The sequence below is a fragment of the Helianthus annuus genome, chromosome 1 (genome assembly GCF_002127325.2).
Source record: "Helianthus annuus cultivar XRQ/B chromosome 1, HanXRQr2.0-SUNRISE, whole genome shotgun sequence".
Lineage (NCBI taxonomy): Eukaryota > Viridiplantae > Streptophyta > Magnoliopsida > Asterales > Asteraceae > Helianthus > Helianthus annuus.
Genome location: NC_035433.2, coordinates 95117797 through 95189696, shown reverse-complemented (window position 1 = coordinate 95189696; position 71900 = coordinate 95117797). Strand labels below are relative to the sequence as shown.

General features: G+C 36.5%; 4 protein-coding genes and 2 long non-coding RNA genes across 14 annotated transcripts; 4 read left to right on the top strand and 2 right to left on the bottom strand.

Moving 5' to 3' along the window:
- Positions 1 to 18007: 18007 nt before the first annotated feature.
- Positions 18008 to 25729, top strand: LOC110897835. 2 transcript variants are annotated; one of them, XR_004864265.1, is made up of 6 exons: positions 18008 to 18219; positions 23187 to 23295; positions 23360 to 23826; positions 24134 to 24168; positions 24289 to 24395; positions 24489 to 25729. It is a non-coding gene; the product is annotated as an uncharacterized LOC110897835 (long non-coding RNA). The 2 variants fall into 2 exon arrangements; XR_002568992.2 differs by having other exon boundaries at positions 23187 to 23826.
- Positions 25730 to 32600: 6871 nt separating this feature from the next.
- Positions 32601 to 36086, bottom strand: LOC110897836. Of its 3 annotated transcripts, none has more exons than XM_035976041.1 (3): positions 35546 to 36086; positions 34248 to 35032; positions 32601 to 33470 (listed from the first exon to the last, which is right to left on the bottom strand). In XM_035976041.1, the coding sequence occupies exons 2-3, from the start codon at positions 34310 to 34312 to the stop codon at positions 32750 to 32752; spliced, it is 786 nt and encodes a 261-aa protein (XP_035831934.1). In that variant the 5' UTR covers positions 34313 to 35032; positions 35546 to 36086; the 3' UTR covers positions 32601 to 32749. The 3 variants fall into 3 exon arrangements, with proteins under 3 accessions (XP_035831934.1, XP_035831963.1, XP_022000258.1); XM_035976070.1 differs by having other exon boundaries at positions 32601 to 33402; positions 34345 to 35032; XM_022144566.2 differs by lacking the exon at positions 32601 to 33470 and having other exon boundaries at positions 34192 to 35032.
- A 10213-nt stretch (positions 36087 to 46299) lies between these two features.
- LOC110897837 lies at positions 46300 to 57774 on the top strand. 2 transcript variants are annotated; one of them, XM_022144568.2, is made up of 8 exons: positions 46300 to 46469; positions 46553 to 46936; positions 47152 to 47259; positions 47355 to 47507; positions 47626 to 47736; positions 49063 to 49110; positions 49555 to 49991; positions 50066 to 50851. In XM_022144568.2, the coding sequence occupies exons 1-8, from the start codon at positions 46433 to 46435 to the stop codon at positions 50093 to 50095; spliced, it is 1308 nt and encodes a 435-aa protein (XP_022000260.1). In that variant the 5' UTR covers positions 46300 to 46432; the 3' UTR covers positions 50096 to 50851. The 2 variants fall into 2 exon arrangements, with proteins under 2 accessions (XP_022000260.1, XP_022000259.1); XM_022144567.2 differs by lacking the exons at positions 49063 to 49110; positions 49555 to 49991; positions 50066 to 50851 and adding exons at positions 56050 to 56094; positions 56525 to 56958; positions 57041 to 57774 and having other exon boundaries at positions 46301 to 46469.
- A 626-nt stretch (positions 57775 to 58400) lies between these two features.
- On the bottom strand, positions 58401 to 65183 carry LOC110897838. 5 transcript variants are annotated; one of them, XR_002568998.2, is made up of 11 exons: positions 65045 to 65183; positions 64796 to 64912; positions 61750 to 61788; positions 61567 to 61658; positions 61381 to 61462; positions 60681 to 60879; positions 60157 to 60222; positions 59284 to 59393; positions 59123 to 59198; positions 58824 to 58899; positions 58401 to 58683 (listed from the first exon to the last, which is right to left on the bottom strand). It is a non-coding gene; the product is annotated as an uncharacterized LOC110897838 (long non-coding RNA). The 5 variants fall into 5 exon arrangements; XR_002568996.2 differs by having other exon boundaries at positions 59128 to 59198; XR_002568999.2 differs by having other exon boundaries at positions 58824 to 58895; positions 59128 to 59198.
- Positions 65184 to 67263: 2080 nt separating this feature from the next.
- LOC110900821 (expansin-A13) lies at positions 67264 to 67644 on the top strand. The gene has a single exon (XM_022147684.1). The coding sequence runs from the start codon at positions 67264 to 67266 to the stop codon at positions 67642 to 67644; it is 381 nt and encodes a 126-aa protein (XP_022003376.1).
- Positions 67645 to 67857: 213 nt separating this feature from the next.
- Positions 67858 to 70291, top strand: LOC110900822 (E2F transcription factor-like E2FE). The gene is made up of 7 exons (XM_035988471.1): positions 67858 to 67961; positions 69220 to 69306; positions 69354 to 69441; positions 69540 to 69617; positions 69719 to 69769; positions 69876 to 70061; positions 70152 to 70291. The coding sequence occupies exons 1-7, from the start codon at positions 67858 to 67860 to the stop codon at positions 70203 to 70205; spliced, it is 648 nt and encodes a 215-aa protein (XP_035844364.1). The 3' UTR covers positions 70206 to 70291.
- Positions 70292 to 71900: the final 1609 nt, after the last annotated feature.

Genomic DNA, 71900 nt, shown 5'->3' with positions numbered 1-71900 from the left:
AAGCCTTCAGGTAATCTTTCATCATCTTGATCGACTAAGCAGGCTTTGCTTTCAGGTGATATGTAGTTGCTCCAATTGAAATCCACCAAACATGCTCTCTTTGAATCCTCAATCTTCCTACCATGAGCCGTCTGTGATTCTTGTTGTTGACCAACCTGCTGATAAATGGCTTTCCGGTAGTAGTCATCTTTTCCGAATGGATTCTGAGCACCACTAGCCTCCCTGTTCTTGTACTCTCGCTTAAAATGGCCTTTCTCCCTGCATCGAAAACAAGTAACTTTAGATTTATCAAAACCTAAAGTAGATACATGAGCATCGAGAAAGTCATTTCTCCCAGTAATAAGCTTGAACTTTTCAGCTTGTCTGAGAACACTCGCTAGACACCATTTGATATCCATCAGTTCCATCTCTTCGGCATCTATCTGATCGTAATCCTCTTTGGTGAGCATAGGATTCCCAATCCGACCAGCTACTAGACCCTCATAAGATAACAACACAGAACCAAGTAAAGCCATGTGGTCTTTCGCAGTTTCCTTAGAAAAACTTTGACCTTCTGGAAGATTTAGAGCGATGTTGCACTGAATCACATAACCATTTCCTGTCTTTGTGCTCTGAGAATGAAAACTCGTATTTGACTCTTTAGGATTGACACTCGGAAATGATGAGAATCCACTGCTGCTGCTGTTTGAACCTTGATCAATCTTTTCTGTTGAATCCCCAGCACTGAACGCAGTTTGTATTTTCGGACTTCTCTCAGCTTCTGGAACCGGAACACTACCTTTGTAATACATCTTTACATCCTGTTGACCACTCGGATTGTTCATCCTAGCGATCTTCTGCTATTCCAGACCTGACTCTCGATCTTTTCGATAAACTGAGAAATAGTTAGCCCGTCATAAACACCCGTGTTCTTCAGAATCATCAAATACGTTCCCCACTCTTTCTGCGGTAACGCATCAGCTAACTTGTCTACCCACTCTTCACGATCTTTGGTAATACTCAACATCGACATTGATCGCACTAGGTGGCAGTATCTCTCAATCAGCTTCTTCGTATCCTCACCCGGTAGACTGCTAAACAAATCAAACTCTTTCTTGAGCAACGCTTTTTTACTCTTTATCACGTTTTCACTACCCTCAAAGTTAACACGAAGAGCATCCCAGATTGACTTTGCAGTCTTGTCATGCTGTAGCATAATGAAGATGTCTTCTTTGATAGCTTGCTAAAGCAAACTGATCATCATCTTCTCAGCTTTATACATCACTCGTTCTTGATCAGTAAACTCAGATAATTCTTTGAGAACCTGCAACTCTGTTCGAGGCAACACGTATTTCTTCAGTATACATTCCCACGACCTAAGATGGTTTGCCTGAACCCAGTTCTCGAATCTGTCTTTCCACCCGTAGTATTCTTCAATACTCATCAGTTTCGGGGGCTTTTGGGTGGTTCCCGTCTCATTTTCTAAACTCATAGCTTGTGCAATGACACTCGGAGCAGACGGAGTCGCAAACGCGTTATAGAACTCAGTATCCATGATTTGTCAACACGTTTTTCAATAACAGTGACTTATGAGCGAAATTACAGTGTTCACAAAAGCGAAATCTGATTTGATGTCCCTGGAGCGAAATCTGATTTGATGTCCCTGGAGCGAAATCAGGATGTGTGTATGAGCGAAATCAATACAAGGTGACCTTGGAGCGAAATTAGAGTGATCTTTGAAGCGAAATCCCAAGAAATGTAACACAAGAGCGAAATCAGAATGTACAAATGAGCGAAATCTGATGATAGGTAGCCTGGAGTGAAATCTCACAGTGACTTGGAGCGAAACCTCTAGTCACTATGTCACAGGAGTGAAATCAGAAGTCATTGGAGCGAAATCCCTCACAACTTGTCTACTGGAGCGAAATCTGATGTGTACTATAAGCGAAATCACCAGGTGTCCATACAAGCGAAATTAACTCGAAGAGCAATTTGGTCCATTTTTAGTTCGAATTAAGGTGTGAAACTTTCAGGGATTTGTTTATGTCCAATTATCTACAGTCTGTGAAATTTTGAGCGAAATTTGACCATTAAATCTCAATCTGGTGAAGAAAGAAGGTGTAGAAGTAAGAAAACTCGATGAATTCCAGCTAATCTCTGCAGAACTCCTCCTCCTGAGCTCTGATACCAATTGTAGGATCGTTGATCTGACCTGAATGAGTCGTTCAGAGGTGTTCTACTCTGTTTCAGGTGCGGAAAACAAGAAACAAAGCTAGAAACAGCTGATTCTTCACTTTAACTACTGATTGTATTGATTTGGAAGCAATTACAACTCAGTCTTCACACCGGCAGCACTTCGGTATGGAAATCGTACAACTGTTATCTGGTTTCGCTCAAGACTACTATATATAGTACTGTGATTTCGCCCCAAGAGACACATGTCCACATGAGCGAAATCATCCTGACCACATAAGCGAAATCACATCTATGTCCCTATGAGCGAAATCATCATTTAACACACATACACTTTCCTATTTTCTCGTAAATCGTGCCCTAATTTATACAATGCAATCTAAGACTCGATACAAGACGAAGTCGACAGATGCATGCACCAACACAAAGTGAGATCCCCATGGCTAAGCCTAAGCAGAGTTTGAGCGAGGTTATGATCTTAGAATGAGAGCTATTCCAGACTACGATCCCGGTACAACTTAAGGGGGGTCTGTTAGCAAAGGGGAGTTTGAAGATCGTAAGAGCCAGGTACAGATCTTGGATCAACATCCAAAGGGGAGTCTGAAGACTTTAAAGCCAGGTTCGAATCCTGCCATCTACGCTAGCTGCTAATGCTGAAGAGTTTAAAGAATAAAGAGATCTGATCAAGAGAATTAGAAGAGTCAGATTGAGATTCTAGGAGAGTAAGAGAGAGAAGAAGAAAGAGACTGAGGATGCTTACAGTGTCAGATACTTTGGAAGAGAGGAAGAAGACTTATCAAGACTGAAGACTCGTCATACTGAAGACTCGACACCGAAGACTCGTCAACATCCAAGGGGGAGTTTGTTGGTGCATATGTCTGTCGACTTCGTCTTGTATCGAGTCTTGTAACTAGAATTCAAAAAACTTCAAAAAAATAATAAAAAATCCAAAAAATTCTAAAAAATCATAAAAAATCTAAAAAATCAAATAAATTTTAAAAAATCAACAAAATTCTAAAAAATAAAAAAAAAATAATAAAAAATCCAAAAAATTCTAAAAAATAAAAATAAAAATTCCAAAGATTTCTAACAAATTAAAAAAATAAAAAAGTTCTAAAAAATTAAAAAAACCTCCAAAAATCAAAAATATAATAATAATAAAAAAATAAAAAAAATCCAAAAAATCTAATAGTTAAAAAAATAAAAAAAAATAAAAAAATTCTAAAAAGCCAAAAAAGAAATACAAAAAATTCTAAAAAATCCAAAAATTTCTAAAAAAAAAATTATAAAAAATAAACAATTTAAAAAATCCAAAAAATTCTAAAAAATAAAAAATCCAAAAAAAAAGAAAAATTATAAAAAAATCAAAAAATACTAAAAATAAAAAAATTCAAAAAAGATATAAAAAATCAAAAAAATAATAAAAAATCCAAAAAAAAATTCTAAAAAAAGTTATTAGGATTTTTAAGAAGTTTTTTTATTTTTTAGAATATTTTTTATTTTTTGGATTTTTAGATTTTTTTTTATTTTTTTAGAATTTTTTTATTTTTTAGAATGTTTTTGATTTTTGATTTTTTGATTTTTTAATTTTTTGGATTTTTTTTGAAATTTTTGATTTTTAGAATTTTTTGGATTTTTATTATTTTTTAGAGTTTTTTTTATTTTTTAGAATTTTTTTTGGATTTTTTGAATTTTTATTATTTTTTGTATTTTTAGAATTTTTTTGATGTTTTAATTTTTTTATATTTTTGACTTTTTTGGATTTTTTATAGTATTTGGATTTTTTAGAAAAATTTTGATTTTTTATAATTTTTTATGATTTTAAGAATTTTTTAGAATTTTTTGGATTTTTTTATTATTTTTTGATTTTTTGTAATTTTTTGCTTTTTTAGAAATTTTTATTGTTTTATAATTTTTTTGATTTTTTATTACTTTATTGATATTTTTGAATTTTTTATTTTTTTTTAGTTTTTATAAATTTTTTTGATTTTTTAGAACTTTTGGGATTTTTTTTTATTTTTTTGATTTTTTTTTATTTTTTATAATTTTTAGAATTTTTTATTTTTTATTTTTTATAATTTATGGATTTTTTAGAATTTTTTATCTTGCCCAAATTCATCTTGACCTAAACCAATTATAACCCATTTCTTAATAAACCCTTCGTAACCCAAACCCATCCTAACCCATTACCCAAACCTACCCAACCCACCCATTTTGCCACTCCTAATAAAAATACTCCATCCATGTAATTAAAGTGAGATCGAGACAAGTAACTGTTGGAACCTGAAGGTTTATTCATGTAGGTTTATATAGTTTCAGGGTTGTTTGGGTATTTGTTTAGTTTACATGTTGGGCCGATTTTGTAAGGTTTGGGTTTGTTCACTTAGATGTCGCAATGAGCCTAGGGTTTAGTCTAGTTGTTTTGTATTTAAACAAACCTCAACCTTTTGGTTGAGGTTGATCAGTGATTGCGACTAGCAAAGGATAACCGGTTTCATCAAGGGTCTTGTATCAGTCATTGTTCATCATTGAATGCAAGATTTCCGGTTTGTGTTTTGATTATATTATTGTTTACTTATTTGTTCTTGAATCGACTTGTGATTGTATTCCGCACCTTCACAAGTTAAGATCGATATCATTGAAGGATCCTTAATCGGGTTTTACAGTAACCAACTTTAAACACCTTTCACATCGTGTGGAATCACCATCATCATATTCTCTTTTCCCCACGATAATACACACAGTTGTGTCTATATAAATACACGCAAATATAATACTTAATTCTCACTCTTGAGTCCTTCAATCTCATAAGTTCCCCCTTCTTTCAATTCATCATCTACCGCTCTCTTTTAAAGCTTACCAAAATCTCCATTGTCAAAGCTTCAAGTTTTAAGGGTTGTCAAGATACAATCAAATCCTATTTCTATACCATCAACAATCAAATATAGTTTATCTAATTCTCTTTGCAAGCAATGGCTACCTCAAGCATCTCCAATGTCATTGAGGAAGGAACTTTTTCATCATTTTTAATCAAAAGTCGAACCAGTGTCGTCTTTTCATTGTTTTCACGACCAAACCGGCCGGCCGGTCGCCGGGAACTGGAGCCTACACCGGTCCGGTTAGGCTATTAGAGTCATTTTGAAGGTGGCCGGACGGTTTGACTGGTTAATGGAGGTCGAACCGGAGATTTGGAGGTTGAACCGGTGGCCCCTACTTCTGAGATGGAAATGGAGGATGTAGAATTAAATCAAAATGGCGAATCCAGTCTCTAACTTACCCAGATCTTAATAAACCCATCCTAACCCATTACCCAAACCTACCTAACCCACCCATTTTGCCACTCCTATTAAAAATACTCAATCCACATAATTAAAGTGAGATCGAGACAAGTAACCAACTTTACACACCTTTCACATCGTCTGGAATCACCATCATCATATTCTGTTTTCCCCACGATAATACACACAGTTGTGTCTATATAAATACACGCAAATATAATACTTAATTCTCACTCTTGAGTCCTTCAATCTCATAAGTTCCCCCTTCTTTCAGTTCATCATCTACCGCTCTCTTTTAAAGCTTACCAAAATCTCCATTGTCAAAGCTTCAAGTTGTAAGGGTTGTCAAGATACAATCAAATCTCATTTCTATACCATCAACAATCAAATATAGTTTATCTAATTCTCTTTGTAAGCAATAGCTACCTCAAGCAACTCCAATGTCATTAAGGAAGGTAAACTTTTTCATCATTTCTAATCAAAAGTCGAACCAATATCATATTTGCAGTGTTTTCACGACCGAACCGAACCGGCCGGCCGGTCGCCGGGAACTGGAGCCTACACCGGTCCGATTAGGCTATTAGAGCCGTTTTGAAGGTGGTCGGACGGTTTGACCGGTTGATGTAAGATCCTTACAATCACTTATAATTTATACAACCCATATTCCATTTATTATGAAACATTGACATTATCGACTTTTATATAAGAGTTTCTCAATATTTTAAAAGACATTCACTAACGTTTCAAAACATATGGTTACGACACCATATACTTAACCTTCACACCATACAAACCATATTTACAAAGTAGATCAACATGACACCAAAATATTGTGTGACAAAAGTCACAGTTGTTGCAATTTCGAAAGCTTCATTTCGAGTGTGTTCGGTTTTCTAGCATTGCTTGATCGTCATCCGCAAGTTCATACCCATTACCTATAACCAAAATCATCAAATATTAGTTATGACATATTACACTATGCATTTACAAGTCCCTAAACTGAAACAACACAAAAAACACAGATTTACAGCCGTTTAACGTCGTCACGCGGCGTGACGGAAGAGGGCCGAAGCCGTCGCGGGCCGCTAGCACCCTCGCGCTACGCGACGGGGTGGTCCATCGTGGTCGCGTGACGCGACACCCCAAATTTCACAGCATGTTTTTGTTCAGACCTGCATATTTTCCAGCCAAACTTGTTTTTACGCTAATGATCATAACTTGCTCATTTTAGCTCCGAATCAGGTCACGTTTCTTCCTACGTGACCGTAATTCGATACCCTATAAAATAGAATCAAAATCCTACATTCACCTGAACAAATTTCTTTCATTTGAGCCTTCGGATTATTGACATTTTCCTAATTATTCAACCCGTTTCAATTTATGAACCATAGAATTTACTTTTGAGCTCCAAAACATCTATAAAAGCTTATACATTAATATACTTATATTTTTACGACACCTTCTATTAAAACTCAAGTGCCGTTAATGAAAATTATACGTATTAATCAACCCGTTTGTCCAACTTAGTTACATTCATCGATTTAACTTACCAAGGCTTAACGCTTTGGTGATTTTGACCCGTTTGAGTTCTCTAGCGAAATCCATCGCCTTTTTAGAATCAAACATGTAGTATTCGAGTCAATTTGACCCGTTTAAACCTTCAAATGGAATCCACCACTTTCATCATTTCTATATTCTCAAAATTTCTACTTTCTCTTGTTTGGATACTACAAACGAAATCCTTCGTTTTAATATTATCCAACATTATAACGATTTGTCTATCATTCAACAACTAAGCATAAAAGGGCTAAAACAAGATATTACGAAGCGAATAGCCGCGTACCTTTCAAAGCTTTCCTTTTAAGCGGTTATCCGATCCGCCTTGCCCACTCGATGATCCACCCAAATCACCTATATAATTAAATCCGAATATATTGTTTAGAACTCATGGTTCGATGTTCAACCTTTCATACTTTTAATTACTCGATTGAGCGATTACTTCATAATTTCCATGTAATCCAATTCACTTAGACATTTTATCGAACATCTTAAAGGCATAATCATTATAATACCATTTTCATGTTTATGATTAACTAGTTAACCATATCAAAACATCATTTATATGCAAATATGATTAAAACACCAAAATTAACACTTGAACTTGCATCATAGCTATCATTTAACTTCAATATCACAAGAATTCAAGTAATCCTCACAAAACCCATATCACACCTATATGACAGTCATTGAAACAAATAGGGTATGACATGAATTGATCAAAGTGTTGTCTAAGACATATTCCTAGACTTGTATTCATCCTAATTTAACCATAACATCCATCAATTCACCACTAATTTCTGTTAGATGAATTCTTGAATCATTAAAACATCTTTACATCTCAAAATTAAGCATACCTTTGATATACTAAGGATTAAGATCACTTATTTAGCCTTGAATCACCTTCAATTGGGTTTTGATTCTTTGATTTTAAGTGAATTTGTAGAATCTAGGGTTTTGGAAAAGATGGAGCTCGTCCCTGGGGTTTTGGTTCGATCAGGACACAGACAAATGTGTGTTCTGATGTTTATCCATCAATTTAATCAAACAACTTTCAAAATTTTCACCTTTGGCCCCTCTGATTTCAAAGTTTTATAAAAGGGGTTAAATACTTTGATTTCCCATCTTTTCTAATTAGATTTTTAACTAGGCTATTTATTCCTAGTTTCGATTCTCATTGTTTTATTATAAATTTTATAACTTACTCATGTATACAAACATATGTAGTTTAATAATTTAGGGGTGTTACAAGTCTACCCCCTTAAAAGGATTTCATCCTCGAAATCGTGATACGTACTGAATAGGGAAGGGTATAAGCGTCTTATCTCTTCTTCGGACTCCCAAGTGGTGTCCGATCCCTTCCGATGATCCCATCTAACTTTAATTTGGTTGATTTTCTTATGTCTTAAGCTTTTGACTTTTCGATCAAGAATTTCTATAGGCTTTACAACATAATTCAATTTATCATCAACTTCAATGTCGTCATAGCTTATATAATCCGTTTCATCAGCTAAGCACTTTCGTAGATGTGAAACATGGAAAGTGCTATGAATACCGCTCAACTCTTCTGGCAGTTCAAGGCGGTACGCTACCTTACCCACACGCTCTATGATTTTGAATGGCCAAATAAATCTTGGACTTAATTTTCCCCGTTTTTGGAATCGAATAACCCCTTTCCACGGAGATACTTTAAGTATAACCATGTCACCAACTTGAAACTCGATTGGTCTTCGTCTTTTAACCGCATAGGACTTTTGCCGATCTTGAGCAGCTTTTAAATGAGCCCGAATCACTTCAATCTTTTCATTAGTGATACTGACTATATCTCTGTGAGCTAATTCTCGTGGACCCACATCACCCCAACATACTGGGGTTCGACACTTTCTACCGTAAAGCATTTCATATGGTGCCATTCTGATACTGGAATGGTAGCTGTTGTTATATGAAAATTCAACTAGTGGTAGATAGATATCGCATCTACCACCAAAATCAATAATATATGCTCGTAGCATATCTTCAAGTGTCTGAATAGCTCTTTCACTCTGCCCATCTGTCTGCGAATGATATGCAGTACTAATGAATAACTTAGTACCCATTTCTTCTTGAAAATAGCGCCAAAAGCTTGAAGTAAAGCGCGTATCTCTATCCGATACAATAGACACCCGTACTCCATGGCGAGAGATAATTTCATTCGTGTATACTTCCGACATTTTCTCGGAAGTGTAGGTTTCTCGTATTGGAATAAAATGAGCACTCTTGGTCAATCTGTCAACTACTACCCATATAACATCAAATCCATGTGATGTTCTTGGTAGTTTAGTTGACAGATCCATAGTAACGTGTTCCCACTTCCACACCAGAATATCTAACGGCTGAAGTTTACCGTAAGGCGTCTGGTGTTCAGCTTTTACTTGTAAGCAAGTTAAGCATTTTTCCACATACTTCGTGATGTCTCGCTTCATTCCGGGCCACCAATAATTTGTTTCAAGTCTTTGTACATCTTGGTAGCTCCTGGATGAATAAAATAGCGGTACTTGTGGGCTTCACAAGAAGAAGAGTTTTAACATTGCAAGTATTTGGAACCCAGATTCGATCGAAACGGGTTTTTAATCCATTACTATTTTCCTGCAAGTCTTTAAGTTGACCCACTATTCTTTCCTTTTTCAAATTTTCTCCTTTTACAGCTTCAGTTTGTGCCTCTTTAATTCGTTCAAGTAAACCTGATGTTACTACTAACTGCATCGACTGCACCCGAATAGGTGAATATTCTTCTTTCCTACTTAGTGCATCTGCAACTATGTTGGCTTTTCCGGGATGATAATGAATTTCACAATCATAATCCTTCACTGTCTCTAACCAACGTCGTTGTCTCATATTTAACTCCTTTTGATCAAAGAAGTATTTGAGGCTTTTATGGTCGGTGAAAATGATACATTTCACACCATATAAATAATGCCTCCAAATTTTTAAGGCAAAAACTACTGCCGCCAATTCCAAATCATGTGTCGGATACTTCTTTTCATGTATCTTTAATTGTCTTGAAGCATACGCGATCACCTTTCCTCGCTGCATAAGTACACACCCGAGACCAAGCTGAGATGCGTCAGAATAAATGACCATGTCTTCCGTCCCATCTGGTAACGTTAATACAGGGGCACTAGTTAATTTTTCCTTAAGGATACGGAAGGCATCTTCTTGTGCACTACCCCATACAAATTTTTCATCTTTACGAGTCAACTTAGTTAACGGCGTTGCAATTTTGGAGAAATCTTGTATAAATCTCCGGTAATACCCTGGAAGACCTAGAAAACTCCTAAACTCTAATGGATTCTTTGGAGGTTTCCATTTAAACACAGCTTCTATTTTGGACGGGTCTACCGACACTCCATCGGCACTAATAACATGTCCTAGAAACTGTACCTCCCGTAACCAAAAGTCACATTTTGAAAACTTTGCATAGAGTCTCTCACACCTAAACGTTTCAAGTACTTCACGCAAATGGCATTCATGATCCACTTCGCTTTTTGAATACACAAGAATATCGTCGATGAAAACAATCACCGACTTATCCAACATTGGCTTACAGACGCGGTTCATAAGATCCATGAAAGCCATAGGTGCATTGGTTAATCCGAAAGACATTGCTAAAAACTTGTAATGTCCATAACGCGTTCGGATAGCCGTTTTTTGGTATATCTTCTTCTCTTACTTTCAACTGATGATAACCCGACCTTAAGTCGATCTTCGAAAACCAACTCGCGCCTTGTAGCTGATCGAACAAATTGTCGATCCTAGGAAGCAGATATCGATTCTTTACCGTGAGTTTGTTTAACTCTCGATAATCAATACACATCCTCATACTTCCGTCTTTCTTCTTTACAAATAATACTGGCGCTCCCAACGGAGAGACGCTCGGTCGAATAAATCCCTTGTCTAAAAGGTCTTGTAATTGCAACAACAATTCTTGTAGTTCCAACGGCGCTAATCGATAAGGAGCCTTGGCTACCGGTTTCGCGCCCGGAACCAGTTCGATGCCAACTACCACCTCACGCTCAGGTGGTATCCCCGGTAGATCTTCCAGAAAAACATCTTCGAATTCTCGTACAACTGGTACGTCTTTGATTTGGGGAGCTTCTTTAGTCGAATCATGTATGTAAGCCGTATACGCCTTACATCCATGCCGAACCAGCTTGCAAGCTTTGATAAAAGTAACATGTTTTCCGCTTGGGGACATTAGTTGTATCTCCTTACGGTTGAATATTACTTTCGCGTGATATCGAGCTAGCCAATCCATCCGGATTACCACTTGAAATTCTCCCATTGACATAGGAATTAAGTCGACGAAATATTCTTCATCGTCGATGCTAAGTTTGCAATTCCAACACATATCACAAACAATAAAACTTTTATTATCGCCTATTTCTACTTCTAGTGGTATAGGTAATTTTGTTAATGTGAATATAGGGTGTTGAATAAATCGATGTGATATAAAAGATCTATTTGCACCCGTATCAAATAAAATTCATGCTGGAATTGAATTTACAAGAAATATACCTGAAACAACATCAGGTTCAATTTTAGCCTCAGCAGCTGTCATGTGGAAAGACCTAGCCTTTGCTTTCTAGGCATCCGGCTTTGCATCAGGGGTATCTTTGGTTCCGACTATCTCCGGGCACTCAGACTTTTTGTGTCCCGGTTTATAACATTTATAGCATACTGACACCTTTCCTGGGCAATTTGCTACCACATGTCCCACTTTACCACAAGTAGGACACGATTTGTTTTTAAAATAGCATTCGCCTTATGATTCTTTCCACCAATTTTACATTGAGGTATCCCCCCTTTTTCAGCGCTTTTCTTAGGAGCTTCATTCAGCTTTGGTTTCTTTGCAGAACTTGGATTTTTATCAAACGCTCTTCTCTCACCCCTGTCGATCTGCCAATTCAATCTCTCTTTCACGTGCGGCATTCATTATCTCTGTAAGATGCACATATTTTGAAGGAGTCATAAACTCCCTATACTCCGCACTCATCATGTTGGAAATTTATATTACACATACTTAATCACAAGTAATGTGTGTTTCGTTTCAGGTTCAGTCAAGTACATATCTTGCCTTACCTTTCTTACTTAGTGTATTTCCCGGGTTCGATCGTATTCATACACTCCTCCCATACACTTTTCACATAATTCACATCATATAATTCTTTAAATCTAGACTCATTTATAAGTATTCTTACCGGATGTCTTGATCAAGCTTTAAACCGAACACACTTTGTCTTAACGAGGCTCTGATTACCAACTTGTAAGATCCTTACAATCACTTATAATTTATACAACCCATATTCCATTTATTATGAAACATTGACTTAACGACTTTTATATAAGAGTTTCTAACTCTTTTAAAAGATATTCACTAACGTTTTAAAACATATGGTTACGACACAGTATACTTAACCTTCACACCATACAAACCATATTTACAAAGTATATCAACATGACACCAAAATATTGTGTGACAAAAGTCATAGTTGTTGCAATTTCGGAAGCTTCATTTCGAGTGTGTTCGGTTTTCTAACATTGCTTAATCGTCATCCGCAAGTTCATACTCATTACCTATAACCAAAATCATCAAATATTAGTTATGACATATTACACTATGCATTTACAAGTCCATAAACTGAAACAACACAGAAAACAAAGATTTGCAGCCGTTTAAGGTCGTCGTGCAGCGCGACGGAAGAGGGCCGAAGCCGTCGCGGGCCGCTAGCACCCTCGCGCTACGCGACGGGGTGGTCCATCGTGGTCGCGTGACGCGACACCCCAAATTTCACAGTAGGTTTTTGTTCAGACCTGCATATTTTCCAGCCAAACTTGTTTTTACGCTAATGATCATAACTTGCTCAATTTAGCTCCGAATCAGGTCACGTTTCTTCCTACGTGACCGTAATTCGATACTCTATAACATAGAATCAAAATCCTACATTCACCTGAACAAATTTCTTTCATTTAAGCCTTCGGATTATTGACATTTTCCTAATTATTCAACCCGTTTCAATTTATGAACCATAGAATTTACTTATGAGCTCCAAAACATCTATAAGAGCTTATACATTAATATACTTATATTTTTATGACACCTTCTATTAAAACTGCCGTTAACGAAAATTATACGTATTAATCAACCCGTTTGTCCAACTTAGTTACATTCATCGATTTAACTTACCAAGGCTTAACGCTTTGGTGATTTTGACCCGTTTGAGTTCTCTGGCGAAATCCATCGCCTTTTTAGAATCAAACATGTAGTATTCGAGTCAATTTAACCCGTTTAAACCTTCAAATGGAATCCACCACTTTCATCATTTCTATATTCTCAAAATTTCTACTTTCTCTTATTTGGATACTACAAACGAAATCCTTCATTTTAGTATTATCCAACATTATAACGATTTGACTATCATTCAACAACTAAGCATAAAAGTGCTAAAACAAGATATTACGAAGCGAATAGCCGCGTACCTTTCAAAGCTTTCCTTTTAAGCGGTTATCCGATCCGCCTTGCCCACTCGATGATCCACCCAAATCACCTATATAATTAAATCCGAATATATTGTTTAGAACTCATGGTTCGATGTTCAACCTTTCATACTTTTAGTTACTCGATTGAGCGATTACTTCATAATTTCCAAGTAATCCAATTCACTTAGACATTTTATCGAACATCTTAAAGGCATAATCATTATAATACCATATTCATGTTCATGATTAACTAGTTAACCAAATCAAAACATCATTTATATGCTAATTTGATTAAAACACCAAAATTAACACTTGAACTTGCATCATAGCTATCATTTAACTTCAATATCACAAGAATTCAAGTAATCCTCACAAAACCCATATCACACCTATATGACAATCATAGAAACAAATAGGGTATGGCATGAATTGATCAAAGTGTTTTCTAAGACTTATTCCTAGACTTGTATTCATCCTAATTTAACCATAACATCCATCAATTCACCACTAATTTCTGTTAGATGAATTCATGAATCATTAAAACATCTTTACATCTCAAAATTAAGCATACCTTTGATATACTAAGGATTAAGATCACTTATTTAGCCTTGAATCACCTTCAATTGGGTTTTGATTCTTTGATTTTAAGTGAATTTGTAGAATCTCGGGTTTTGGAAAAGATGGAGCTCATCCCTGGGGTTTTGGTTCGATCAGGAAACACACAAATGTGTGTTCTGATGTTTATCCATCAGTGTAATCAAAACAACTTTCAAAATTTTCACCTTTGGCCTCTCTGATTTCAAAGTTTTATAAAAAGGGTTAAATACTTTGATTTCCCATCTTTTCTAATTAGATTTTTAATTAGGCTACTTATTCCTAGTTTCGATTCCCATTATTTTATTATAAATTTTATAACTTACTCATGTATACAAACATATATAGTTTAATAATTTTGGGGTGTTACAGTTGACGGAGGTCGAACCGGAGACTTGGAGGTTGAACCGGTGGCCGCTACTTCTTAGATGGAGATGGAGATGGAGGATGTATAATTAAATCAAAATGGCGAATCCAGTCTCTAACTTACCCATATATGCACCGACGAGCCTTCAATCTATACCAACTAGTCGAAACAAACAAGTTCTTAAAGCCTTTAGAGTTTGCGAATTGTTATTTATCTTAGAAATGTGGCTGGCGGCTACTGAGAGAAAGAAACTTAGGGTTTCTGTTAACTTGCTTGAAATGAATAAATGGTTGAAAAGTCAAAGTAAATTTAAAAAGCATTTTATGAAAAATTTATGCTCTTTGCAATTTTATTTTGGGCCAGCTTAGGATTTATGGTTGTGGGCTCTTCTAAACAATTGGACTATTATTAATTTGGTAATGCAAATTGGTTTGAAGTGCACGAGGATCGATCTTAAAGGCTTTGAGTTCCATTCATGGTTGTAAAACAAGGTTTTCAAGGCCGAGTACTCCCCGAGTAGTCGCTACAAGGTAGGCTGCCGATGCGACTTTCTCTAACTCCGACTAATTACTCGGAATCGATCAAACGCGGTCAAACTCGGCCAAAATCAGATCTAGTAGGTCAATTCGGACCGAGTTTGACTTAAAAAATAATAAAACATAATTTATATGACTATCATATTAAATAATTAAATAATGAATATCATTTTCACGTATTTTGTTATAGATATTCGTAAATTTATGTTATTAGACATATATTTAATTTCCGAAAACTAATTTCTCTATAATTTAACATGTCCGAGTATTCCCCGAGTACTCTCCGCGTATACCGAGTACTCTCAACTCCCCGCTCGACCGACTAGGGAGCGCCTAACGACTTGTGCAACCATGGTTCCATTTATAAATATATTTTAAATTATCAAATGAATTATGAGTTGTCCAGTTCTTAAATCCGGTTCAACCGGTCAGACCGGTAAGACGTCCGATTCAATGTCCAATCCGATTTTAAAAACATTGCATATTTGTTTGTTTATGAGTAAGTGTACCAGTCAGTCACACAAAGTTTTTGACTTTTTGTTGGTTTGATCCTTTAAATTTCCTCCTGTAGACTAAAAAAAAAACTTTGCTCGAAACCCTCGTTTCTGCCAATTAAAAATTCATAAAAATTCTAAAAAAAATTAAAAAAAAAAATCTGCCAATTAAAAATTCATAAAAATTATAAAAAATTACTCGTGTGGTTTGCCAATTACTATTTTCGTCCCTGTGGTTTGTCAAAAATCACTATTTCAGTCAAATAGTTTAAAAATTGCGATTTCAGTCTCTATGGTTTCACTTTCGTATCCATTTAAAATTACAATCAAATAAATATGCAACTCTACTAACAAACTCCACGAATCATGGCACATCTCCATGACTCCACCAACTACAACGACATGCACTTATTGACTTCATAGACCACTATTGAGAACATGGATACTAACACATGCAAACTGAATTAAAAACACATGCTGAAATAAATTATGCAAACTGGACTTGGACTTCTACTGTTGGGCTGCCTTAATCTTCACAGAACCTTTTGGGCTTCATAATCTTCCTTTTGGCCCAATCTGCAGCGGTAGTCTGATTTGGGCCCGTATCAAGCAAGTATACAACTAGTTGGTTGCTTTATAGAAAACAGACTCAGAATGCAAGAAAATGACAACCATAAGGATTCAGAAAGCCAAAAAAAAGGGTAGGTGGCTCAACATGAGAAAATGTGTAAAGCACAGGGACGCAAGTTGCTATTTACTCTTAAAAAACTATTCAACGGATATTTGGTAATTTTAATACCATAAATACCAAATAAACTATTTAATGGATATTTGTTAATTTTAATACCATAAATACCAAATATATTGGATTGAAATCTACTTACTATGTAGTATAAGTACACCATGATATTTGTTTGAGAATTCAGTAATACATTAACATACAGAAAGGATCTTCAGCCAATATGGTAGAAAAAAAGCTTACTAGTTCTGATATATATTCAGGAAATTTGAGTTTTTCATGGGAAATCCTTTGTGACTATGTAATAGGCGAGAAGAAAGATTTGCTAAATGAGATCCTTCAACGCCGTGAAATTCAAATCGTCAACATTTTTGATGAAAGAACTTACACTCTAAGGTTATGTTGGGAAGGAAAGGAAGCTAAGCTTGCAAACTTCGGTGAAGTTGTTAGAGATTTTAACTTGAATGTCGGGGATCGTGTAGAGTTCAAGTCTATGAAATTAAAAAATAAAACTAGAATTGTATTCAAGATTAAGAAATAGAACCACACAAAGTTTGTTTTTTTTATTATCACCCTTTTTGTATGTCTTTACAATGAACAATACCAAGGCATATATAGCCTTACAGTGAAACAGAAAAAGTAAACAAAAAAAAAAATAAAAAGCTCGCATATCTCTTTGATTGATTTTGCAACGGCAATTTAATTGAGAAAAGAAGGAAATGATCTTTTTGTGGAGAATGGAAATGATGTAAAGCTATTTAATTGATTCTGCAAATTGGTTTGAAGTGCACGAGGATCGATCTTAAAGGCTTTGAGTTCCATTTATAAATATATTTTAAATTATCAAATGAATTATGAGTTGTCTAGTTCTTAAATCCGGTTCAACCGGTCAGACCGGTAAGACGTCCGGTTCAATGTCCAATCGATTTTAAAAACATTGCATATTTGTTTGTTTATGAGTGAGTGTACCAGTCAGTCACACAAAGTTTTTGACTTTTTGTTGGTTTGATCCTTTAAATTTCCTCCTGTAGACTAAAAAAAAAAACTTTGCTCGAAACCCTCGTTTCTGCCAATTAAAAATTCATAAAAATTCTAAAAAAATCAAAAAAATAATATGCCAATTAAAAATTCATAAAAATTATAAAAAAATAAAAAAATCAAAAAAATTCTAAAAAATCAAAAAATTATAAAAAAGCAAAAAAATTCTAAAAAAATAAAAAATCTAAATAATTCTAAAAAATAAAAAAAGTAAAAAAATTCTAAAAAGTAAAAATTAAAAAAAAATTCTAAAAAATCAAAAAAAATTCTAAAAATAAAAAAATAATAAAAAATCCAAAAAATTATAAAAAAATAAAAAAAAACAAAAAATAAAAAAAAATTCTAAAAAAACAAAAAAATAATAAAAATCCAAAAATTTCTAAAAAAATTATAAAAAATAAAAAAAATAAAAAATCCAAAAAATTCTAAAAAATCAAAAAAATAATAAAATCCTAAAAATACTAAAAATCTAAAGATTTCAAAAAAGGTATAAAAATCAAAAAAATAATAAAAAATCCAAGATAACTGTTTGTGAGCATCAATATTTCACTGGTAACTCGTAAAACAAGATAACTGTTTGTTTAATCTAGTGTTTATAATTTATATTATTTTTTTAAAATTAAGGTGTATAGAAAGTTTTTATGCTATAAATGTGCACCGAAATGGGGCCGGAGAGCCGGTTACACGTGCTTACATCTGATATCCCAAAAAGAATGAAAGAATGGTACTAAAAATTAAAATTATCCCCTAAATTTTCCCTCCACACACTACAAAAATCCCACATGAATACAACATCTATTTTCAGATTCATTCAAAGTGATCTCTAGGAACGTGAAAGCTGAAATTCCTAAAAGCCGTGGAAGATAGATAGAGGGATCGCTTATCAAATAAATCTGCAGGGCTTGGGCTGGATCTTCCATTTACCCTGGTAAGCCCTAGACTATTTGTTTGTGTAATATACTTTAGGTTAACCTATTTGTTTGTCTAATAACAATTAAAGATACCAACAAACAAAGAGATGGATTGAGATGAAATTCAGTTTTGAATTGGAAGATGATTTTTATCATTCAATTCTTGACATTGGTTCAATTTAGAAGCTCATAACCAACCAGCGATTATCCATGTAAACTCTTCTTCTTCATACCCAAAATTTTTATTTTGAATATTATTAATCTGTTGACTTGTGTGGTTAACTTTTCTGATATGATAAAACTTATATTATGTGCTATGTGGCTTTTAAATATACATACATACATACTTGATCAGGTTATACACTAGAATACGAGCTTGGCTGAATTATATATAGTCTTATTGTTAACATAATAGAGCCTAACTATTATCCTTCGTTTATATTAGGGATGTTCACAGTCCGGTTTTGACTAGTGGTGGCAAAGTGGGCAAGTGGGTAATGGGTCAAGATAAGTTTGGGTTAGGATGGGTCAATGCCGTCTTCGAAAAGGTTAAAAAAAATTTGGCACTCAAAATCTAAATCAAATTTGGGCCGATTGGCACTCAAAAAACTCAAGCATATTTGGGCTAGTTGAAGTGCTAAATAAATAGATTGGCGAGGGCCTAGTTTGGGTTTACTTTGGACCGAACTGATTCAGGTATTGTAGTGGACCAAACCAATTTGTTGTAACGCTAAATTTAGAAATTTTGTAAAACATTATACATACATTACAGGTACTATAACGAATTGAACATATTCAAGTCATTTTCGAAAAAATTGTAAAAAATATTTTACAAGTTAAAAGAAAAACAAAAAAAATGTTTATAATTAATAATAATAATAATATTAAAACAATAAAAAAAATTTGGTTGCTTAGAAAAGAGAAAAAGAAAACTTAAGTGAATTTGGTTGTATCATGCTTGAATGGCCAAAAGGTAGAAATAGTTGCAGCAGCATTAACATGAAAATATACCAACATAATTACAGAGAGAAAAAGGAGTTGCAGCATAAATCTAAAAATGCGCTAAAAGACAGTTGCAGCATAAATCTAAAAATCTCGAACACGAAACCAACGCATTAAAAGGCAAGCTGGCTACCACTGGAGTATTAGATTATAGAGTTAATTACATAGACGGTCCTTGTGGTTTACCATGAGTACTAACTTTTTTTGGTAACATGTTTAGGCTCTATGGTTTTGAATGATTTGGTAACAATTTGGGGTACTAAGGCCAACAGCCATTATCTTTTTTCTGTGAAATTCAGGTAAAATGACTAAAATACCCTTTTGTAACTAGAAGGAGCATTTTTGTAATAGATTATAATATTTAATTACAAGGACTATTTTAGTAGATATCTTTAATAAAAATAGAACATCTCTTAAGTTTGCCGACCCTACAATTCGTTGCCTTTGAAATTTCGAGTTTAAAAATTAATCACTGAATTAAAATTTTAGGCATTACCAATCCAATCATTCTACACCCAAACATGGCATGAGCTTGCCAATTCTGTGTGCCGAACACATATATGATCAGAGACACGAAACCACCGAGGTCGTGGAAAGATGGATTTTCCAAGATGACTTATGATTAAAAGGATTGATAATTTTGGTCCCTAACAGATTTAAAAATTAAATCAATTGAATTGAATTGTTGGATTCAAAGATGCATCTTCTACCTATTCTGAGGCACACTCATGTCTATTGTTGTTTAATCATATTTCTAATGAACTAATTGTCTATTCAACTACTTTTACAAAAACGTGTTCTAATTATATAAATGGTCCTTATGGTTTTAAAAGGGTATATTGGTCATTTTACCTAGATTTAACTGAAAAATTAACGCCTGTTGCCCTTAGTACCCTGTTACAAAAAAAGTTAATACTCAAAGGTGTTACTCATGGTAAACCACAAGGACTATCTGTGTAATTAACTCTTAATTATACAAATATATAACATACATTTTTTACGGGCCATTTCATGTTTTTGGCTCTGAGCCGTCGCCCACCCGGCACATGCTCAGGGCCGGTCCTGGGATGGGTATAGGTCAAGATGGGTATATTAAAAAAGGTCGGATGGGTAATGGGTCAAGATGGGTTTGGGTATTTAAGTATTTTTTAATCTGTTGATACTTGTTATTACAACCAAAAATTACTTGCAGAAACTATGCAAACCAACTATGAGGTCCCTGCGTCAGGCCTCCAGAGCAATGCTCACTATTACAAACCGTTTGGGTAAAGATGAGATTAAAAAAAAATAATAATAATCTAAAATAATAAAAATAATAAAAAGTTTTTTAAAAATAATAAAAAATTAAAATATAAAAAAAATTAACAGGAAAGAGATGGATCGTAACCATATACACATTATGGAAAATGCACGAAATGGTGCCTGGAAAATGATTTGACAGGTCCCACGAGCTCGGGCAGCATGCTTTCGGTGAAAAGCTAGGTCTGTACATTGTGGTTCCACAGCAGTTGGTTATAGAAGTGAGTCTATATATGCATTATTTTTAAGTATATTAGACATGTAACTTCCATTATTAGACTGATTCACCATTTGTGTCTTTTCTGTAAACATCCACTACTGATTCACTTTGTCATCCTTGTGCTGCTAGTATTGTCATTTGAGTTAGACTGCATGACATATCTTCGTTGAGCAGTCTTTTATACATTTAAGAGTTTAAAAGGATGAGTATTAAATTCTACTTTCTTAACAAAACCGACTCTTCAAACATCAAAGGCAGATCACTGCAGTCTGCTAATTACCATCACATGACCTTGCAATTTTCAAAGCCACATGTTTGACCCGAACCAAAACGACCCTTTTTAAAGCGACCCAAACACATCCTAACCCGAAGCAAAATGACCATTTTTTCAAAGCGACCCGTTCTGACCGGAACCCATAAACAATTTGTTTAAAGTTCGGCCAATTTTCAAAACTCATACCGTGTTTCGCCGGTAGTTTGCTTAAAGAGTTTTTTCATTTAAAAAATGCTATGGTTTCTTCAAGTTGTACATAAAAAGTTTTTAGAGTTGAAACACGAAGTTAGGTGGCCATGCTCAAGTCAACAGGGTTGGTTAAAGAAAGAAGTAGTAGGAGCGTGTGTGTGTGTCTATGAATCTGAATTTGACATTTATAGTTGGTTCCGGGGTAGGAACCAGGTATAGAACGATTTTTTTTTAATAAAAAGTGGAACCGGGTAAGAACCTACAAGTTTTTTGAACCCGGAACCGGTTCTTCAATAAAGCGGAGCGGGTAGGAACTAAAACCGGTTCCAGGTCGGGTTTAGAACCGGTTATTATGCCCATCTCTAACATAAACCAAGCCATTAGCATATTAAAAGGCCTAAAAACTTGAAACTTTTTGCCATCATCATCAATCAGTTAATAACATTGAAAACTATGTTCTATAATATAAGATATTATAGATGCTGCTGCTTATCTTTCTCCTAAAACGAGAACTCTGTTTGAATCATGGCTTAATGATTGAGAGTTACTTGCAATGATCAAAACTAGCATAAATAGTAGTAGTTTTTAAAAGAGGGCCCGGCCAATAAGACATTCAATTCATTCACGAACAAACTAAGCTTTGTTGAATCGGTTATACTTGATCTTTCTCCACCTTCCATATAAACGTGTTTATCTTTTTGGGTATCCAATTATTCCGTTTCCATGTAAAGAGATCCGACTCCTTATTATTAGCTTCAAATAATAATAATAATAATAATAATAATACCTTGTTCGTGAAAACACCATCCTTATTTTTAAGCCACTTCCACTTATCCTCCTCCATACTTGAAATGAAATATTAACTCTTTGAAGAATATCACCCAAAAGCATATATATCCAGCTCACTTTGCTCCTGTTGATTTTCCACCTTCACTTCCATTGGTTTCCTTGACTGCCACTATCAAAACAATCCTTAATACCCCTAACAAGATGGATTTTTTCCGGTCTGAACTTGGAATAGGTATCAACTCCTTTTGGGTGGTAAGACTTGGAAATGTGTTACACTTGTATGATCTATAACATTACTCATCATGTATTATTAGTTTTATCTTTGAATTCAACATGAGCAAACATGCTTGCTTGTATTACATTTAATAGAATCTTTCTTTCTTTTACCTACCAACCCTACATTATCACTGAATCTCCCTTTGGAGAATAGAAGAATCCTTGTAGTTTTCCGAGCTATTTTAACCGTGTTATATTACCGACCACTACAAGAAAATGTGGCAATAGCAGCGACAAATGTCGCCGCTAAGGGTATTCTTTAATTACCGTGTATCAAGTCTATCTGGGATATCCATTTTGCAATCTATAAAGGGGTTTATACCTTTCTCCTCAAAGTGACATATGTAAATATTATCATAACCGATGTTTGAGTTTTTAATTCACATTCATGAATATTATCTTGTTTGATTTGATATAATGGCCAGAAACATATCAAGGTTAATTTGGCAACTGAGAACTGTCAATATTTTCATATAATATTTAAAGTTCAATTGTATAACATGTATATATTACATGTCTCAAAGCTCTGGTTACCAGATATTGCCTCCTTATTACATAGATCTCATATTTTGACATGTTGTCACGATCCAGCACAGATAAAATCATTTTCACTACGGATATAATTATTTCATCTGGTAAATTTATAGAATTAGTGATTATAATTCGAGATAAATAAAAGATAATTCTATTTACAAAGCATGTTAAACGTATGCGTACCATATTCCTATTTATCCATGGCTAACAATGTGATTTCTTATTTGAAAGTCACATGTAACATGTTGATTTCCATATCCAAAACCAAATGTTTATTGCTCGATTTCGTAAATCATTTTTAAAGCGGCAAGTACGATTGTCAAATTGATATTTTCTAGTTATAGACTTAAATCGCTTATAACATGATATTGAGGCTAACAATAACATGTTGGGTGTTGTAGTTTAGGAAAAATGGCATCTTGCTCGAGTACAAGAAAGTTGGCCTTTAGCGACGACCCCTTTAGCGGCGACAACAAAGAAGTCGTCGCTAAAAGCCCAATCCGCGTCCAGGTTTTAAAACCAATCCTTGATCGTTGTTCTTGTGTAAAATCTGACGGTCCAGGTTTTATTTTAGCTTTAGGTGTACATTTGGTGCAAAAAAGAGTGAGGCATTGGTGGGCAGTGATAGGAGACCCAAGGAAACCTGGGTTCGATCCTTGAGCCAAACGGGTTTTACTGGTAATTTACTGTCGTGCCTATAGGCGGGTGGGTTACTGGGTTTTCCCCGGAATTGGTGGTGGATGACTCGGGTTACTCTCGGAGTACTCCGTTTGTCCAGTGGGTGCCCCGAGTGTGCTCGGGATTGATTTGTTGACCGTTCAAAAAAAAAAAAAAACCTGTGGCGGGCAAACCATTCACTCTCGCCAAATCGATCCACTGGCACTCTCCTGAATCGATCCATGAGCCCTCCCCCAAACCCCATGGCGCTGCCAGATTGATTCAACCCGGCCACAGCGGCTCGCTCGCCGCCACGACCTGCAGCCTTCGGAGTCAACTTACCTCCTCAGCCGCTCGCGCGCCGCACCTCGTACGCTGCACCAGGTACCTTCCTTTTCTTCTGTTTTATTGTTTTGGTTTTCCTATTTCTGCGGTAATTGAACACATTAGGATTTGGTTGGTTTTATGGATTAAGTATATGGCGATTCTGTACCTTTTTTTGTTCTTTGTTTTGATGTACACTTGGGATTTAGGGCTTAAGTAATGTTGCCTGTTGAACGTTTTGAGGTTTATTATTCACTTTGGTTAAAACTTTCACAAGAAAAATAACAAAATGCCTTTTATAAAGTAGTGTTTTCTAAATCGACTATTAACAAGTAGTGTTACTTTTGTCCTATAAACTTGCCACCAGGCCCTGCACTCACACACAGCCATCTGTACCTGCAGGTTAGTTTCTTCTTCCTCTTTTTTGTTGAAATTTTGTTTATCTTAATTGATTGTTTATATCTCTCTGTTATGCTTGTTTTCATCACTGAGCCGATGATTGATTTTGTTGTACACTACAAGAAACATGTTCAATACCACCACCCTCCGGTTACAACCCGCCACCACCAGAACCTGCACTCACCTTCTCGCTGCACCTGCAGGCTAGTTTGGTCTTCCTTGTTTTTCTGGTAATTTTGTTTTCTTCTTATTTGTTGATTGTTTATATGTTTCTGTTGTTGTGCGTGTTTTCTTCACTGAACCGAGGATTCATTTTGTTGTAGGTGTGGATTGTGTGCAATTGTAGGTAGCACCGTCAAAGATTTGGTGAGCCCTGGCTTCTTATCCTAATAAGAATTAAGAAGCTCTCTAAAGGTTATTGCTTTTTCATTTTTTTTTGTTTTTTGAAGTATTTGGTGTGTAAGTTATGTGGTTTCTAGGATGGATAAGATTAGGGGTGAATTGTTTTGAGCTACTAGTTGGTTCCTGTTATGGTTTTTATTTGAATTGAAGGGTGTTAAATTGGTGGGCACTTTACTATAAAATTAGAAAAAAAAAAAAAAGAAAAAGTAATACAGAGGAGACCGATTTAGGTTAGGTGTAGCACTACTGAAGCAGAAGTTAAAAGTTTTATTATATATGTAAAGTTTTTGGGCTAATAAATGGACACTCACATACCCTTTTGTTCAACTCTATTATTATAAAATTCTCAAAAATAATAATAAACATAAATAACTTAAAAATTCTTACTTTACTTGTTTTTGTAATATAATAAGTAAACTAAAATATAAGTTCACAAAAAAAACCTTATGACACCAAGTACACCTTTTTTTTACGTTTTATTCGTCATCTTCAGTAAGTTTAGTAGAGGAAACATGTTGACAGATTACTTTTTTTTACGTTTTATTCGGGTTGGGTTTAGGGTTGCACCTCTAGGTTACAGCAGACTTGGTCCTGTTGTTACTTTAAACTTGAAACGGGCTGATGGTTCTTGGGTTGGTTGACCCTCGTGAAGTGGAAAAATTGGTGGTAATGTTTATGACTTAGCTATATACTGTAGTATTTAATAATAGCTTATACACAGGATATATAAATAAATGTTCATATATTGTGTAGACAGGATGCTTTTGCAATTCCGGTGCTTGTTCTAAGTATCCAACATTGAGGTACGGAAATTATCTAATAATAAAATACGACTAGTATACTTGAGTTGTATTATTAACCAGGGTAAGTTTTTATAACTAAATTTGATGATATTTGAGAATGGAAGCTGAAACGTGATGTCGAGGCTTGGCTCAAGGCGCAAATATCCCTTAAACTGTTAAAAAACGACGACAGGGCGGAAAGTGAACACCCTTACCAGGTTTACTTTCTTTTTTTATTTTGGGAGTCAGATACTGGTTTGTTAAAAAATCATACAGAGCTGATTAGTCTTATTAGCTTGTTATTTGTTTGTCTGTAGTTAGAATGTGAGGACTATGTGACTTGCTGCTAAGTAATGAAATTTTTGCTAAGTTAGAATGTATCCATTAAGCCAATGAGCTAGTGGTGGAGTGGTTAGGGAGAGACCTTGTGTTCCAAGTGACTCAAGTTCAATTCCTGCCCCTAGCATTTAGTTTCTGCGGCACCTGGTGATGATGGGAGACTAGGCGAGTAGGCGGCGATCGCTAGTTCGATCCTTGAACTGAGCGGGTTTTACCTCACCGCACTGTCGTGCCTTCGGGCGAGTGTTCACGGGCTTCGGCCCTAGGTGGGGGTTTTCCCCGGTTCGGAAGGCGAGTGTATCCCGATGTGGTGAATTTCGCCAGTAGCCCATTTGGAGGATTCGTTGACCGTTCAAAAAAAAGAATGTATCCATTAAATCGCAACCTCATTTAAGTCACCTGGGAAAGGGCAGAAGCAGATTATGTATGTAGGTTTCATCTTGCTAGGAAAGATCATATGTCCCGCAAAGTCACAGATTCACCACACGGCGTGGAGAATGAGCGTTATTCGACATGAGCGCGCGTTAGAAAAGTGGCGTGGTAGAACAAAGGGAAGGACGTGGAAGAGTGGCGTTATCCGACACGTGGCACATATTTTTTTATTATTAATTTTATTTAATAATGACATATTATCTAATATTTTTTTTAAATAGCATTATTACTAATATAAATAATAAAAACAGTTACAAAATTTAAATAAATAAAAAAAAAAGATTACATTACTAAAAAGAACTGATTACATAATTTAAACTTAAAAAACTAAAATAACAAAAACTAGGTATGATATTTATCCATGATTCCGGTTGAGACCCTTGAGGCGGCGAAGCGGTGTTCGGTAGTTTGCCGAAACCATAAGGGTTGTTCGGATCAAAGTTGCGGTTGTGTGGATGCATTATTTTTTATAAAAAGGTTGAGATATTTTATAAAAATGAATTCTGAGAGTGAGGTGAAAGTGGTGAAAATTGTGAGTTTTTTTATATAGGTGAGGTGAATGATTTTTTAAAATAAAAAATCTTTTTTTTTCTAAATTATGTCGTTGGGGTCCAACAGCTACCTGCCACATTTAACCAATGCACGTCACGTCAACGTACAATAAACACAACACCGATGGGTTCTTCATGGGCTTGAAACGTCGTTAATAACGCGGGGGGGGGGGGTGTGGTGTGTGCGGCGTGGAGAGGGGGGGGTGTGGAAGGGCATAAACGCCGCTCCTCCACGCCCACACGGTGTGGTCTTAATAATTATGATGATATTAAATTTAAAATCTTCTTTCTAATTTGGTGGCAATCTGTTCATTAGCAAATTAAAGAATTTAAGTAAACTAGGACCTACACCACACTTTGTGTCATTAACCCTTCTTGTTAGACCATGTGTAGTGGGGTATTATGGGGCATTATGGGGGCATTATAACAAAAAAAAACTCCCACTCTTCCATTACATAGGGCATTATGGGGCATTATGGGGGAAAAAAATTTGCTTGGGCATTATAATTATAACGCCATTTTGCACTTGTTAGAGGTATGACTTGAGTTGACCCACCAATGAGAAATCACTTTGTTTTTTTGTTTTTTTTTTTAAGGATTGAAAGGGGCATTATCCCCACTACACCACTTTATGTTATAATGCCCCATGCTGACTGGATTGCCACGTGTCGGATAATGCCCCATGGTGGGGGCATTATAACAAGTTACCACTACACATGGTCTTAGTCTTCATTTTAATGAAGTTGATTTTTCAAAAAAAAGAGTTAACTGCCATTTTCGTCCCTGTGGTTTGGTCACTTTGGCCATTTCAGTCCATTTTTCAAAAATGCGCCATTTTCCTCCCCGACGTTCTGGAAAGGTGCCATTTCAGTCCAAAAATCATAACCCAGTTAAGTCGGTTAGTAAATAAGGACTGATTGTGTAAATTTGTAACATAAAGTACTGATTGTGTAAATTTGTAACACCACCACCACTAGCCCTGCCACCACCACCACCACCACCGCCACCACAGCCACCACCGCCACCACAGCCACTGCCACTTCACCGCTGCACCATCACCATAACCCACCACCACTTCACCGCTGCACCATCACCATAACCCACCACCACTTCACCGCTGCACCATCACCATAACCCACCACCACGTTCCATCGTCTCCTCACCGCTGCACCATCACCATAACCCACCACCACTTCACCGTAAACCACCGTTCACCTCTGTCATCACCTCCGTTCACCGCTGTAAAACTGACAACCTGCAACTCATCTTCATCAATCATCATCACAGTCGGAGAGAGAGAGAGAAGGAGTGGCGGTGGTGCAGCGGCTGTGGTGGTTGTGGTGGCAGTGGCTGTGGTGGCGGTAGTGGCAGCGGAGTGGTGATGGTGCAGCGGCTGTGGTGGCTGTGGTGGCAGTGGCTGTGGTGGCGGTGGTGGCTGTGGTGGCGGTGGTGGCGGTGGTGGTGGTGGTGGCAGTGGCTGTGGTGGCGGTGGTGGCAGCGGAGTGGTGGTGGTGGCAGGGCTAGTGGTGGTGGTGTTACAAATTTACACAATCAGTCCTTTATGTTACAAATTTACACAATCAGTCCTTATTTACTAACCGACTTAACTGGGTTATGATTTTTGGACTGAAATGACACCTTTCCAGAACGTCAGGGAGGAAAATGGCGCATTTTTGAAAAATGGATTGAAATGGCCAAAGTGACCAAACCACAGGGACGAAAATGGCAGTTAACTCCAAAAAAAAAATTTGATTTGAATGTTATTTCCGTAAATTGTCTCTTTTAAATGCGTAGGAGTTTCCATCAGGTCATTTGTGTCAGTCTGATGACCTATGTCCCATAGGTCCATGTGCTCGAGTAATGTGATCAAATCAAATACAAGTCATGGCAACGTCTAATCAGCCAATATAACTCACAATAACCAAAGTAAAGGGTAACATGTGATAAGGGTGTAAGGAGTGGTTAAACACTTGAGAGTGGCAAACTAAAAAATCAACCAATGAGAGTGTGCCACGTCAATTAGTGAAAAGTGTTTAAACTTTGGTGAAAAGTGTTGGCAATGGTTTAGACATTTGGTGAAGTGGTAAACTTTTTAAATAAAAAAAAAGGAAAAAGATGTGATTGGTTGAGATTGGAATGGACCCCACCCCACAACCCCCCTCCCTCTCCTTCCTCCCCTCACCGATTCGGTAATGCATCACCGATTTAAGCCCATTTCGTCAAACACCACATGCGGCAAATGGGTTGGCATTGGTTTGCCACCCATTGCCGATTCGGTAACGTGGGTTTGCCCCTCCCCACACCGAACACCCTAATGAGCATAAGAGACAAATCTATCGCATGCATACAAACGCACCAACTCGATACGATATGGGTCTGAATGGCTTGGTGATCAATAGGAGAATTCTCATGTATGTTTGAGTTCTTGAGGTACCAAAAACATTAACATGGTGTGTGTGTGAGTTTATGACTATCATTTTGCAATGAAGGGTTTGTTTGACAAACAAAATAGAGATTGTTTTAAACAATTATATTTAAACGAATGTAAAAGTCGCTCGAATACTACTGTTGGGAATCGTTGTACGATTTTAAATAAAATCGTTAGTTTAATAATTAATAACACTTATTAACATTGAGCGGAAGCATGCACAATTTTGACGTATTAAAACTATCCCACCAGGAGTCCAGTTACATTCGAATAAAAAATAATCAACCATATGGGGTTTAGGGTTTTTTTCACCTTTGACGAAAACCAAAGACCCGCACTAAGGATCAACAAATGTCACGCTAGAAGACACGTTCATGAGAAAACCCCGAAAACTAGTTCGACAGTCTAATGAGACATCAGCGTAATGCGACGATGGCAAATGGAAGTGGTGGCGCAACGGTGAGCAGCAAAGGTGGGTATTTGGGGTATTATGTTTGTTGTGTGTTTAAGTTTTCATTTATATTTGTTTGTATAACAAAGCTAATTACAGTTAACACCCTCCTAACTTTCACCTACATCTAGTAATTAACCCTTAATTGCTAACGGACCCCTTAGCTTTATTATCTATCAAAAATATATTAAACTTGTTATATTTAAAGCTAATTACAGTTAATATACCCTCCTCATTTCATCTACATCTAGTAGTTAATCCTTAATTGCTAACCGGGCCCTTAGCTTTTTATTATTTATCAAAAATATATTAAACTTGTTATATTTAATTAATTAAAAAACCTTAATCCCGTTAATTGTTTCACTAAACAATTAATATGTAATCTCTTTAATTATATCTCCATATAATTAACTATTACAATTAAATCCGCGTTTCATTTCAAGAACTAGTATTTAACGATAAAATATTATAACTTATTTGTTGTCCAAAATGTAACTTTTGGGACGGCATATCAATAGTAACACTGAATTACCGATCATCGGACATCCAATATCCAACATAATCCCATACCCATACCCAGTTCAAAACATGTCGGGTAATTACCTATCGGGTATCAGGATTTCCCACAAGTATTAAATATACCCATTGGTGTTTTAAAGAAAAATACCTTGGTGTTTTAAAGAAAAAATACCTTTTGAGATTTTCATGTATGGTTTTTTACTCTTATAATTTTAAGTTTTTTAAATGTAAATTATAAATATAATAAATTACATTCATATAACATATATATATATATATATTTTAATTGATAATTATATTCATAACATATAGGTATAAATAACATCATCAAAATACATATATTTAAAAAGAAAGTTTGAAATAACAAAGCCATTAAAATGAAGAACTCATATACAAGAGTTAACAAAGAATAAAAATAAAAGCAAATAATTTTTGGAAATATGTTTTGGGTATATAGTTCGGGTAAACATGTATAGTATATAGTTTCGGATAATCAGGCACAAAATATTTTTTTAACAATCTCATATCCTCATACCCAGTCCTATATCAGCAGCATATTAAATATACTCGTCGTAGATGTTTTGAGTACATCCCTCAGACTCAGGTATTTTAATTTGTCATCCCTAATCCTTTTAATTATATAACAGAGCTATGTCAGTCATTACAAGTTGCGAAGCGTACTGTACAAGCCTGTAATTTGCTACTTCTGAAGAGTGGTTCTTTGCTTTTTATTGTTGGAAACATAACTTTCTTTTGTTAACGTCAATTCCAATTTATAGCGTTGGAGGCGGCACGAGCGTAGGGATCTATAGTCATCTACATATCATTAATTTAACGTCAACTATTACATTTGATCAATGTCATCCAGTAGTTTATTTGAATGACCATCATGTCCCTTTTAGACTATCGGGTATGGGGTGGGGGTTTGGGCGTGGGTTAGGGGAAAACGCCCAAACCACCATCCCAAGTGGGCTTGGGTTGGGGCGTGACCCTTGGGGCTTGGGTTTCAAGCCGGGCGTGGGGCGGTCTTGACATCCTAGCTGGCTTGCTTCCATTCGCTGACCCCGCCATGTCATAGCGGACCATATGAAAAGTTTGAATTTTAAATTCAAACCGTTTGGCTTGGTCAAGCGGTCACCCCAACCCCAACATCCCCTATAAATAACCCCAAACCCCACCATGTGGTCCATCCCAAACCCCACCTTGTGGTCCATCCCAACCGGTCACCCCAACCCCAACGTCCCGAACCCGCTACCCCAAGCCGAAGAACATGGCATCCAGGACCCACGAGGAAGAATTGGCTCTCGTCACAAGCGTCGTTGACGCTATGAAGGCGTTCGACAAGATCGACCTTTTTGAAATTTATTTAACGCTCTAGGTTTGTTATTTTGTAATTTTTAGAAATTATGTAATTTTTAGGATTATGTAATTTTTAAAATTTTAATGAAGCTGTAGTTTTTTTTTTATAAATGTTATGTGACTTTTATAAATTTTTTGTAATTTTTTTTTGAATATTCTGCCACGCGGTGCACCCAACCCACGCCCCGCCATACCCCAAGGACATGTAACTAGGCGGGGGGGGGGGGGGGGGTCCATTCCACGTGTCAACAAATGCCCCAATCCAAGCCCCACCATACCCCACGGTCTTATTAAAATTAAATTAAATTAAGAGTTAGTTACGTTTTTTGTCCATGTGTTTTGTTAAAAATAACCATTACTGTCCATTAGTTACGTTTTTTTTCTTTCTTTCTTTTTTTTTGGGACCCAATATATCACTCTTGTTTTTCTTTGACTAAACAAAATACACAAAAATACATAACTACTAGACCTAAATTTAGACCTAAATTTACTCGGATTTCACCACACACGGTTTAAAAAAAAGGCTAAAGGCTAAATGGGTAGTGTGAATGGGTTTTAACAAACGAATAGGTAAAGGCTCAATAGTGGCAACTAAGGGATCATGTTAAGATAGTGGGCAAAATAAAACAAAGAAACAGGCTTTCAAACAAAGGTTTAATCCTAGTGCCTCTATCATTTTCGTGCAAGCATTTGGTTCATGATCTTGATATGCATCAAACTACACAAGTTCTGAAATTGAAATACATAATGGCAACACTCAAACCAAAGAATCCAAGCGAACACATAAATGTGAATAGGCTCAAAATCTCACGGAAACGGTGGAATAGGGTTGCCAATGTGAAGCATGTAGATTTGTCCCCCATTTAGAAAACAACTTGTTGAGAAACTTTAGATTGTAGCTTAAAGAATTAACCATGATTAAGGACCTATACATGTGCACCGGCAAGTAATGAATTGATGATTTGAAAAATTTTGTTTTCGTCCACAATTAAGATTTACTCAAAGGACTTTTGGTCAAAATTTTTTAAATTTCCCCTCATCCCCACACTTGAGTTATACATTGTCCCCAATGTATATTTTGTAAGCTAGAAAGTGTGTGCGAATGGGGTTTTGAATCATTCAGTTGCATCATGCATAAGGGACTTCAATGATATTCAAACTGATGAAGTCACTTAAACTAAAAAAAATTAACTAAGTCTTAAAAACATGACAAACTAAAGCAAAGAAGTTCACCAAACACCAACACACAAAAGACTAAAAAGTTCAAGGATAAAGTACAAGGGATAGAAAGTGCACGTGGACCTGATCAATTGTGCTCTGATCAGTTTGGCCCGCGATGGGGGCCAAAGAAAGAATCCATAACACCACGCGCAAGAGGCCGAGTCGCATACGGATCCACATTGCTTGAACTCTCTCCTTGATCATAAACTTGAGCTGGTGCAAATATTGATCTCCAACTAGGAAATGGCATCCGTGGGTAATACGGAAGTGTCAAGTTTTCATCATCCTTATCCCAAGGCGGTAGAGTGCTATAGTCCACCCTTGAAACATTCTCGAAGTAATCCAAACCTGCACGATAGTCCTCATGATGACGAACCTGTTCAGCATAATCAAAGAGCTTTTGATAGTTCCTTTCTTGTTGGTACACACACAATTGCAACAATTCCCGTTGCTCGCTCCTCCATTGTCTCGCTTCTTCATACTCCATTGTACTTCGATCCCACATTGCTCTTTGAAATGAATTCCAGCTTCTATATGCGGGATGCCGACCTGGATATGGATTTATGGGCTCATTTCTCCCTAAATGATCATACTCTCTTTCTTCACCGTTAGGACCACCCCCATCATTCTCCCCCATAACTACGTCTTTAGCTATCTCATGGACCCGCCTATTACTCATATCATGTAGAACAAAATGGGTCACAGTTTCCTTAAAAGCAAATTCTCCTTTTCCCAATTGAGATCTGCAAAAATCTATGAAAGGCACGATCCTTGGTGTACTTCTTTTAGAGATAACATTTGCATTCTTCAATAAACACGATCTGTGTTTAAAAAAGCACGCTTGAAGCGAGCTTGAAGCGATGAAGCGATGGAAAAAACGCTTTTTTGGCTCTGAAGCGTTACGTTACGTTACATTACGTGAAGCGAAGTGAAGCGAGCTTTAAGCAGCGAAGCGATGAAGTTGTGAAGCGACGCTCCAGCCAATCAGATCACCATTTGGGCCATTTTTTAAGCCCAACAGTCTTTACAAGGTAAATATCGACCTTATGTCGACGATATAGCGACTTCCTATGTGAAATCCGGTGACAAATTCCGGCGACGGAGTTGCTTTCAGCCGGAAACAAGGAAGAAGGGGGAAGAAGAAGAAGAAGAAGAGAGATGCGGCTGCGTATCTTTTAGGCTTTTAGGGTTTTCATAAGTTAAGGTTTTTAAACATTTAACCCCTCTATCTTTCATTAGTTTACATTCAGTCCCTGAAACTTCTAACTTTTTACTTAAAAGGTGTAAAGATAGTTTGTCTATTTAAACATTTAACCCCCTCTATCTTCAGTAGTTTACATTTGGTCCTTAAACTTTTTAATTTATGCATAAAAGTACAAAATTAACATTATAAAATACATATATTTAATATGGATAGCTATCTTTTATACATATATATATATAATTAACATTATATATAATTATATATATAATTAACATTATATATAATTATATATAATATGGAGCGCTTCGTATACGTGAAGCTCTCGCTTCGCTTAAAGCTTTTGGAACCAAAACGCTTCGGAGCGCTTCGCGCTTTTTTAAACCAAGAACACGATAACAACCGACAATGTGGGATGATAGCTCTTTTCGATTTTTCATGTGCTTCCCAAACATTTAACATGATTAACTGACGAAAAGGGAAAATTGGTTTACCGGTCACAAGTGCGTAAAGAACCCTCACATCACAATGTCTTACTTTAGCTTTGTCACTCCTTCTTGGGATAATGTTCCAAGTAAAAATTTTCGAGGCAATGGTTTCAAATCACTCGCCTTCAAAGGCATTGATTCAGAAAATTGCTCATATGGAACTTCAAACAATGTTTCCAACATTTCAGCCCATTCTGCCCCTTTTGCTTGTTTTTGACCAAGACATATGTAGTTATCCGGATGAGTTTCATATTGTGCTTGAGGTAAAGTGTCAAAGGGAGCAATCTTCGATAGAGACTTCATAGACATTGTTACTTCAGTTGTTTTATTCACCGTACCAATTAACTTTGTGTCCCAAGGATGATTATCACCCTCCACTTTCCTTAAAGTAGACATCCACTCGATAATCTCTTCTTGATATACTTCCGGATTATCCTTGTTGTTGAAAGTTAGTGCAGCCAACCATCCCAAACGTTCAAATCCTTCAACCAACCCAAAATGACGGAAATCATCCAATTCAGTAATCATCCAATTCAGTTTTCCGTTCTCTTCAGACTTAACATCTTCCAGTTTCTCCCTATATAATTGTGGTCGCCAATTCTTTTCTATGTCCGATAACTTTTTGCTTCCCCAAGATGGCTTCTTGTTGTTTGATTCAGCAACTTCCTTTGAATTTTTCCTTTTGGGTGCCATTCTGCGAAAACGAAGAAAATAACCACCATTTAGCTCACATGATATAACGATTTCTCATAAAATCAATTGTAAATGTTTGTTTGTTTGTTTCCTATCTAAGTAGATTAACCATTTTTTTTAACAACTTAACATTTGAAATTGGCAATTTCACAAACTTCCTTCCTAACTCAATCAACTGTTCCATCCATCTAGCATAATACAATGTCAGCAACCAAAATTACACAACATATGATTTTTTTTTTCTTTTTGACTTCACAGCATCCCACATTATCATTTTTCATGTTCTATCTTAAAATTAAACTTCAAATTTTCAACTCCATCACACATCTGACAATGCAGCATCATGTTCAACCCACCCACAATTATTCAATTTAATTTTTCATTTTTACCCTAACAACTTATCATGAAAATAATCTAAGCTTGAACACCATTTCTAGCATGATAAATATGCAAGATTCTCAGCAGCATTCGTGAAAGTACTAGCAAAATAAAATAAAAAACGAAAATTTCTTACCTTACTTATCTCGTGATGGTGAGAATGTGATTAGATGAAAGCTCGCACCAAAAACAACCCAAATTCGTCAACTTCAACCACTGAAATCGTTTGACTCGTGAATATTTTTGAAAAATTGCTCCATATACTCGTCAACACCAACGTTTTGACACCAAACTCATTGATTTTGATTAAGTTTTGATGAAGTTATGAAAATGGGTTCTTGAGAGGTTTTGAAAGAAAAGGTGAGAAAGTGGGTGGGTTAGTGATTTGAGGACAGATGGATAAAAGGGTGTTTGGAACTTGGAACCGCTCCCTTAATTTTTTCCTTATTATTTTTTTTAATTTTGGGATTCAGCAGCTTTAACGTATCTGTACGGCACCTAGCGTATGCTTACGGTGTTCTGAAAGCACTTAATCAGCGTATAGCAAGCGTAGTACAGTAAGAAATTGAGATTTTCTTTGCAGTCAACGTATGCTTGCGCCACCCAGCGTACATTTATGATTTATTTTGCCAAATCACCTTGTGAAATGTGCCAGATTTCTATTAAAAAAAAAAAAACCAACGTGATACTCTTGACCAAACTTTTAATTCCCAAAACTCATTTATTGAAATTGCAATTTCTTTTTTTTTTTGAACGGAAAATTTGGATCACTGACGGACCACTGGAGTATCATCGTGTCACCAGCGGAACCACCCGATTATATCCATCTCCACTAGGCAATAATGCCTATACACCAATTCAGGAGGAAACCAAACAAATCTGGAAAAAACCCCCTTTGTGAGAATCGAACCCATGACCTAATGGTCATAAGCCTTTGTGGGTATTTCAATTTCTTTTTAGACCCAAAATACATTTAACAACTCCATTAATGTTCTTTAAATGGTTTCAATTTTTATTGACATTTTCAAACCACATTAATTTTTTTTTTTTACATTTTAAAACCATTTTTCATAAAAGACACATGTTGTCATCTAAAAAGACTCCCCTCCCCAACTTAGAAATGTGCATTGCCCTCAATGCATTCATAGTGGAAATGAGTTTGTAAAACGTGACAGCATATTTGTGACTCGCCAACTATGTCCTCCCCAACTTAGATTCTTGGAACCACGTGAATGACGATTTGGTGTGGTGATTGAAAAACAAAAGAAAACAAACAAAAACGCACACAAAAAAAAAAGAAACAAACACACGGGTTGCCTCCCGGGTAGCGCTAAGTTTTATGTCCTCAGCCCGACATTACCTGACCCATTTAGTCAACCTCATAAGTTGGTGAATCCACAAGGAACTTCACCACTTCAATCGGTGCACCTTCTTGATCAATAGCAACAATGTAAGGTTTTAGACGATGTCCATTTACCACTTGGTTTTGACGTCCAATCTCATCTTCAATCTCTATATTTCCATACTTCCCAACACTTTTGACAACAAATGGGCCCGTCCACTTACTTTTCAGTTTGCCCGGAAAGAACTTTAGCTTGGAGTTGTAACGCCAAACCTTTTGCCCTACCTCAAACGTCTTGAGGCGCAGTTTAGCATCATGAACCTTTTTCATCTTAGCCTTATAGCTTTCCGAACAATCATAGGCCTCATCTCTTAGTTCCTCCAACTCCGCCAATTGCAACTTTCTTTCTTTACCTGCAGCATCAAAAGTGATTGATTTAACTTCTTTGTTTCATGCCGTATATGTGATAGTTTGGTATAGAAATACGTTCACCACATTTCTAATGAGACACTCCGCCGCGTAGTGTGAGTGTCTCACCTAGTTAATAATATGACTAAACAAAATTGTAAAGTATAGGATTTAATTAAATTAAAGTGAAACGATTAGGGGACCAGGGGTGGGGATGTTTTTGTGCGTGATGGCCAACTTCATCACGTGGAAGATTCGAAGAAACTGCCGCCACCCCAATATTTTAACCGTAAGTCACGGTCATGACTCCGTAACCCACATGTAGTATCTTTTGTTGTTTGAATTCATACTTAAATCAATTGCATGCCTCCCCACATGTGATAATTGATGATGATCAAAAATAAATGCCTCTCACCTTTTTTCAATTATTGCATGTGTTTTTATAATGATGTCAAGCTTTTTGTGTCTTGTGCTTCTCACAAGAAGTCTAATTTTTTTTTTTTTGAAAAGAGAACTTCATTAAAACAACCTCCGACCCAAACGGGCAAAAGGCCAAACAAACAAATACTCCCCCGACCCAAACGGGCAAAGGGCACACAAACAAACGAATTACAACATGTACATAGGGTATTTACACCAGTCCGCCCAACTAATATATTTACAAGAGGATCTATTTTTAACCCAAGAAAACCCTCTCGACTTTATCTCCCCTATGATATCCTGCGAACTCCTTTTAATCTGATTAAAAACCAGATCATTTCTCCCTTTCCATATGCACCAGCAAGTAATAATCCCCAGCCCGTAAATGATCTTATCCGCCTTCTTACCCCTCTTAATGACCTTGTGGATGTCTAAAATGTCTTTGAACTCAAAAAAGAACAAAGGCGGGATGTTGCACCAAACGCTGAAAGCCGCCCACACCCGCATAGCCACCGAGCATGCAGTGAATAAGTGATCAACCGTTTCCTCGAAATCGTCGCAGAAAGGGCATAGAACCGAGGTTATCTCCACATTTCTACCTCTTAAATTAGTTCTCGTAGGGAGCCTATCCAAATTGCCTCTCCAGGCCATAATATTACATTTTATGGGCACCCATTTACACCATACAAAATTAGGCGGGTGATTAATACCTCTATCCATAATTAAAGTCTTTTTAACCACCTTCACTGAGAAGATATTTTGACTATCGTCATTCCAATACCACGCATCCTTGTCGTTGGAAAGCCTCGTTAAGCTGAGAACCTCAATGCATTCCTGCCATTCTTGTAACTCCTCGTCGGATTCCGGCTGTCTGGACCATTGCCACGAAAAAACCCCATTTTCTTGAAACGCTTCCATTCTCTCTGCGACCCTGCATGATTTAAACTTCTCCAGACCAAACAAATTAGGCCATCTTTCCATGAAGGGAAAATCGCCCACCCAAGTGTCAATCCAAAAACGAATATCATCCCCTTTCCCCACTTTACCCATTATTAACCGATTTAGCCCCTTCCCATTTAATTTCATTTTGAAAAACAACTTCGCTATATTTTTCCAATACCCCGCAATGTTTCCGTTAAGCGGAAGGAAGCTACTTTGGTTGTTCTTCCAATGGCAAGCTTCCATCACTTTACACCACAAGTTATGATTCTCCACCCTATATCTCCACCCCCATTTAACAAGAAGGGCCTCATTGACCTCTTTGAGTCTGTTTATACCCAACCCACCTTTAGTCTTAGGCCACGTGACCCAATCCCAAGCCACCCAATTCATTTTCGAATTACTGTTAGAACCTGCCCAAAGAAATTTTTTCATTTTGGCTTCGAGATTCTTAATCACACCTACCGGGGCCTTATATAAAGAAAAATAATAAATAGGCAGACTCTCTAACACCGAATTAATCAGGGTAAGTCTCCCCCCTATCGACAAAGTTTTAGCTTTCCAAATCGATAATCTTTTATCAAAAACCTCAATAATAGGACTCCAGTTGTTAATTCTGTTCATATTGGTTCCCACCATAATCCCCAAGTAAGAAAGCGGAAAAGAATCCGTGTTACACCCAATCACTTTAGCCATGTCAGCCACATCACCATTATCCACCCCCAACCCGTATATGTTAGTTTTATGAAGGTTGATTTTTAAACCCGAACACAAATAAAAAATCCTTAAACATCTAGCCACGTTCTTAACATTTTCCTTATCCCAATCCCCCAACAAGAGAGCATCATCAGCATAGAGGAGATGAGATATTACCGGACCGTTGTTAGGAGTTTGAATACCTTTGAACTTCCCTTCATTCCTAGCTTTGCATAAAATACTAGAAAGAGCTTCCATGACCAACAGGAACAGGAACGGGGATAACGGGTCTCCCTGTCTAACCCCTTTTGAACAACTAAATTCAAAGGTAGGAGACCCGTTTACCAATACCGAGGATCTAGCCGAAGCTAGGATCCCATCGATCCATTTACACCATAAAGCAGGAAAACCCATTTGCCCCATGATGTCCAAAAGAAAACTCCAACTCACGTTATCATAAGCTTTTTCAAAATCAATTTTTAAAAGAAAAGCCTTTTTTTATCTTTTTTGACCCAAGCTAAGACCTCATTTAGAATTAACGGGCTGTCCAGAATGTACCTCCCTTTAAGAAACGCCGTTTGATTCTCCGAAATGATGGTCCCAATAACCTTTTTGAGCCGATTAGCCAGAATCTTCGAGATAGTTTTGCTTATCACCCCTATCAGATTGATCGGTCTGTACTCACTCAGCCCCACTGGATCCTTGTTTTCCGGGATAAGAGTAATGAAGGATGAACTACACCCCATCGCGATAGATCCTTTCCTGTAAAAGGAATCTAACAAGTTATAGAAATCGTATTCGAACAAATTCCAATACCTTTTGATGAATTTGAAGTTGAAACCGTCCGGCCCTGGAGCTTTGTCTGACCCACACTCAAACACCGCACTTTTGATCTCTTCTATGCTAAAAGGAACCGTTAGGGAAGCCGCATCAATCTCTGATAGACGTCTAACATTGTGGCATATGAGTTTTGGTCTATCCTTAATTTTTTCCTCGAAAGCCTTTCTAAAGAAAATCATAATCTCTTTTTTAATCAGAGCCGGTTTAGTAGTCCAAACCCCGTCAATCATTAGACCCGGGATATAGTTGGAGGCCCGCCTACTTTTTATGTACCCATGAAAGAACGCCGAGTTTTCATCACCTTCCAAATCCCATCTAACCCTAGCTCTTTGTTTAAGGTCTTTGGTTTTGTAACTTTCGATCTCTTTTAAATCTTTCAAACATTCCATTTTGGCCCACTCCTCTTCTTCGGATAACTCTCTAACTTCCGACATATCTTCCAAGATTTCTAATTCTTCCTTCAGAGTCATCTCCATTTCCCCTTCCTTGGCAAGAACTTCTCTTTTCCAATTTTTAATTCCTTCCCTAATCTCCTTAAGTTTCTTTGATAGAATCTCGTCTGGTTCCCACTCCCGATAAAATTAACGCTCAACTTCTGAACCACTTCATCAAAATCCTTTCTCTCCAACCAAGAGTTGAAGAATCTGAACGGTTTGGGACCAAAATTTTTGTCCGAACAAGTCAAGACAAGAGGGCAATGATCCGAGAGAGCCCTCGGCATCGCCCTAAGGCACGTCACCGGCCATTCAGAGAAAAAATCGTGACAGACCAAGACCCTATCAATCTTGCTATGTTTGTTACCGTTTTCATTAACATACGTGAACTTCTTACCTTTCATTTCATATTCTCTAAGACCATTTTCAAATATAAAATTATTAAAATTTGAAGCACATTTTTTATTAAAATTAGAATTTCTTCTCTCAAGCCGATTACGAACCGCGTTAAAATCACCCATTGAAGAAACAGTGATTTGGGCTTGGAGGTTTTGGACTCCTTCACCCAAGGCCGTGTTAGAGTTGGCTCCGAAGCCGAACTCTGGAAAGATTCCTTGACCAGTCATAGTCGAAGGATGAAAAGACGTCAAAGGCTCAAATAAAGAAGATGAGGGTGGTTATAGAAAAAATCGGTGGGCGCCAATGAAGAAACAGTGATCTAATTAAGGTATTAATTAGAGGGGTTTATGTTCCTATCATAGTGGTTAATCTTCTTTGAGGTATTTGAGCTCCGACTGGTTAATCAACCTGCAAAACAGAACACCGTTACTCGTTAAGAGGGGAATGTGGGGGTTTCCCTCTTAACCGGGCTCCGGCGTGAGAATAAGCGACTGCTTTGAGAGTAATTAAGTATTTAAGAGTAAGAGCCGAGAGAATCGAATCCATCACCTGAGGAATGAAGGTCCCTATTTATAGCCGGAGAGGTGTAAGAGGTTGTGGGCTGATGGGCCTTGGGCCAGAAACGGACAACAACGAATATGCTCTTTGCCTTGCTGGCCTCGACTGCTTAGTGGCTTCTAGATGCTCGTCGGTGCTGGCGCACCTTGATTGGAGCCACGTGTCATTGTTGTCGGCCTTGTTGTCCCTTCTGTCATCAGCAGACAAGTGGAGATCGTGGGACAGTTGTCTCCGTCTCTTGATTGGTGCCATGTAGGCGTCCTTGTGTACTTATCGTCAGAAGATCGTGGCGCACGATTGAACAGAGCCTGCTGGACGCTCATTGGTTCTTTTTACTGTCACTTGTACCCTGTGTACCTCTGTAGGTAACAGCGCGTCTTCCTATGGGGAGGATTTTGTTTGGTGGCAACTAACCCGCGCGGGGCTAGTGTGCTCACTTATGCCGTTGTTTTTATGCTAAGTGTTGCTATCTGAGTTTATTATGTGCTCTTCCTTGCGCGGGGATAAGTCACAATGTGATGTGAGCCGCGCGAGGTTGTTATTATCAAGTTGTTATGCTAAGGAGTATGGTCTCACGTGCAACCTGTTATGAGGTTTGCGCGACTTTTTGGGACCATACCCCTTCACCCATAATCACCCACCACCCTGGATAACAACTCATCACCCCCCCTAATGTCATCCCAAAGAGCCTTTTTTTGCGGGACTTTTTGCGGAGCGTACACATTCAAAACGTTTATAGCCTTATTGCTCCCCTTTAAGGTCCCCATAACCAATAAAAAGTTAGGATGCTTGATAGTATCATGTACCTTGAGAACTTTAGGATCCCACAAGCTCACCACCCTTCCAGACCTGCCAATCGCTGGCACGTGATCCATCTCGAAAATTCCTGTTCCCCAAAATTTCTCGAACTCGATACCTGAAACGTCACTAAACTGAATTTCTTGTAAAGCAATGAAGTCAATACCGTTCTCATATCTCATATTTTTAACCCATCCCGCTTTGTTTTTACCCCCTCCCCTAAACCCCTAATGTTTAAAGAAAGAAAATTCATTTAACTGCTTTTTGAATTCCTTCTTCCCTGATCGCTTTCCTGATCATAGGTTCATGGTTCTGCAGATCAACTCCCACAATGCCTCCCATAACGGATGTAGCATGCATCTCCAAGTCGATATTCCCATCCTCCTCCTCGTTGGGCTGTACATTTAAATCTTCCACCACCCCCTCCACTCTATGACTTTTCTCATGACTTCTTGCATTCCCCACATTGTGAACTTCGTTGTCTAACTGATCATCCGAATTGACGCTATCCTCCTGTATACCAATTATTTCGTTTAGGTCGAACGGGTCATTCTGTCTCGTTCTTTTCCTGGGCCTAATAATTCCTCCATCCTTCTCCCCGTTAATTATGTTCCCCGCCTTATCCACAGTTACAATTTTACTTTTGGGCTTTATGGTTTTCTTTTTTATTTTTTCCTTACTAGGCCCAAAAGACTTAATAGTAACATTCAAGAAATCTTGTTTTAGTTGTTCCCCACTGTCGTCTTTTGCAAAAACCTCCTCTTTCCTCATAATTCTTTCCTTCTCTCCACTAATCTCAACAAATATTGGAAATCTCGCCGCCCCCATAGATTCCATTGGAGCTCCCTCCTTAATATTACCGTTTGAGAATATTGGAAAGAAGTCTAATGTTGATGTCATTTTTGTTGACTTTTGATGTCCTCAAAGCTGCCACCAAAGATAGGTTTCTTTTTTTTGAAAGATCAACAAAATTTTATTCCATTTTCACCTGGGCAACCAATTGTTAGCCAGATGATATCCCAAATACATTACTCCAAACAAGAACAATACATCACCTTATACACCAATATTTATCAAATTGAAATTACACCAATCCTCCCATGATATATTTATACTCTTGACTCTACTCTTTAGCCACATGTATCCAAACATCTTGATTTCCTCCTTCATCCTGTTTACATGAGGTTGTTTTCCTTCAAAAACCGCATCATTCCGGCTTGAGTCACCAAATTAACCACTTTTTTCCACCTCTGTGATCCTCTGTTTCTCTTATGGATATTTGCCAAATCTTTTAACTCTAATGCGAAAACGTGATGTATTCTGCACCATCGAGATACAAACTCCCAAATCTGTTCCGCAACCGAACATGAGGCAAACAAGTGTATCGCCGTTTCAGCTTCATCACCACACATTTTACAACGGTTATCTTGAACAACAACGTTTCGCCTAGCCAAAGCCGAGTATGTCGGGATCTTGTCTTGAACTAATCTCCAAATCAGGAAATTAACCTTTTTGGGAGACCAATTGTTCCACTCAAACGCCAGCTCCAAGTCTGAAAAAATCAACTTTTGAACCTTATCTTTGACACTACTCACCGAGAAAGAGCCTGAAGTGTCCAATAGCCATCTCCACTTGTCCTCACCCAAACCGCATGCGAAGCTCGACAAGGCATCCGAAAGTTCTTGCAGTTCCGAAATTTCCATAGAAGTAGACGGTTGGCTAGTCCACATGAAATTCAGCTCCAAACTTTCAGCATCAACCCCCAAACGATCCTTTACAGCTGCATTCTTGTGTCTTTCCAACTGAAACAAGGCTGGAAATTTATCGCATAGAGGATCCTCGAACAACCACCGCTCTTTCCAAAAAGAGATATTGCTTTCACTGCCAGGAACTCCCCGAAACATCGACTCCAAGCTTAATCCCAAAACCTCGAAATCATCACTTATTTTACATATTTGCTTCCACGGACTTGTTATGGATAATTTTACCAAAGATAGGTTTCTAATCCATTAAATCTTTTGCCAAACAATCACATGGCTGCTATGTCTTCTGCCGTAATTCCCAAAAAATCCAACCACACAATTTTCTGCGTGATGATGATGATTATGTTGTTGAATATTACTAATTATCATCACTTCTCATATACAGCTTCCAATATTAAATGCTAGCAACAATTTGTGAGGATGAAACATAGTAATCCCCCACTCCCATGTTGTCTCTTTCCTATTCAAGCTATCACTCGACCCGAACACGTCCCGAATGATGCAATACATCGTTTATCATATTTGGATGTTCCGTTTCATCTCTAAGCTCGCTATATTACGCGTTTTACCTGTAGAATCATAAAAACCCATAGTTATCATACTCGTGACGCGTCATCACTTAAAACACCATAAAATACGTAATTTAACACACTTAACGCTCGTGCTTTGCACTCTCCATCAGTGGTGAGTGATGGACTTCCACTAAAAAAAATTATGAGTGATGGAATAATGGTTGATGACATGACGGAACTTAATTGGAAGTTGTAAGTGATAAATGGGTGGTGAGTGATAACCACTCCTATCCCCCTTAGAGTTATATTATAGCTTTAGTAGTATAGAGAAAGAAAACTCAAATACATAATATGTAATAAAAGAATGTAAGTTGAACTTGTGGTATTATGACATGTATAAGAACCAATTTTGAGCAAAATGGGTTCGGGTTGATAAATGTTTTTTATTCAAAGAAAAAGTATGAATTTGGTTTGGTTCAGAAGAGTTATCAACAAAATAGACTAGAAGTGTAGTAAGCCGTTTTAGTAAAAGAAATAACAAAATGGGTTGTTCAATTTTTTATGGCGGTGTGACAGCTGTTGAGGTCACAGGGTAGTGGCCACGACGACTGTAGAGGTGACTACCACGATGGTGTTGGTGGCCGAAATATGTTACTCAATACTATTAGCTATATATTGTAAATAAGTTTGGTTAATATGGGACGGTGAAGCACAAATTCCGGTGGTAGCAATGACAGTGGCGTTGGTGGCAGTATCGAGACAATGGTGATGACTAAGGCGGCAATGATTGTGGCTGAGGTGACATCGATGGTGTTGTTGGCGGCAACAAACAATGAAACTTTGACTATGTGATTGCGACACTTATTATTAACTAAGTCTTGAAATTAATTTTACTTAAAAAGCAAGTTGTGAAAATAATGTATAAGTGATTGGAGCACAAACGTACATGTCTTGAAAGTTGCTTCACGGATGATATATATAGCCTATGGCAAGTGTCGGTATTGTACCGCTGTTGTAACGAACAGAACTGGTATGGCTTGAGTAGCCGCCACAACACGCCGGTAGTATTTATGAATTTTAATAGTGATACCAACTAACCCAAAATACTACTAAAACTAACATAAAAAAAGAAAATCATCATGAGGGGGGTATGACTAAAATCATCACGAGGGTATGACTAGCCAAAAAAAAAGAATCATCTAGAGACCTCAAAACAAAACCCCTGATCTAAAAATCTATACTATATAATAAAAGAAACCACTTTAGGGACACTTGTCATTATATTAGGCGATCTCTTACAGATAATTATTGTTTTAGTTTAATTTTTTCTAATTAATTATAGATAATCATCCTACTAAATATTATTTAGTTTAATATATTATATTATAGATAACCCTCCTACTAAATAATATTAGTTTAATATCTTATGGATAAATATTATTAATTTAATTTCAGTGAGTTATATATATTCATAAATCTTAAGTATAAAACGACTTATTTGGTATATAAATTACAATACACGAGGTTCTTAAAAATATAATATTTTTTATTATTTAATATATAAAATTACATTTATTCAACCCGTGTAATAAATAAGGTTTTTAAAGATATATTGTTTTATTATTTAGTATGTAAAATAACATTTTTTTTCAACTCGTGTAGTACACGGGGTAATAATCTAGTAAATAAATAAATAAAATACTGTTTTGAAATTCCGTACCAAAAACCCTGTTTTGAATTCCGTACGAAAAACCCTGTTTTTAAGTTGAACTAAACCCATTCCTTGTTGTTCTGATCAACCTCTCTCTCTCTCTCTCTCTCTCTGTTGGCACGAACGAAGTTTCCTCTGTTCATCATCCATAGACGAAGAAGATCAACCATCTCTCTGTCTGTTCATCCAATTTCTTTGCTGCAATGGATGCCTCAAGCTCAAGCGGCAATGTGGACCAAGGTAAGTGTATTATATGCTTAAAAGAGTGTGTGTGTGTGTTAAAAATGAATAATCAAATTAGCTAACTGATGTGATTCCGCCAGGGCCATATCCATACCCTTCTCATGTAAATCCCGCCTCCTTCATGTCTGTAAAGTTGTCCGCAGAACGTCTGCATAATTATGATGAATGGCGGGTTCAGATGGAGTGCCTGTTGGATTCCCATGATCTGCTTGGTTTTGTCGACGGCACAGTAAAAGAACCCAAAGAAGATGATAATTCAAAAGGGAACGTTGCTGATTTTAAGGCCAAGCATAGGGAATGGCAAAGGTCAGATCTGCTAGTGAAAGGATGGATCTTTGGATCAGTGAGTGAAGATGTGATGAGGAGTATTGACAGTTATCTAACAGCCAAGGATATTTGGGATTTTCTTATGACTGATTACGGTATGCCTGTCGATCGATTGACGGCGTACGAAGCCATCAGAGGTATTATGTTTTTGAATTCATTTTTATCGTTTGAGTCCTAAGCATAGAATAGGAGCTTGAGTCAAATCGGGACACGTAAATGGGTAGTATATAAACCCATTAGATTTATGATTTTAGCCCCGCATTTGTTATTCGATGTCCAATCCCCAGCTTTTATGCTTTTCCTCTCCCAGCCATCGACTCTCACAGAACCGTTTTTGATTATTTGTTTGAAGCGTGCAAAGAATATATTGGGCTCACCCACGTCACTGGCTGCCGCAATCCCTTCAAGGGAATAGACGCTCATCGGCTACTCGCTAGTACAATCAAGGCAGAGTGTTATGGTGAGTTTAACTTATAATCCATGTTGACTTTCAGCTTTACTATCTGGTGGTGTTGATTTAAATTTATATCTGCCTTTGTATATCATAATTTGCAGACTTTGCATATGACTTGCTGAAGGACTGCTACCATCAACTGGATACAGTAGATCCAGTTAGTTTGTGGAGGTCAGTGTATAATCTTGCGGAAAAGCCTGATGCATTTAGGAGTGCCAAACAATACAACTGCTACCAAAGATATATTTATTCTCGTATGTTTCTTTTCTTAATCTAAATTCTTTTTTCTAATATCCAATTCGACTGGCTTTTTGTTTTTAAATAGCTGTTATGATTTGCATCATCTAATTGCATTTTATTTTCATTTTGAAGGTGTGTCTGTAGAGAATTGCAGCTTAAGCAATACACCTAAGAATCCGGATATTGAGAACCAAGTGAAATGCAGGACCAATCCTGTCGGCTGGAAGAGCTACGTCTGCCGTGGTTTGTGACTCCAAAAGTCTAATTAAATCAACCAAAAAGATTAATTTATTGTATAACGGTCGGATCAGGTTGGGTAATGGTCACCAAATTGAATTCCAATTGTTAGTGGAAAAGGAAGGAATCGAATGATCGATCGGATTAAAAAAACTGACAATGTTTAAAACTATAATCAGAAAACCAGGAAGAAGACAAAGGATGAGGGTCAACAACTTGCTTAAAACTAGAGGGGCCAATCTTGACCCAAAGCCTTCCAATTGGGTCAGTTTGGGTTGCTTTTAAAATTATATGGGTTGGTTCGGGTAAGATATTTTAACAAAATGGGTCAGTTGATATTCCATATTGTTATTTTCGGGTCAAAGCGGGTCGATAACTTTAAAGAAATGGGTCGATGTGCGTTAGTGTCTTAAAGAAACGGGACAGGTTTCGGATCGGACTGGGTTTCGGGCCGGCACAAGTATCCGCACGAGACGGATTACGGCACGAAACGGGTTTTGGATCAGAACGGGTTCAGTTTGAGTTGAGTTTCGGGCCGGGACGGGTTTTGGATCGGAACGGGGTCGGTTAGGATCGGGTTTCAGGCTGACACGGGTTTCCGCACATGACGGGTTTTGGGCCGGCACGAGTTTCCACACGTGACGAGTTTCGGATCCGTTGAGTCGGGTCGCTCGGATTCAAGTTTTTAGATATCCGTATCTTCTCAATTAATTACTAAAACCATCAAAATTTTCGTTATCAGAACAAATAAACCAATCCGTTGGCGCAAAATAATGTTTGTTACTTTGTTATAGACATCACCATACAAAGCTTTCACTTAAATAGTACTTAAACTTGATTATTTTCTCAAAGTCTTAAGGATTTTATAAATAAATTATATCTTTGTCACAAGTTTTTGTGTTTTACAGTGAAGTTTAAAATTGTTTTGTTGCACGAAAGGACACAACACACCCAAGTTTTGCTTGACTGACTTCACCACAGCTCACCAAATAATTATTTAAACCTTTTCTTCTAACCTGTGATACGTTAGTAATTTTAAATTAAGTATACTGATTTCCATTTGTCTCAAATGTATGCAATGATGTAAGTGAGTCGAGCTCGTGTTGAAAACAAGACGTCCTAATAAACGAGCTCGAGATACAATCACACATACACAAAAACCTAAACTGGTGATGTTTAAACGAAATATATGTTTCAAACTGGTTTATGATTAAACTTTTAACCATCAGTGTCACTATAGCAGGGTGTGGTGTGGCCTGATTGTTTGTTGTTGCATTTTTAGTTAAGTTCTGTGTGATTATGCTTCTTTAATTCATCTTATCTCTTGTTTAGTTACGGAGAGGATTTGCGCCAAATTTTGGGAATTTGCAGTACTACATGGTAATTAACACTCTATTTTTTCTTTACATTACCGTAGTTTCTATAAAAATTACAAGATTAAGCTCGTTTGTAAATAATTATAATATATTACAATGACATAAATTCACTCAAGTACAAATTATTAAATTCATAACATGCATTAAAAAAAGATATATGTATATATATATATATATATATATATAAGTTGTAAAGTAAACATAAATGTATACTTTAAAAATTCGGGTATTAAAAAAACCGGTTCTGTTTAATTTGGGTATAAATCGGGTATGGTTCTTGGCACGGGTATTGAGCTCGATATGTATATCCTAACCATACCCTACGTGTAGAAAATACCCGGGTACAAAAACCGGTTCCGGTTTTGGGTACGGGTTTTTTGTGCACCGTTATTTGAATCCACTTCATTATGTATCATATCAAGTCCCTAAGTGTTGCTATCATTTTCAGTTCCGCATATCAAGTCCATCCATGAGGAAAAAATGAAACATAACAAGGTTCTTACCATACTGAAGTTTTGCTGTGAGAAAAATGGTAAAATACGGAATATACGAGATGGATTTGAAGACGCACTCATTCTTGCAGTGAAGAATGATATCCCTGAGGTCATAGAGCAAATCACCCGATTTTTTCCATTATGGATCTGGAACAGGGATGGTAGACGTACACTCAATCAACTTTCCATAAGTAACCGATGTGAAAAATCTTACAACTTTTTGGTGTATGAGAAGACCTATCACAAGGATTTGCATCATCATGAAAATCATTTCTTTGAAGACGAAGACAAAAACCTTTTGTATGTGGCTGCAAAATTGGTACCTGATGACAAACTCAACAAGGTTACTGGTGCAGCGTTACAAATGCAAAGGGAGCTACAATGGTTTAAGGTGAAAATGTTATTCTTTTTATTCAAAGAATTGAAATTAGTTTGAATTCACTTGTAATATATATCTATTTACAGGAAATAAGCAAAATAGTGCCAGACAGATGAAATCCCGCAACAGAGAAAATGACACACCAATGATGGTGTTTAAAAAAGAACATAGAGATTTAAGACAAAAGGGGGAAGATTGGATGAAGCAAACAGCCGGCTCATACATAATCACAGCGGCTGCCCTTATCATTATAATGGTTTTTCCGGCGATCATTACTGTGCCTGGAGGGAACAATGGGGAGACTGGGAGGGCAATTTATAAAGACAAGTTGAGCTTTATGATATATTGTTACTCAGTTTGGATCTCGTTTTTCACATCCAACACCTCCTTGCTGTTGTTTCTTTCCCTCCTCACAGAACGTTATGCAGATGAGGACTTTCTCAAAAGATTACCTAAGAGATTAATCTTTGGGCTTGTCACGCTATTCATGTCTGTCACAACCATGGTGATAGCCTATAGTGCAGCATTTTATATCATGTCTGTGTTTGAGCATGAGGAGTTGGTGTCGTGGCACCTGGTCCCGATTTGCCTAATGACAAGCCTACTGATTGCTTCGTTTGTGACACTGCAGTTGCCATTGCTTGTTGATCTTATCTCGTCAACATATGGTCGTGGAATCTTTGGGAACCAAAGGGAGCTTAGGAAAACAACATAGGAGATAGCTACTTTTTTCTTTTTCTTTTGGGATATTTTGTTTGGTTGGATTTATCATTTATGTACATAATTAATTAGCTATCATGTATCAGCAAGTAGGCTTAGGCTGGATTATCCCCTCTATACATATTTTATATATATTCACTTAAGATTCGATCTTTTTGGCCAGTTAGATGTAAACATGTAACTCGAATCAGCCTAGTTCCAAGGTAAAGGGGTTGAAATTTTAGAAAGTAATAATAATAATCTTTTTCTTTGTTTGTGGAAACCAGACACTGATTTAAGGGATCTTGATTGATATATCAGCAGCATCTAAGCTAGAGGAGTTCTATGACCTTGGTCCAAAGAAGGCATTGCTCTGCGGTATGATACCCCTTTTAATCCTTTCAAACTACTATGTTATGTAATTTGTAAATTGACAATTCTGCTGTTTTGTTTTAGAGAATGACTTAGTGCAGCCAGAACTATGTTCTCTGCAGAAGAAACAAGGGCCCTCTGTTTGAATGCAATTGACCTACAGTATGATTGATGACACAATATCCATAACCATAATTGTAAGTATTTACTTAGACTGTTAACTTCACCAACATTATGGTTCTATGTGAGTTGGGGCCAATTTTAACTTGTTTATTAACGAAGGGGCCGATTTGGGTTGTGCTTTATGCCTTTACCTCTAAGGGGTTGAATAGTTAAATAAAAAAAAAAAAAAAATTCAAAAGGAAAGAGGTGAAAGGGGACACAAGTAATGCATACAAACCCCTAAACCAGTTTTTTAAAAGAAGATTTTTGTTGAACAAAATAATCTTTCCAAGCATATTTGTAACACCAATCATTGTATTAATTATTAAAAAATGAAATTTCTGGTCAATCTCACCTGCCTCGTTTCAGCTTATTAAGTTTTGGGTTGAAGGGTTGCAGTTTAAGACAGTGCATATTTTTGTGGGTTTAAAAGTAAATGGCATGTTTGACCAGTTTACTTTACTTACGGATGGGTTTTTTTGATGCTGTGGTAACACCGACTTAAAGTGAGTGTGCACGAGATGTATTTGCTGCACGTTTATTATTTGATTTAGTCTAAGTAGTGGTAAAGACTTGGTGGATAGTTTTTGTTTCTTTATTATGTGATTTTGTTTTCTGTGCAACACAGTCAGTTTGTGTTCGGTTGTTCTTCAGCCTTTGGTGATTGAATATCACTTGCTAAGTTAACAGTTTTTTCAAAACGGATTTGACTCATTGAGGTAGAAGTTTCCAAAGTCAAACATGTCGAAAGTTATTTGAAGTCTTCAAAAAAAATCTTGTAACTTTTTGTAATAATATTTAACTCCCTAGCTGTTTCAGAATTGCATGGGTACCATATTACAAAAGCGTCATAGCTAGTGGAGCGCAAATATTGCTTAGTTTTGTGTTGTGTTGTGTTGAGAGGGATTTAGTTCTTTCACTTATTTTTGGGCTGGTTGTTAAGGCTTCTACTCAGGTTTCCTTTATTGTTTTTAACATTGGCTTTACATTTTACGACGTGTTAACAACTATGACAAGTAAGATAGAATAGCTACCTAAATCAACAAAAGCTTTTTAGGAAGTGCTGAATTTTCTTCATGTGATGGATGCTAAAATGTTATATACTATCACTATCCAGTTTATAAAGAACCAATGTCTACTGAGTATTGGAAGTACTTTGTAGAGGTGGAAAGATGGGCACATAGTCAAAAGAGGGTCAGGTTGCAACGAGGGTCTTTTTCTTTTTTTTTTTTAACTAATTGGATTGAGTTGACACAAATCTTTTCATTTTTATTTTTATTTTTAATAAATAGCTAATGCTTCATATGTGATTACACAACAAATTGCTTTTCTTAAAATAGATGAATATAAGGCAATCTGACTTTTGTATAAGAATTCTTCGTATACTAATGTATTCTGTCTAGTTAGTGCAATAGTGTGAAGTATGTATAGAGAGAAATAGCATATTGATTACAACGTGTACAAATGTTTTCATCAAAACCTTTCTTTTTTAGTTTATCCCACAAAGAAAGTGCACTTTGTAGTAATTTATCTAGTTTCTCATCTACCCTTAAGGCCAAATGGTGTGGTTTCACACCCTTCAACATTTGAAAGGTTCTCATTGGCCCATAGGGGTTCACACACCCACCTTATCTCTTGCGCCCGTTACCCCACTCACGAGAGAGATCTTGGCGGCGTTAAAAGGCTGACGTGGTTGAGGGTGTTACACCATGCTGCCCAACCTAAATCATTCTGTCACAACCCACATTACCTATACATTTCCTAAAACTGTGTGCATTTTAAATTGTTGACTTTTATGTATAATTTTGTTTGTGAATTCCGTATGTAATTAAAAAAAAAAAATTTGTCAATGACACCAACAAGTCCATAATTTCTTTAGTGTAAATAAGGTAAAATGATAACATTGGATGTTAAGTAGTGTAAATAATAAGGTAAAAGGATAGACATTGGATGTTAAATTGTATGATTACTAGACATGCTTTAATATTATTTTCTGCTTATTATGCTTGTGTTAGTTTCTCATGTCTTGTTTACCTCACCATTGCATGAGCTTTCGCACGGTACTAAAAGTAATCCTCATTTTTAAGATTTTGAAAGTCAACATGTTCGTTTTGTTTAATAAACCTATAATTATGTTGAATGTCAATATGTTCTTTTGGGCATTTTGCGTGAACTTTGTAATTGTTAAGATTTAGACCTCGTTAATAATTATTATTCATATATATATATATATATTGACCAATTTAGTTCTTTCTACATTCAAAATTTATTTAACGAACTTTTTTAAGCTGTTACAAGCATCGCCGTTTCTTTTATTAAGGTCGCTCATTTATTAAAAAAAAATATTTGTTACCAAAAATGAAATTGTTTGTTTATACTAATCATGCAAAAAAGTTGTCAAATGATAATAATGGTCATACTTTAACAAACTAGGGTAAAACCAATAGTGATTTACAATTGATCAAAATGCATATTTCAAGCCCCAGATCTAACTTAGATGGTACATTTAGGGTTTCACATTTTAATTTCTATATTAGTTTGTTAAGTTAGGAAAGTTTATACATTTTTTTTGAACGGCCAACAAACTCAATCCCGAGCACTCTCGGGGCACCCACTGGACAAACGGAGTACTCCGAGAGTAACTGGCTGCCGCAATCCCTTCAAGGGAATAGACGCTCATCGGCTACTCGCTAGTACAATCAAGGCAGAGTATTATGGTGAGTTTAACTTATAATCCATGTTGACTTTCAGCTTTACTATCTGGTGGTGTTGATTTAAACTTATATCTGCCTTTGTATATCATAATTTGCAGACTTTGCATATGACTTGCTGAAGGACTGCTACCATCAACTGGATACAGTAGATCCAGTTAGTTTGTGGAGGTTAGTGTATAATCTTGCGGAAAAGCCTGATGCGTTTCGGAGTGCCAAACAATACAACTGCTACCAAAGATTTGTTTATTCTCGTATGTTTCTTTTCTTAATCTAAATTCTTTTTTCTAATATCCAATTCGACTGGCTTTTTGTTTTTAAATAGCTGTTATGATTTGCATCATCTAATTGCATTTTATTTTCATTTTGAAGGTGTGTCTGTAGAGAATTGCAGCTTAAGCAATACACCTAAGAATCCGGATATTGAGAACCAAGAGAAATGCAGGACCAATCTTGTCAGCTGGAAGAGCTACGTCTGCCGTGGTTTGTGACTCCAAAAGTCTAATTAAATCAACCAAAAAGATTAATTTATCTTATTGTATAACGGTCGGATCAGGTTGGGTAATGGTCACCAAATTGAATTCCAATTGTTAGTGGAAAAGGAAGGAATCGAATGATCGATCGGATTAAAAAAACTGACAATGTTTAAAACTATAATCAGAAAACCAGGAAGAAGACAAAGGACGAGGGTCAACAACTTGCTTAAAACTAGAGGGGCCAATCTTGACCCAAAGCCTTCCAAGTGGATCAGTTTGGGTTGCTTTTAAAATTATATGGGTTGGTTTGGGTAAAATATTTTAACAAAATGGGTCAGTTGATATTCCATATTGTTATTTTCGGGTCAAAGCGGGTCGACAACTTTAAAGAAATGGGTTGATGTGCGTTAGTGTCTTAAAGAAACGGGACAGGTTTCGGATCGGAATGGGTTTCGGTCCGGCACAAGTATCCGCACGAGACGGGTTACGGCACGAAACGGGTTTTGGATCAGAACGGGTTCAGTTTGAGTTGAGTTTCGGGCCGGGACGGGTTTTGGATCGGAACGGGGTCGGTTAGGATCGGGTTTCAGGCCAACATGGGTTTCCGCATAGGACGGGTTTTGGGCCGGCTCGAGTTTCCGCACGTGACGAGTTTCGGGTTGGGACGGGTTTCGTTTCGTTTCGGTTTTGATTTTTTGTTTCGTTTTGATCGGTTTTCTCGGTTTCTTTTGGGATCGGTTTCGATCTTTTCAGTTTTTTTTTTTCATTTCGGTTCGATTACGTTTTTTTTTTGTTTCGGTTTGGTCAGTTTCGTTTCAGTTCGGTTTTGATTTTTTGTTTCGTTTTGGTCGGTTTTTTCGGTTTCGTTTCGGATCGGTTTCGATCTTTTCAGTTTTTTTTTGTTTCATTTCGGATTCGATTTTTTCAGTTTTTATTTGTTTCGTTTTAGTCGGTTTTGTTTTGGTTCGGTTACGGTTGTATTATTTCGTTTTGGTTGGGTTTCGATTTTTCCAGTTTTTTGTATGGTTTTGGTCGGTTTTGTTTTTTTTTTTTTTTTTTTCCATTTTGGTCGGGTTTTTTTTTCGGTCTCAGCCCCAGCTCGAACATAAGGTATATCAATGATGAAATCATGTTTTTAGAAATTGCATAAAAAAAACCCAACCCGTTTCGACCCGAAACCCATTTTGAACAAGACCCGATCTGACCCGAACCCATTTGGACCCGAATCCATTTCAACCTTTTTAAAACTTTAATTATAAACCAAGAAGAAGACAGGATGATGATGATGATGATGATGATGGTCAACCACAGCTCACCAAATAATTATTTAAACCTTTTCTTCCAACCTGTGATACGTTAGTAATTTTAAATTAAGTATACTGATTTCCATTTGTCTCAAATGTATGCAATGATGTAAGTGAGTCGAGCTCGCGTTGAAAACAAGACGTCCTAATAAACGAGCTCGAGATACACAAAAACCTAAACTGGTGATGTTTAAACGAAATATATGTTTCAAACTGGTTTATGATTAAACTTTTAACCATCAGTGTCACTATAGCAGGGTGTGGTGTGGCCTGATTGTTTGTTGTTGCATTTTTAGTTAAGTTCTGTGTGATTATGCTTCTTTAATTCATCTTATCTCTTGTTTAGTTATGGAGAGGATTTGCGCCAAATTTTGGGAATTTGCACTACATGGTAATTAACACTCTAATTTTTCTTTCCATTACCGTAGTTTCTATTAAAATTACAAGATTAAGCTCGTTTCTAAATAATTACAATGACATAAAATCACTCAAGTACAAATTATTAAATTCATAACATGCATTAAAAAAAGATATATGTATATATATATATATATATATAAGTTGTAAAGTAAACATAAAGGTATACTTTAAAAATTCGGGTATTAAAAAAACCGGTTCTGTTTAATTTGGGTATAAATCGGTTATGGTTCTTGGCACGGGTATTGAGCTCGATATGTATATCCTAACCATACCCTACGTGTAGAAAATACCCGGGTACAAAAACCGGTTCCGGTTTTGGGTACGGGTTTTTTGTGCACCGTTATTTGAATCCACTTCATTATGTATCATATCAAGTCCCTAAGTGTTGCTATCATTTTCAGTTCCGCATATCAAGTCCATCCATGAGGAAAAAATGAAACATAACAAAGTTCTTACCATACTGAAGTTTTGCTGTGAGAAAAATGGTAAAATACGGAATATACGAGATGGATTTGAAGACGCACTCATTCTTGCAGTGAAGAATGATATCCCTGAGGTCATAGAGCAAATCACCCAATTTTTTCCACTATCGATCCGGAACACAAGGGATGATAGATGTACACTCTACCAACTTGCAATAATGAACCGCTGTGAAAATGCTTACAACTTTTTGGTGCACGAGGCGACTTATCATAGAGATTCGCATCATCATCGAGCCGGTTATTATTTTCAAGATAACCTTTTGCACTTGGCTGCAAAATTGGCACCTCAACACAAACTCAATAAGGTTAATGGTGCAACATTACAAATGCAAAAGGAGTTAGAGTGGTTTCAGGTAAAAAATGATATTCTCTATATACAAAGAAATGAAATTAATTTGAATATACTTGTAATATCTATCAATTTACAATTTACAGGAAGTAAGTAAATTAATGTCTCCCGAACAAAGGACAACCCGCAACAAAGAAAAAGAAACACCAATGATGGTGTTTAGTAAACAACATGAAAATTTGAGACAAAAGGGTGAGGATTGGATGAAAAGTACTGCCAATTCATACACAATTATAGCTCCACTTATCATTGCAATAGCTTGTTCAGCGATCATTACTGTACTGGGAGGGAACAATGGGGATACTGGGAAAGCAATTTATGAAAAAAAACCGAGCTACATTATATTTCTTGTCTTGGATGCACTCTCATTGTTTACATCGACCACATCCTTGTTGTGGTTTCTTTCCATCCTCACGGCACGTTATGCAGATGAAGATTTTCTCTACAAGCTTCCTAAGAGATTAATAGTTGACCTTATCATATTATTCATGTCTGTGACAGCCATGTTGATAGCCTTCAGTGCAGTGTTATATATTATGTTTGGGCAAGAGAATTGGTGGATCCTGCTCGTGATTGGTGTAACAACGCTCTTGCCGATTTCTTCATTTGTGACATTGCAATTACCGTTGCTTGTTGATCTCATCTATTCAACGTATGGTCGTGGAGTCTTTGGTAAGCGAAGTGAGCGTAGAATAACATCATAAGAGAAGTACTTTTTTTTCGTTTAGGTAGTATGTTTGGCTAAATTAGGATTGTGTGTATGTATTTAGCGTGACCGTCTCTTCTCTATATCTATATTTATTTTGACTTTGTTTGACAACTTATATTGTGTTAATTAGGCATGTCATATTTGCAGAAATTAAAACCACTGCATTTATGACGTTCTCATAATTTCCATAAATGAAATAATTTTCAATAAAATTAAACTAAAAAATTGCTATAGGTAATTAATAACAACTGAAAATCAACATGTACTTTAGTTTATTTTACTACTTTGATCGAACTAATTAGAAGAACGACTCCATGAACGCTACTCTGAAGTTCTAGCTCACCAAAGACGGGTTTTGAAAATCTTATCTCGTTACTTTTTACACCCGCTTTTTGAAGTGATTTGATATTTTTGACAACCAAATCATATAGAAATTAGAAATCAGCTACTTGATTATTATATCAACTGAGAAAATAAGAAAACAAAAAGGGAAGGGGATTATAATAGAGTAGGAGATGGGAGAAGCATGTATCATGCATCGCCATCGCCATCGTTCTCTGTCAAGAATACAAACCCTGAGTTGTGGTCTAACAAAACTCGATACTTTTTTGGTATTTGTAGGGGAAAGCTTTGAACACACATTCATGCATGCATGCATCATGTTCCTTGTGATTGTAAGCTCGTTTCTTATGCATAGTGCTGCTAGTTGATGTTGAATCAATGTACCAAACAAAATATAACCAAATACTAATTTGATTTGTGTATGTTTTTGGAGTAAATGTTTAATTTACAGAGTAAAACTGAACTAACTATACAGATGGACTCTATAAATAAAAGTAGATGATATATAATAAACATAGTAAGGCCAAATCGAATTAATTCATCATCAGACATAGGACAAAGCGTCATTTCCTTTCTTGAAAAAGTTGTTGAATGGGCTGGCTTTCCATCCTCTCAGCATGAGAGTGGGAGCACAGATCTCTTGCAAGCTTTAATTCCTCGCTATAGCTATAGTTGTAGCTAAAAAAAATAAACACACACCGACAAAAAAGATTCAGTTGTAAATTCTGAAAAAGAACCAAAATCAAAATCAACTTAAAAGTAGAGCAGATTGCCTTTGTTCTTAGCTAGCTACATTATTAGTGGTTACAGTCATGTACCCCTGAATACAAGCGTGTTGCACTTGAGGATGGGCTGCTGCTGGTTTATTATGTGCAAATCAGAGTAGGCTACTGGCTACATTTGATTCAATATCAACAAAACGGGTCAAAATATGTAAAACCTTCCAAAGTTCAGGTTAGTATTGTAATGATGTGGTTAACTTTTAGAAATGGACAAATATTGTCGACTTGACTGACTCCGGGCATTTTGTTACTCCTTAAGGAGAGATACAAAAATATTATTTATTATTATTATTATAGCTTTATGTTTGTAAAGAGTAGCAGCAGGATAACCTAACCTAACCTGCATGTCTTGTTCACTTCAGTGAGAGCCGTTTAGCAATTTTTGGTTCGTGGGTCGTCTTTTGTAGCTAGCTGTAAGTATTGAAGAAATGTGTGCAGTTAGTGAAAGCAGAGAAAGTGATATCTAAAGAATGAAAAAAACATAAGAGTAACTAACAGAGAGGCTATTTATGTCAGATGTTAGATAAAATCATCCACGGCCGTGAACATCTATCTCACCAGTACCCCCACGGAATACAACCATTCAAATCTTCACCGCTGCTGCCACTAAAAATACACACACATGACTCATTTCAGTAAAACCACAATCACACACATCGTTACTGATTACCCCTAAATCTAATTTCAAACCCGTTCGAAAATAAAGCATAACATATTAATACATCATATAAAATATAATAAATAGTATTTTGAAGAGAAAAATGCCTGGATAGTCCCTGTGGTTTCGCCTTTTTTCACCTATAGTCCCCAACTTTCTAAAACTACCTGAATAGTCCCCAAGTTTTCATTTTTTGTTCCCGGATAGTCCCTGGGTCTAACTTCAGTTACTTTTCTCTGTTAAAATGATGTGAAATGACAAAAATACCCTTTCCTTAAAAGGCCAAACCATAGGGACTATCCGGGCATCTTTTTCATTTTTATTTATAAAACCCCACCACCACACTTCATCTTCAACCTCCACCCCTACCATCACCCTCCTCCACACTTCATCCCTCTGCTCAAACTGAACCGCTCCTACATCCCCACCTGCGACCACCTACAACCACCACCACCACCCACCCTTACAACTAGCAATCACCAACCGACCACCGCCACCAACGGTTAACAAACACCAGTCAACATACACACAAATTATCCCTTTCTCTCTCTCTCTCTCTGCTCTCTATCTGGTACGGTCGTCGCCATCACCACCCCCGCCACAACCACCACCACCGATGTCATCACCACCCCTCCCACAAACCCTGCAACCTTCCCCTTGATCCAGCCCTGCCTCTCCCCACAACCCCTGATTTTCCAATAAAAATGTTACCTTCATCCAGCCCTGCCTCTCACCACTGTCGTCCTCTACAATTACCCTTCATTTTCTGGAGCTCAACTGCATTAACAAAAAACTCCACGTCATGAGTTCATATTTAAAAACAAAAGGCAAACTCGAATTCATTACTAATCAATAGCGTTTGTATTCATATTACATACAGAAAGACAAATTCTGTTCTTTCCTTGTGAAAAACATAACAAACAATTATCAATCACATAGCCTGCAAACCTAAAAAAAGACAGACAAAGGCTTACAAATTATAGATAATCAACATGTACCAAACATGTTCATGCTTCAGTTTCACTTTTGCAATTATTTTTAACAAAATCATATTTACACCAACAATAAGTCAAAATTAAGTAATATAACTTTATCAATCTGTAAGTACGAAAACACAAAGATTGAAAATTAAAGGCTAAAACATAAACAAAATTTCAATTGAAAACCCAATGAATCAACAGAATCTAAACCCAACAACAATTGATCAAATTAATAACCAAAACAGAAGAAATTACCTTCTGGGCCGAGAGCCGAGCGTTTCTTGGGGTCGTTTAAAATTGTTAAACCATGCTTCAAGACCTTATCGGAACGACGAAGCTTGAGCTTGCGAACAAGAGAGAGATACTCCCAAGCACCACCACCACTGTTCTCAACTTGATTTTCGAGTTGCTGCAACTGCGATTGCTCTTTTTTCGTCACCATCTTGATCTTGATCTGCAGATTCAATTAACCGAGATCGGAATAAGTAGTGCCGGCTTGGAGTCAAATAGGAAAGGGGAAAATGGGTTTGGGTGTTATAATAATATTCGTATTCTGCTTAAACTCGATCCGACTACGACGGTGGGGAGAGGCAGGGCCCAGATAGTCCCTATAGTTTGGCCTTTTAAGGAAAGGGTATTTTTGTCATTTCACATCATTTTAACAGAGAAAAGTAACTGAAGTTAGACCCAGGGACTATCCGGGAACAAAAAATGAAAACTTGGGGACTATTCAGGTAGTTTTAGAAAGTTGGGGACTATAGGTGAAAAAAGGCGAAACCACAGGGACTATCCGGGCATTTTTCTCTATTTTGAAATTATTAATAACTAGAAAAGTAACCCGCCGCGATGCGGCTTTTATTTATGTTAAGCTGGTTGTCATTGAGTTACATCCATTAGGTTAGATACACGCCCATTTTGACAGAAAAAAAAAATGTACACAAGTTGTTTATTGTACCTGCAATGCAAAACTGATGTCGGCTTCATCTACTTGCAACGTCACTCTCCTTAATTTATCATCTCGGGAGTTTTAGAATTCCCTATAAAATGATAGCAATTAATAAGAATCTGCAACAAAAAAAGACATTTTTTTTTAATATTTAATAGATAAAAAGTCGATTGATAGGTGTAGATGGTTGGTTACCTAGCAGTCTACAGTACACATGCATGAAAGTTCCATTATACCTTTGGTGGTATCAATGTTGATTTGCAGATATCAACTTAAAACTTGTTCAACTGTAAAATAACTAATTTTGATTAGAATATATAGATAGATATTTCATCTTTTATCATGAAAGGAAAGGAAAGGAAGATGATATGGTTATACCTCTCCTATTGATGTATCCTTCTTTCCTTTACGAAACAGCTTCACAACAGAACATAGTAAAAGACAATAGAAGAAAGTTAGTCTACTTCAAAGGTTGACCATTGACCCACTAATCTTGTTTTGACTTTTGACCATTCTTATGATACGAACCAAATCGTTAACCAATTGATCCAAAGAAAATAGATAAGAACTTGAGAGAATTTAGAGATTTTTGCAAGTGACTAATTCATTTCTTTTCATTCATAATTTAAACAAAAGCATACAAGTGTTATTTATAGCTAGCTATTACTAAAATAACTAAACCCACTACTCAAACAACTACCCAGGCATTACCTAGAAGTTACTACTAATAAACAATGAAAATGTAGAGAACATGCAGGCAACGTGGCATTGTGGTGATGAAAAGAATTAGCACATAACGATCCCGCCCTCTCTGTCCCCAAGGATAAAACAGAACGAGGCTTGGCAGACGCCACTCGGTTCTTCTAAAAAAGTCGTAGCGAGGCACCAAGGTGGACGCCACTCAGTAACTTTTACATAATGCGTTAGCTACGAACAAACCAACATCATGTATTATTTCATATCTTTTTGAGCATGGGTGCAACTGTGCAAGTCAGTTAGGATCCCACATTCATTGATAGTGATGCAAAATGACCCGTTTGAAAGGAAGACATTATCAACCTTTGTAGCAAACCCCATTTTGGCTTCTTCACCAACAACTGAATACCATATTTGGGTCTAAAAAAGGAACGGTTTTAACCCAACTGAATACCATATTTGAGTTTCAAAAATAAGCCATAAACTAAATTCTAATTATCAAATAAAAACTTAATTATCAAAACAAACAAACAAATGGCTAGATACTTACTGTCTAATTACATTTTATATATACATAGTTTTCAATATGCACTCAATATTGAACAGCTGAAACACTTCAGTAGGGAAATAGATAATCACACGCTAGGGAATAATCATCGGTCGGTCATTGACCCATACAGGCGTTCAACGGGTATAAATCATATTACTTTGTTAGTGAAAAGAGGTTTAGAGTGAAAATGAAAATTACTGGTCATCACCTATTGTTCCATTTGTAATGTAATAGTGAATGAATGTTCTTGCACTAATTAATAATAATCTTCAGTCCTATGGTACAAAACATAGTCATGATTCCTATTTTATTGATACTGGTCTGGTCATATACTTTTTTTTAGCTATTTGTAAAAGTCAGCTGAAATAAGATTACTTGTAAACTATTTGCAACAAAAAAAGATGATGATTTATAAACATGTTCAACCACGAACATTAAAATACTAAAAAAAAAGGTTTAGCTTTTTAACGATTAAATGAAAGGTCAAAGTATTGACTTGTGAAACAAAATGTTCACATCTATAGGCCCATGTCAAACCCCTACTATTTGGATCCAAGTCGGGTTTTGATATCTTCACAAATTTAATGTATCAGAAAATTTGTCATCCTGGAATCCTTTAGCTCACAAACTTGACCCTAATACAAACAATATATATATATATATATATATATATATATATATATATAGAGAAAGTATAATGTACTTTAAGGCTTAACCTACATTAACATACATGACAAAAAATATAACGTGCGTTATTATCATAGAACGTGCGTGATTATAGTCCCATGCGTGATTATGTGGTCCCATGCGTGATTATGTGGTCCCATCATTAATTATGTGGTCCCATGCGTGATTATACCTCTGATCCAACGGTTACCATTGTCTCCTACGTGATGTATGATAAGGCTTTTTGTATGTTAACCTTACTCTATATATATAACTATTTGCAAAAGGAAATTGCTAGTAACTCTTGAAAACGTTAATCTAGGAACGCCTTGCCTTTCATTTGTTCTATGTGATTGCATTACCATCGGTCCTATGTACCGATATTATTGCTTGTTTTCTTAAATTTTAAACAAAATATATAACGAAAGAAAATGTGTCTGAACTTATTAGAGAAGCAATGCTTAAATGGGTTACAACAGCAGTGAAAAAAAAAACACAAGAAAGGAGCAGTGACAGTTGTAAAACTTTGGTTACAAAGTATTGTTAAGGGAACTCGAGCCACATATCGTTTGGGGTTTGGGTAGGTGCTACCCATGCGGCTACATTGTCGCAGGTTCGACGGGTAGCACTGGACGAGTACGGTGTGCAAGTGTTTCATATCAGTACCAAAGTGGATCTGGTCATGAGGGTGAAGGGGCTTTTGGACCAACCCGACCCGTTTGCCAGGTCTACTTTTTATATTCAATTTTTTTTTAAGGTCAAGGATGTACCCACCCCAAGCCGAGTGGGCGGGCGCACCCCTACTTTGTTTTCACTTTGTGGGCATGCATATAAGGAACTCAGCATGATGTTAAGACATGGGGAACCGTTGGGGGTGCCCCTACTCGGGATGAAGACGTTGTCCGCGACGAAGCCACCCCTTCTTTTGTAGGTTGTACTTTACTATGCATCTAGGGTTGTACATAACGATTAATAGATGAATGATGTGTAGTTTCATTTCATGAAAGTTAAAAGAGGGTGATGGTGTAATGTTGTTGGGATGACACATAACTAACAACGATGAATGGTGAATAAAAAAGCTCATTCCCTTATAATAATAATAATAAAAGGTGCTCTAACAAATCTTTTTTCATCCAATCTCCTATTCATTCATCATATTTATAAAGGCCAATCACTATGACAGTGAACATGAATGGATTTGGAACAGGCAAAGATCCGTTCATTCATTATTTTAGGAATACAAAGTGTGACAAAAGTGATCATAACGCCCACCCAAGTTATCTTTGTCTATTTATTTGTTTGTTTGAGGACAGGTTTGGTTTAATTACAGATTATAAATCATGACCCACCCAAGTTATCTTTGAAACAAAACCTCCTTAACATAATAATTAAAATTTAAACCCAACACCCAAATTACCTAATTCCTTAACACAATATTAAAACCCCCAACTGTCTTTGATTTTTCATTCAAAAGTAAAATTCTGCATCTTTAAGGTAAAAAAAAAAACTTACTTGTAACCTACAACCAAAGAGCATAAACGGAAGATAGTATTACAGCTTAAAAATCTTTCAATGTGACAAATTCTATGCAGTGGCTGCTAATCTCTTTCGAAGCTATCAATTTACACTCTGCAAGAATAAATTCACAAAATACAAAGTCTTTTAAATACCAATGTAACAAATTGTTTTTAAATAAATAGTGCATCCGTGTTGGTGATATCTCGAAACACAAATCATCAGATTAAAATAAAGAAAACGTACCTGATGAAGCTTGGAGATTAGCAGTCACAAAGACGCAAGCGGTGCTCTTTCTCCCGTTTCTCTTTTGAGAAGGGGGGTAAGTGTAGGATGAGAAGAAAGCGAGTATAATATTTGAAATGTTTTTTTGATCGGTTGGGGTGGGCCCAGTTCAGTTTCAAACCAAGTCGAGAGCAGGTGGAATGAAATGTATATGTAGGTTATTACCCGCGAATTTCGCGGGTCTGAAAATTTAATCTACACTATCACAAAGTGTATAAATAATATAAATACAAAAGTAACATATTACATAAACTAGTTAAATTTTCACTTGCGCGTTGCGGCGGGGACCCAATGACTGTAAAACGCGTGTCGGTAACGGCAAGCAGATACCGAATATCAAAACATAAAAAAAAATGTCGTGAAAAGGATAGTCAATCCGTCCAAAATATAGCGATTCTAAATAACCTAATATATAATAATAATAGGACCCACACGTCCTACACGTTGCAAATTCGGTTGTTTTCAGTTTAGTTATTACGGTGCTAATACATTAAAATATGGATGAGCTCGGTCCCGGTAACGGCACATAAAGTACCGATCCAGAAAATCATCGAAATTAGATACCGGCACCGAAAATGCTCGGTACAATACGGTATGGTATTTGAAGGTAAAAATCAATAAATATAGGTATGGTGCTAGACCGGTGTCGAACCGAAAGTAACGATTCTGAAAACGCCAAAAGGTGGGTACCAAATTGGTACCGAAAATGATTTGGTATAGTAAATTTGGTACCGATACGATACCGATTTGATTACAGGATTTGATACGATTTACTTATCAATAATCTAAATATCCAAGTTTGTTTTACATACTACAATTCATTCATTACGTAAAAGGACAAAAAATAAGGCAAAATAAGTTGTTGTGTATATAAAGCCTTATTCAAATGAAACACAGTTTACTTACTGTGTGTATGAAAAATAATCTAAAATGTGCAATTACTTGCATTGCTACGTTGCTACAGGATTTGATGAGCTCGGTATCAACCGGTACCGAAAATACCGTTACCGAAATCCCCAAAACTGGGTACCGGTACCGAATATACCTGGTAGAGTATGGCTTGATACGGTCGGTACTGGTACGGCACCGGTATTTGAGGGTAAAACCCGATGAATAACGGTGCCGAACGGATACCGAAAATACACTTAGTTTGGTAAATTTGATACCGGTACCGGTACCCGATACTATTCATTCATTTTTATTTTTATTAGTGTTAATTAATTTATCTTTTTAATAAATATTTATTATTTATTACTGTTCATTTCACTGGTTTTTTAATATAAGGATAATTATTTACTGACAAAGTGAAAATATAGTTAAAATGCATTGAGTATAAAACATTATATATATATTTTTTTTACTTTTATTAAGAATTAAGGTGTCTCCAGACGAACAAACAGTTACTCTTTCTCATATTGAATTTCTGGCTACGGTCATCACTATAGATCTGCAAATTAAAAGATAAACATTAAATAATATCACAAGGTAACTAAACTCCTAGTGCAAGATATGTTCACAAAAAGTATAAAAAAATTAAAAAAAATTAACATCCGAATATTAACCAACACATTCGACCACAACTTAAAAATTGGGAAAATACAACAGGGGATTTTGAGTTTTCCAAATAAACAAATCATATATTAATTTGGTATTCACACACTCATTTCACAATTTTTTTTTTAATCCAGCAAACTCTTTGTTTTCATTGTTCATTGATTTTTTTTTTGGTAAATATTTTTTTTTATAGCAATAAACACTAGGAACAAGTTCAATACGATTACAAACTAATGGCAGGTAGGCGAGCAATAAGTTGCGCCACTAACCCCTTATGAATAGCAAACCCTACCCTGCTAAACACAAAATTCTGCCCTTAACATGTGCGGTGTTACTGCTTACCACCTGTTGAACCCGCTTTAGGAACCGCACCGCGTCAGGGGCGAGAGCGCCAAAGGTATCGAAAGCAAACGGGACGAACACGTGCTGATTCTCAATGCAAGCTTTTTCATGTTTAGCTACTTTGCCCGCCTCTGCCTTGGTTATCGCCTGTCCTGCCACAAACCCGTGGTCCCTTAGCCCAACGAGGCGCGAGGCGCACTCAGGGCGTTTTGTTGGTCTCGGGGCTTTATTTGCGCCTAGGCGCCCCCTGGGCACTTGCTTTAATAACTATGGTTCTGAAATGAATGCGTCTCGGTCATCAAGAATTTAGACGAATATTGATTTCAATGCCTGAGATATGGCATTTTGTTGACAGGATTAACTGCAGAAAAAAAGGTGGAATATGGTTCAGTATTGATGGGGCTGGGGTATTCTTATCAGTGTTGATCCACAATGTGGCTGGTGCAGGAGACATATCAGCTGTGAAGATCAAGGGTTCGAGAACCGGGTGGCTGCCAATGAACAGAAACTGGGGGCAGAACTGGCATATAAACGCTGATCTAAAAAACCAACCGCTTTCTTTTGAGGTGACTAGTAGTGATGGATTAACTGTTACATCTTACAATGTTGCTCCAAAAGATTGGAACTTTGGGCAGACCTTTGAGGGCAAGCAGTTTCAATCTTGAAGTGTTTTTGTGTTTTGATATACTTGATCTACTCATCAAACTATAGAGCCTCGTCTTTTTGTGGTATGCCTTGTAGACGCCGGCCGAGATTATTACTTTACTAGTAGTACTCATCAAAACATCATGCTCATTATGTCAATGTCCAATTTACATACTAGAAATACAGAATATTGTTTTCTTTTGTGTTTGTTAAGATCAACATGAAAGGGCTGGATGGACATGTTTATGTGGGAACCAGCATATGAGGCAAAACCTGCAGCTGCTTGCCAAAATGCTGTTGTTTTGCAAAGGAGAAAACCCAAATACATGCACTCGAGGTAATTACAACTTTAGTGACCTTGTTTTTCTTGTTCAAACACAAGTATTTGTGACAAGAATTGATAGTGAGAACACATCTTTAATGCCTCGGATAAAGTTTGAGAAGAAACATAAAATAAGATGAATGTGCTGCTTACTGGATGTTGTTTAATTTTTTCTTTCGTAATTTGTTTTCGCTTATTGCTGGGGTTTTAATTGGCTCCGAGGTTTTGCTATGATGAAGACAGAAAGCCTTTTTCGTTTTTGTTGTCTCTTTTTTTTTCCTCGCAATTGTCCCTGTCAGGCTACAGTGATGTGATTACAGTTAAACATGTCCATTAGTTTAGAAACTTGATAAAAAATTTGTGTGCCAACCCAATTGATCCGACCCGTTTAGCCAATTCTACTTCTTAATATACAGTTTCTTTCTGGGGTTGAATTACATGTTATGTTGTTTGGCAGGTTATTCATGCATGGTTAAGCTATTTCCCAATCAAAGGAGATCTTCTTGAGGCTAAAATTGTTCGATGGTCGAAAGGTAAGCGTGGGCAATGCTTTCTTTTGGTTCTCCTTTAAACCTCTTTTTACAGTAGCATCTTGGTATCATTCCTAGAGTATTTGAATTATAGTTACCACTGCCAATATGTGTAAAATTAGACTGCACCCGGAACAGGTTTAGGATCAAAATAGGTAGACTGTCCATGTACAACTGTACGAAAACATGGTGGATGTGCCCTGTTCGGTTGACTCACACTCGCCTTCAATTGCCCCATATACATCGTTAAAAACATAGTCATCTAAATCAAAAAAATTCGAGAGAATGACCGGGATCTCTACTTAACAGACGAAAATTGAAAATTTAATCATTCAGAAGATTACGCACCAGAAAACAAACACAATAAGAAAAACTTATACCTTTCCTTTCTTATTTCACGCGACTTTCTTTTGCTGCACTACTAGAACAAACCCAAAACCTTCTCTTCAAGGATTCATACATCATTGGCTGCGTGTACACCAATTCAGGAGGAAACCCTATAAATTTGGGAAAAATCCCTATGTGGGAATCGAACCCAGGACCAATAAGTTAAAACAATTCTATTGTATGAATATTGTAATGTTACTTATGTTTGTGATATTTGTTTTGATCGCTTTATTATGTATGCTTGTGATGTTTATCTGTTTGTAATATATTAAGTTTAAACAATTATGTTGAATGAATATGGCAGTGTAACTAGATATTGGTTCTAATTGTTCTATTACTTATGTTTGGTTGTGCAGTTTTTTGGGTTTGTATAATCAGGACGGAATTGAAACTGTTGGATTGGATGACGCGGCAGCGAGACTAGGTAATTGTTTTGATGTTTTGTATTTTTTTTAAGAATTGTGCAAAGTGTTGGATTGTGGTTTTGAAGATGTTTTGGTTGGTGTTATGTTTTTTGGATGTTAGGTGTTGAGAGACGGCGGATTTATGATATTGTTAATGTTTTGGAAAGCGTTGGCGTAAGATTTTGTTTCTTGGTTTATTAACTTTTAGTTTTGTTTGATGAATTTAAGAAATTATCAGATCTGATTTTATGATGTTTATTTTTTTTAATTAGGTTCTTGTGAAAAAGGCGAAAAACACGTATCATTGGTTAGGATTGGGGGCAATACCTAAGGCTTTAGAGCAGCTAAAGGTGACTACTACTGTTTCATACTTTCATTTGCATAATTTATACAAATAGTATGTTTAGAATTTAGATCCATTTGTTTATAATTTTGTTTAATGGTGTTACAGGAAGAAGGTTTTAGGAATGATGATGAACATGTTGATGTTAAATCTGGAAAGGTAATTTTACATGAATTTACAATTTTAGTTCATGGTAATTCCATTGTGGACTTGATTGAAAAATTAAAAAAACTAAAGTTAGGGTTTCTTTTTGTTTTTGTTTTAGGTTTCTGATGATGAAGACGATGAAAGAGTTTCTAGCCATAGTGTTTCTTTACAGGAAAAATCAGATCTAGATTCAATGCATAAAACTTCAGGGTCGTTTAAATCGGGAAGTGTAACGGAAAATTGGAAGGAAAAATCTTTGGGGCTTCTTACCAAGAATTTCATCAAGCTTTTCCTATGCACTAATGTGAGTGAAATTTTCAGTTACTTTTTAATTCTATAACTTTATACTACAAAGTATTTTTTTTAACATTTATATATGCGGAATTTCTTTTAGTCGGATATGCTTTCGCTTGATGACGCTGCAAAAATATTGCTTGGAGATGCTTAAAATCCGTCATTGACCCGAAGTAAAACTTCTCAACAATTGTTTTAAATTTTTTTTATCGAAAATACTACTTATTACACTATAGCTGACGGGTGTTTGGAATTATCGTTGCAGCTAAAGTTAGACACCTATATGATATTGCTAATGTCTTGTCTTCCATGAACTTCATCGAGAAGGTTAACTACGTCCCGGATACTTGCTTGTTGACTTATGTTGACTTTGTATTTGTATGATGTATTTTAGATATCTAGATTTTTCTAACACTAAGTCTATTTGCATGATGAGTAGATCCATCACCCAGAAACCCGAAAGCCTGCCTTTAGGTGGTTGGGAATGGCAAGTCACCCAAATAGTCAAACAAGATCAGCCATTGGTGTAGCTCATATAGAGTCCAAAAAAGGGCATTTGGGACTGAGCTTACAAACATTTGTTTCAAAAGAAGCAAGTTGGGTGACCAGGAGCTGAAGCTGTTTGACCTTCAGAGTCAACGCCCACCTATCAAACCCGACACTCATGGGTGCAATTCAAATCAGGGTCTTGAATGCCGGCGTCAGACCCTTGTGTTCAAGACTGGTACTGAACTGAAGTTTACAAACTCAACAATATTTGTACACCACTTTGGGTGGGTTGCTTTAACTTCGATTAAGTTGTCGTTTGTAGGGTTGGAAGGCACCGCTGGTGAAGCACATTGACTTCTCACTCGCAAGCCCATTTGGAGGTGGAGATGCTGACGAAGAATGAGCTCACTCTTCTGGTTATCATTATGCCTTTATAGAACGTCGACATGTTTGCTGATATGATCTTCTCGTACTTGGTTTTTCTTTGTGGTGTTCATTGATTGCAATAATAACATCCTAACCTTATAATTGAAAACAATGTGATCATCTCGTTTAATGCCTTTGTTGTTGCGCATGCGATACGCCATGGAAAGTGTTTTCAGTGAAGTTGAAAGTTTATCTCTGATGGAGCAGTCTTTGTTCACTTTCAAGATGTAATGGTTAGGTGTCATAACCTGGACCACCAAACTACAAGCTACTTAAATTGATTACATTTTAAGATGGAGCTTTTATAGAAAACCAACTTTTGAGGCTGGCGATTTATTTGATTTTGAACCGCTTGTGACGTTGGAAATGCATTTAGTGCTAGATTAAAATTGAATGCCTTTTCAGCACAAGTTATAAGATTTCTTCTCGACTGTAGTACCCCATTTGAACAAATACAGGTGAGATAAACTGTTGATAAAAAACAAAGAGTGAAAGTAAGTAAATATGGTTGACAAAAGGGCATTAGAAAGACACCAGCAGCAAGAGTCAAGATCAATGCGGTAAAAATATACAGTTAAAAGATGCAGTTAAAATGTTCAGAAGAAACTAATGATGATGATGTCAGCATTGCGGGAGCTTGGGCTATTGTTTGATATCTGAATCATATTATAACATAAAAGATTAAGATGCAAATAGTTTGGAGCCTATATATGATATCTTGGAGATGGAGAAATTGGCTTGCTGTTCATCAATTTTTGGTTGTAAAATGTTTTATATCATTTGCTTTGAACTGAGTGAATGCCTAATACATAAATGAGAAAGTAACTATTTGTAATAGTGTATGAGTAACAAGAAGTTGGTGACTTCATGCTCAACCCGTTTGAGATTTCATTGAATCGTTAGGCTAGATGATTACGAGAATAATGGTTATTGT

What these genes read in the sequence shown, in the direction of transcription:
- LOC110897836 (XM_035976041.1), bottom strand. Translation starts at nt 34,312, where the DNA reads ATGTTAAATGTTTGGGAAGCACATGAAAAATCGAAAAGAGCTATCATC. An exon ending in ATCCCACATTGTCGGTTGTT is followed by an intron (nt 33,471 to 34,247) that starts ATCGTGTTCTTG and finishes TTTTAAACACAG; the next exon opens with ATCGTGTTTATTGAAGAATG.
- LOC110900822 (XM_035988471.1), top strand. Translation starts at nt 67,858, where the DNA reads ATGGACATGTTTATGTGGGAACCAGCATATGAGGCAAAACCTGCAGCT. An exon ending in CCCAAATACATGCACTCGAG is followed by an intron (nt 67,962 to 69,219) that starts GTAATTACAACT and finishes TTGGTTGTGCAG; the next exon opens with TTTTTTGGGTTTGTATAATC. An exon ending in AGGCTTTAGAGCAGCTAAAG is followed by an intron (nt 69,618 to 69,718) that starts GTGACTACTACT and finishes ATGGTGTTACAG; the next exon opens with GAAGAAGGTTTTAGGAATGA.
- LOC110897837 (XM_022144567.2), top strand. Translation starts at nt 46,433, where the DNA reads ATGGATGCCTCAAGCTCAAGCGGCAATGTGGACCAAG. An exon ending in TTGGGAATTTGCACTACATG is followed by an intron (nt 56,095 to 56,524) that starts GTAATTAACACT and finishes TATCATTTTCAG; the next exon opens with TTCCGCATATCAAGTCCATC. An exon ending in AGGAGTTAGAGTGGTTTCAG is followed by an intron (nt 56,959 to 57,040) that starts GTAAAAAATGAT and finishes TACAATTTACAG; the next exon opens with GAAGTAAGTAAATTAATGTC.
- LOC110900821 (XM_022147684.1), top strand. Translation starts at nt 67,264, where the DNA reads ATGCGTCTCGGTCATCAAGAATTTAGACGAATATTGATTTCAATGCCT.